General features: G+C 43.3%; 1 protein-coding gene across 1 annotated transcript; it reads right to left on the bottom strand.

Annotated features, from left to right (window-relative positions):
• Positions 1 to 38,048: 38,048 nt before the first annotated feature.
• On the bottom strand, positions 38,049 to 61,256 carry cdh11 (cadherin 11, type 2, OB-cadherin (osteoblast); the record flags this gene model as incomplete). Its single annotated transcript, XM_079229439.1, has 14 exons — positions 38,049 to 38,519; positions 38,637 to 38,788; positions 39,861 to 40,112; positions 41,586 to 41,703; positions 41,814 to 41,935; positions 44,133 to 44,269; positions 44,774 to 44,913; positions 45,014 to 45,127; positions 49,869 to 50,056; positions 54,617 to 54,784; positions 57,303 to 57,422; positions 59,600 to 59,894; positions 60,325 to 60,464; positions 61,130 to 61,256. 14 exons carry the CDS (start codon positions 61,254 to 61,256, stop codon positions 38,154 to 38,156), a joined length of 2,439 nt encoding a protein of 812 aa, XP_079085565.1. The 3' UTR covers positions 38,049 to 38,153.
• Positions 61,257 to 72,089: the final 10,833 nt, after the last annotated feature.

Genomic DNA, 72,089 nt, shown 5'->3' with positions numbered 1-72,089 from the left:
TACTGCGTCTTGACTGACTATTCGGTTATTCATTTGTTGGGTAAGTTTTCATATATTTTTTTTAACCCCTCACAATTACACACATGCATAAAAGACACCAAACCTTTTAGAAAATGCTTCGTATTCAATAATAAGAATTAAAAAAAACAGTGCACACCTGTCGCTAATGCTACCACCTGGTAGCTTATGCGAAGAAACACAAGTAGTCAGACTTCTGGAAACCCCCGTTGCAAATGTTTAAACTGTGATGGCCGTCCCACTCCGGGACCGAAGGGTCACACCTGCATGGGTTTTTGGTCGCATCCAAGTAAACCACGAGACGAAGAGCTCTGGCAGGAAGCCAGCATTGCTCTACGGTCACTCGTGACGTCTCAGGTGCTGAAAAAACCCTTCTTGAAAAGCTGAATCAAAGCAGAATTAGCGGCCTGTGAGCCATCAGAGTGATCCTCTCTCTGTTAGTGGTCCTTTGGCCCCTATATCCACTTCTCTAAAGCACTGTTTAATACCCCCTCTCTCCACCTATATCCATCCATCTTTCCCTTTATTCCCCTTCCTCCCTGCCTGCCTTTACACCCCTACCTTCTACCTTCCTTTATGAGTCCTCCCTTCTCTCTACTCATCTATTACTTTATCCTCCATTCAGCCTTTGACCTCTGTCCGGACTCCCGTCCATGCATCATGATGGAGTGTGCAAAGCTTTGAATCTTAGGGATTACCTCTATAGATTTCCTCTCCTCTGTTACTCTATTTCTCTACCCCCCCCCGCTTCTTTTTTTTTAAACTTATCTATGTACCATTTGCACTCTCTCTTTCTCCCGACATCTCATTTTCTCTCAGCATCTCTCTATCCGCCGCACTGTCCGTCCCTCGGTGAGTAATCTCTCGCTCCACGGGAGGAGGGAGAAGACTCTGAGCTTTTTGTTTTCTCTTAGCGAGGTGATCTGTGCAACGACCGGTCGCAAGCTTCATCGAGGAGAGGATGTCGGAGACGATGCTGTCAATACACTCAATACGGATGCATTGATTCTATGTCCATTAAAGAAAAACAATTCACTGTTAATTTGGGAACGCGAAAAAATAACCTTCACCAGACATTACAGACAATTGTTGGAAAAAATGTTGTGATCAAAACCGTTAAAATTCAAGTACTGAAGTCCCAACAGATGCAAAAACAACAGCGCATGAATATTTAACGGCGGCTTTTAGATCAGCATTGAGTGGATATCTTGTGAACAAGCTCAGTAATAGTGTTTGATTTCAATTCAAACCGGAGTTCTTTTTAGTTTCAATTGTATTTTACATTTACTGTCATTATTTTGTACCAAAGATAATAAGTTAATAATAATAACAACTATTGTTTCTGCTGACATTCGGCCTGTGAAAACTGTGTTTGTTCATTTCAGCCGGGCGCCGGATGCAGACAGACTCACACTGCAGGTCTTTCTGGCTCCGGGCTCTTGACATTAAATAAGTCTGCTGTTGTAGAAGTGTTTGAAATTTGCCCAAGGATGTGAAAAGACCAGAACGTCGATAGATGTAAACTGAGTGTTGCTTCTGCAATGGCATGGCCTTGAAATATACTCTGAATCATATTTTTGGGTGGATCGTTGATGGGGAAATTTAACGGCAGCCACGCTTTTCCATTTTCAGACTGGGGAGCAAAGAGGATTTACAGCGTGATGATGTCTGAGTGAAGGACAGAGCTGTCAATCATCAGTTGTACCGCCTCCTTGAAGTGATATGTGTCCATATAAGAAGTGGATGTGGTCGGCGAGGCTGGAGGACTGCCGTTATGAAGCCTGGAGGTCAACGATTTTGTCGTCGTCATCTTGACTTTTGAGCATCAGATGAAAGGAAGTTACCCCGCCCTAAAGCCTCCCCTGCTTTATGGTCTGTTTGACTCTAAATGACCATCATTTACTAAATGAACATCATGCTGTATTGAAGAAGACTTGAAAGTAGAGATTGAGACATAAACTCATGTTTACAATGTTTACTGAGGGAATACATCAAGAGAGAAGTAGTCATTTATGTAGACTTCTATACAACCAGAGGAGTCGCCCTTGGTGGTCAGGAGAGAGAATGCAGCTTTAACACATGAAGCATAGACTTCTATACAACCTGAGGAGTCACCCCCTGGTGGCCAGGAGAGAGAATGCAGCTTTAACACATGAAGCATAGACTTCTATACAACCTGAGGAGTCACCCCCTGGTGGCCAGGAGAGAGAATGCAGGTTTAACACATGAAGCACATACTTCTATACAACCGGAGGAGTCACCCCCTGGTGGTCAGGAGAGAGAATGCAGCTTTAACACATGAAGCATAGACTTCTATACAACCAAAGGAGTCGCCCACTGGTGGTCAGGAGAGAGAATGCAGCTTTAACACATGAATCATAGACTTCTATACAACCAGAGGAGTAGCTCCCTGGTGGTTAGTAGGGAGAATACAGGTTTAACACATGAAACATAGACTTCTATACAACCAGAGGAGTCAACCCCTTGTAGTTAGTAGGGAGAATGCAACTTTAACACATGAAGCATATACTTCTATACAACCAGAGGAGTCGCCCACTGGTGATCAGGAGAGAGAATGCAGCTTTAACACATGAAGCATTGACTTCACTCGTCACAACCAGCCTTGCTGGTACACAAACCAGCTATATTTTTGTTTTTAACGACTTGCTAGCTGTAATAGGCCGCAGTACAAATAAAACATTTAAATCTAACTAATATCTAACACAAAACACAGCCAGCAGTGTAAAGGCAGCACAACAACTAATGGCCGGCTAACTGATCGATTAGGAAATATGGGGGGGATGCTGTTAATGGACAAATGTTCCTTCTTTCTCCCTCACTTACACTTCCCTATAAGCACACATCCTGTGAACATTCATTAACACACACATACACACACACACACACACACACACACACACACACACACACACATACACACACACACACACGTTAATCTTGCATACGCCGACTGTGATCGATGGATGTTCGGGCTAATGGTTATAAATGCATTAGCACCAAGACCTAATCAGCAAAAGCACATACATTTATGCACATAGTAGAGCACACACACACACACACACACACACATACACACACGCCCTCTAATCGTAATCTCGTTCAGAGTTCTTCCGCTTCAATTTCCCGTTGCGTTTCATTTCATGACTAAGTCATGAGTCGCCATGTTTACAGAGCTCACGTGCCCAGCGCTCCATCATCGCGAAACCATTCGTCAACGGAAACAAAAGCTGATTTTTGTGTTCGGCAACTCATTAAAATGTGGTTTTGGTCGCAATTCATCAACACGAATGCGGAGCAAGAAAAAAAAAGAATGAATGCACTTCAAATGCAAAATTAATCCGGAGCCGTGTTTCTTCAGCCCATTACCGAGCGCACGCGGCCCGTCGCGGTCGGTAACGGTGCGTAGATGAAAGGCAGCGTTCTCGCCGCTACCCTTGTCCTTAAATTGATACATTGAGCTACTCATGGTTTTAATGTTTTTAATTTCACACACACGTACGATTTATGTATGTGTGACGTGGTTGATTTCTTTTTCATTTATTTCATTTCTGCTTTATTTTGAAAGTGACTCAGACAGGAAAGGCAGGGGACAACAACAAAAAGGACTGGAACCCCGGGCCGCTGCAGAGGTTTAATGGTACCCACTGCTCCCAGTGAGCTACTGGGGAACCTGCCATTGCTGTATTCTGTCTAAATGTAAGTGCTGTGCCGGCCTTGAAAGGTCTACGTCTTCTCGGGAGAATGACGGCACCTTTTTCCCGTCTGGAGTGATGAAATATTCCACTTTATGATGGAGGAACATGCCCTTCAGATAATTTGTGTCCACATTGTGTTGATGGAAATCACCCATAAATCCCCAAAAATGCCCTTTTTGAGCGATTATGTGCAGAGTAATTTCTTCTACCAACATGCATCACATGATTTCATCTCATGCTATTCAAGATAAACATGAACCTTCGTGTTTGAAACACATTGAACATCCCGCAGAGAGACGAGTAACAGCGTCTGCTCGCGGAGTGTAAGCCGTACATTTAGCCTCCAAATACAAATCCAGTGTTTTTCAAAACTGTTCCAAAATCAACCGGGCATTGCAGTAGAATTAATGCAATGTTTTTCTCTTCCCCCTCTGCGGCAAAGCTGGGTTTTTTAATATCAGGCTTTTGTTTGCATATGTAATGCCATCTAAGCTCATTGTGGTAAAACTTCAGATTAATTTCTGAGGCTAAGAAGAGACTTGAATTATAACGGAGAGCAGAGGGGAGATAAAGAGGGAGAGAAACAAAAGCAGACGCCAAACAAATACAGAGACAGACGGGGCCGCGTTATCGGAAGAGCATTACTGTACCTCGCGGGCTCTCGGGCAGCTTTGGTTATTGATAGAGCGACGCGCTCACGGCTCTCTGCCAAGAGGAGAAGGTCACATTATACAACTTATGGTCGAGGAGGCCAATGTGTCACCTCCAAAAGTACACTGGAAATGTCAGGACGTCGCTCCCGCTTCACGGTTCTGTGGAGCCGGGCATTGTGGGGCGTTAACATTACGGTTGTTGAATTTGTAATAATGTATATTTTATGTAATTTGGAACATTTTAAACACTGATGGAGAAATAAGATATTGAGGATTATGCCGAGAAAAATCGTTGTTTCCTGATGATTAAACTCAATCTGGCGTTGATTCTGACCCAGCTGCTTTCTAAATATTATTAACAGTCACAGTACTATGTGCAATGACAATAAAGTTGAATCTGAATCTGAACTTTATTTTAAATTTTTCGCTTCTGTACCTCGTGTACTTCATGTGATGAGCGTGTCTAAAAGAGAGTTATTATCGTTGTTTTCTTAGAGGAAGGATTTCCGTCTGAACGATTTAATACAACAACACATGTATATATGATTGATAATGTTTAGAAAGCAGCTGGTTCAGAATCAACGCCAGATTGAGTTTAATCATCAGGAAACAATGACATGAAATAATACGATTTTTCTCGCCATAATCCTCAATATCTTATTTCTCCATCAGTGTTTAAAATGTTCCAAATTATATGAAATATACATTATTACAAATTCAACAACCGTAAGGTTAACGCCTCACAATGTCCCCCAAAACAGCACTCTCAAGCTCAGCCTCTTAACACCGCTCATATATATATATGTATATATATATTTTTTACAATACCTCATAAATGATATGAACTGGTCCTGGAATCGGATCCCATTTTATCAGCACTGTGTGATGTCAGCTGTCTATTTACACAACGTGTGATGGGAGCTTGTGGCAGCGTCCCGAGTCTCGCCCTATATGTAAAAATAAATAATAATAAATACAAAAATCCTGCAGAAAGATTAATGACATACAGTGTGCATATGAATGAGTCTCCTTTGTGTTGTTGTGTGTGTTCTTTTAAGCACACAAAAGTGCTTTTGTACAGATCATGCGTTGTGTTTGTGTCTCTAAGACGTTCCTGCTGGAGAGATGTTATCCTCTGCCTCGGGCATTAATCACGTATATATTACAGAGCGTTGAGCATAAATCATGTTAACAATTACTCAAACGTGGATTCAGGTTCTCAGGATGCTATTTAGTAGCCAATTACAATTCCTCCAATCATAAACAAACCAACAGGAAGTGGCACAGCAAGGTGAAACTGCACTGTGCAACTTGTTAATAGTGCAATATTCATAATGTTTATGCCTCACATAAATCATCAGTCCCCCTCCACCCCCCCAAAAAAAGGCCAGTGCATTGAAATCTTATTACACTTCTTATTTACTTAGTAAAATAAGTTATAAATAAAATACAAGTGTACATAATACCCATAATACTGTCGGGCTGTATAGCTGCTATACAACAGTCAGCTAACGTTTGTAACCCACTGAATGAAAGGCTAGCTTCCATTTACTGTGTACAAAACCAAATAATTTAGTTCCACATAGTTAAATGAAATGTTTACACGTCATGTTTTAAACCTCGTCACAACGGGAGACGTAGACGTAGAGTTGGGAGTCCTCGGTAAACAACTTAAACTCTTAAACTCTCTCAGTAAAGCATACGAAGAGCATAAAGCTTGTGGCACGTTCAATAAATTAGGGGGAAATTAGTTTTTCATTGCTAGGCCTCGTCTGCCTGTTGGTATTCAATGAATTGCCAGATGATTGAAAGAAGGAATTTAGTCAGCGAACACATTTACTGACCTCAATGGATAAATAAGAAACTGAACATACCAGAAAATGAATGAATGAATAAATGTAAATGTAAAGGACCTCTGAGAATTTAAAGAATTGTAGTAGTTTGTTCCTTTTTTACGTCTTTTATTTTAGTCCGTTTTGTTAGTGCAGTTGGTGCATTTCCGGTTGCGCTCTTATTTTGAAGGGGCAAAACCGGAACTTGGTAGTAAGAAACGGAAGGTAAATGAAAAGTTGCCATAACGACGGAAAATTGTGATAAAAAGGTGACGGATGTGTTAGTTTAAGCACCTGGCTGATATGGGCACAAGGTTAGTACCTGTTCAAGTTCATTTTTGAGAAAATATTGTTTTAGATTGTTACGCTTTTTGTCTGTGTCAGAGCTTAAGCTAACCAACTGCTATTTCTGTTTTTCTTCATTGTTCTTAAGGTGAGTTCAATAAACCTTTAAAAAAACTTGTAGTGCTTTCCATGGGAAAAAACTCAATTAAATGTTTTAGACTTTTATTCATACATTTTTTTAATTTTGTATTAACCGATTTGGTTATCACTCTAATCTTTCTGTCTCACAAAGCATTTCTCAGCAGCCTCTGGTCCGTCCTAAGCCAAACGTGTTCCCACATAATGATCAATGATCCCGTCTCGCTGAACACAGCAACAATTCTCGCTGAGTTCATTGAATGCATGTTGGTTGAAGAAGCAATCACTGTTTTCTTTTGCATAAAGCCTTAATCTTTAGAAAATGAATTTGCCTCACGGTTTACTGTAACGTGTACATGCAGCGGTGACGGATGGCGTGCAGCTTCTCCAGCTGCATTGCATTGATCTTGTTTCAAGATTTACAGTTCATTTCATGGCTTATGGAAACATGTTGAATGAGCAATGCCCAAGTGTTTCCAATTGGTGACGTAGTCACTCAGTTTTCCACCCTATATTGTTAATATCACTATTAGTTATCAAGTTGTGGTGGCATTGGGGAGGTGTTATATTTTGCATTTTTACTGCCTCTATTGCTGAGGTTTGGGTGGTTTATGTTCTTGATTAAATAAAAAAACACATCATACATTTTAAAGTTGGTGAAGGGACATGCCGTGGTTGAGCAACTAAAAACAGAGCTAGCAGGAGAGTGAATATTGCCCTTACTTCCACCTGGTTGCCAGAAATAATGAATTAATAATCCCAGCTCTTTGTGTTTGATGTGTAAATAGGATCAGCGTGTGTCCATAAATAACTGAATGCATGTTTAACATCACCCTCTCCAAAGGAAACCTTTCTCAGATTACCACCGTTGTTACTATACTGTTGTAGAAATGGCTGTTTACTAAAAAGTAAATCGGTGTATCTTAGTTCTCTTTATTGGGATCTTATTGCAGCTTTTGACAGCGTTGGTCATCCAGTGCTAATTGAGCAGAAGGTGAATATTGATGAACAGAATGTTTTTCTGTGAAAATATGCCTCAGCCAACTCGTGGAGTCCCTCAGGGCTCATTTCTAGTCCCCATCCGGTTCCTCATCGACATATTCTGTTGCCAGTATGGATGCCAGAGATTGTTCTCCTGCTGCCATCAAATTCTGAAGAACTAAATTCTCAGACCATGAATCAGAAATGCTCAGATTTGTTCTATTTTTCTAACTAAAAGCAAAGTATTATACTATTGATACCTGTATCCTGCTTTTAAGCACATCTTGTTTTAAGTTTTGCAACACTTTTTTTCTTGCTCAAAAGGTTTCCACTGGTCTGCATGAGGCTTGTTTCCCATCAGTGTCTGCCGGCCGTGGGGCCGGCGTACTTGGACGTTATCATATTGTTGTTTCCTTCTGGGAAAACCCACAGCATTTCCCCAACCCTCAAAAACAAACAAAAACATCCATTCTTGTCAAACCCATTTGTCGATGCATATTGTCAATATGCGTATGGAACTGAACTTTGCGTTGATTAGTTCAACCACAAAGACTTAACAAACACATCATTTGGGATATATTTTGTGTGTATGTGGTGGTAAAGCAGAGCAGTATAATAAGGATGAAATATATCAAACGTCATGCAAAAATATCCGTTATTTTAGAAAGTCTAAATTGGGTCATCAAACTCACAGATCGGATCAGCTCGAAAGAAAAAAAGGAGCAAATATAACTTTTAGAGATCCTCAATCAAGTTTTCCTTTGCTGTAGATAATAGTTGCCGATCGTTGCTGATCCATATTGTTTGATTATAACAGCTGGTCTACAAGGCTGCAGACTATTATTTCCCAATTTTTTATTTACATTTCAACCGCTCTGAATTCTAAATATTATCATTTTCATTTTGTTATTGTAATCTACAGGGATTTTCTTTCTTCATAAAAACACACAATTCAAATGATAATGAAATAAAAGATTGTATTTTTACGGATTAAAACAAATCTTGCCATTATTAGTTGTAATGATGATTACCATTCATTATAAGCTGTTTAGAGCTTTGTGTAAACAGTTCATAATTCTATTAATTTTGTGAAAATTTCTCCTTCAAACAACATTCAAGTTCCTCCCCAACACAAGATTTTCTGAGAACATGTGTGAACATGTGAAAAGCATAAATGTCGATGTCCTGATTGCAGATTTGACTGAACACTGATGGATAACGATCGCCGGTAAAAAGTTGATTTCCCACTGTGATGTTGTCTTCCGGCAGACGGCAGCTGGCGGGAGGCGGCCCAGTTCAGAACCACCCAGTCAACACGGAGAGGATTCTCATGCTGATATTCTGGCAGAAAACATTAAAACAAATGATCCCGTGTCACTCTTGCGTATCATCAATCTGACGATGCGTTCAAGTTGCTGTTTTGAGCTAAAAAAAATCATGCACATTGCTTTTTAATGTATCCGTTTCACCCTCGACCTCCGTCGTCCATATTTCTATGTCGGTTTGTGGTTTCCTGCCTTTTTGTCAAAATGGCCGTGAACTATCTCTGGTGATGGATGACTCGTGCTGGACTTCGGTCGATGGCGAGGCGGCTGTAGCGCTGAGACCATCATTCGACTTAGAGGATCAACAGAATATAAATCCTTCATCAATTATAAACACAGAGAAACAAGCTGGTTGATACTGGGCTTAAATCTTGAGGATTAAGGTCACTGGTTTTGTTGATGTTGACTCAATATTAAACACAACATATTGGCTTTTGTCGAATCATACCTTTACTACAACAAACAACAATGAGATGCCGACACTGAGCATGCATTACCGCTTCATAAAAGTTGTTATTGTTGAGCCGTAACAAGGCTCTTTGGCTTTTACCGCCGGCAGTAACTTAGAAAAGCCACAAAAAGAGAGCCTGCCGTGGGAGAGAGAGAGAGAGAGAGAGAGAGAGAGAGAGAGAGAGAGAGAGGGAGACTCCTTCCAGTGGCTCCAGTGACAGAAATATTGAAATTGCATGCATTTTGTAATCGAAGCTAAGAAAAGAAAGGTGAGGGGGCAGACGGAGGAGCAGAAGAATAAAAAAAAAGGTGGAGGAGGAGGAGGATGAACGAGAACAGAATGTGCACTTAATCTTTATTTTAGCCGACCCCGTCTCGTGTGCGAGAGCAGAGTGGAATTGGTTTGTTTCTAATTAAAGTCGTGGAAGATGCAGCGTCTCACCAAGTGTGTTTGGCTGGAAGCAGCAGGCGAGCACAAGAGAACCGAAGGCCACGAATGCTCCAGGTCTTCATTCCGCCGAGGCCTCTCTGTTCGCCGTCGTAAACGGGACCGCGTGTCTCATAAATGTCTTTTTTTTTAATGTATTTATACATTTTTTGCTCCCTCAAATCCATTGCTCAAAAGCGAGAGCGACTCCGTCCCGGTGCACGAGCGTTTTTCACATGTTTTTGCACGGCGGCCATTTTCCATGAGAGTTTTTGTACGCAACATGTGAAGAATCCCAGAGTCTCCATTACTGGCCTTTGCTTGAGTCGCACCTATATTTAATAAACAGCGACCATTTTGTTGTTGCTTTTGTCATCCCTGACAAAGGCAACAACCAGATCCACTTCCTCTGTTATTACTTTTCACAATAAAAGCCAGAGACATTATTTACAAATGAGTGTTTGGCATCATTTATTTGTCCGGCCCTCGGTGTCTGAAGGCTTTTATGTGGAGTCAAAAATCATGACTAGCAATTATTGTGATGTTGCATTGAAGTAATACCATAAATCTGAATGATGACACATTTGGCTTGTGTCTATGAATACACACCTGCAACCAGAGCCAATGAGCCTGTGTGTGTGTGTGTGTGTCTACATTGAATATTTGCTTGCACATCTTTCCTTTGTTCTTACCTATATATAGATATATGGTTTGTTTTTACACTATTACTGATGTTTATTCTTCAAAGAACCTACAATTATGGACGAGTACAGTACGCATAGCCTACATTTTACCTGCAAAACTCACACTGTAGTGCCTTTGATCGTCATCTGTGATGTGAAAACATTCATTTCGACAGTCGAAGGAGTGAACATTGTATTTTTTCTTTTTTATTAACACGTTCACATCATGTGCTCTGTGTTTGTTCACCTAATGCATGATTTGACAATGTGATATATTCAACACATGCAGCAATAAAGCATCCCTGCATCATTACTGAAAGAACACACACACACACACACACACACACACACACACACACGCTACAGATGTCGTCATGACGAGGCCAGATGTGTGTCTCTGTTTGATGTTTCCTGGTTGGTCCAGATGGGACAGAGCTGGAAATGATCAAGAGATGAGACACGACGAGAGATGGAGGGAAATATGGAGGAAAAATCACCTGTGTGTGTATAATCATCAGTCAGCAATTTGTGAGACATGTGAGCAACATCTGTGTAAGTGTGTGTGTGTGTGTGTGTGTGTGTGTGTGTGCGTGTGTTTGTGTGTGTAAAAGAGTAAAAGTGATGGCTTGGATTATAAAATACATAATTGATAGACTTTTCTTTCATATCCCTGGTTGTACAGGAAAGATGGATGGAGAAGAAGCCATGGAGACAGATGACGAAGCTGGTTTGGTTTAGCAGCATCACATCAGATTTAACTTAGACGTGATCTGGAGATCATTTTTATTTTTCAGGTTGCGCTTGCAGTCAATTTATTTTGGGGGAAAAAAGACAAACGTTTGTTTGATTAAAGAGTGAAAGCTTGGATTCTTGGATTCCTCCGGTTCTGTTTCTGTGCAGAAGGTTTTCACTTGTAAATAAAGTTTTGCAGATCAACGCATAACAGCAGCATATGTATTCTTTTAGGATTAAGCTTGGTTTGTCTTATTAAAATGTTGATAATTTAAGTATTCCACAACCGGTTTATTATTATTGTGGCTCTGATGTCAGCATTCTACTCCTTTCTTCATTCATTTGTGTCTCTACAATATTTGTGTGTTCCAGTATACGGCGCACAGGACTGGTTAGAAACCATTAACATTTACGTGAACATTATAGTTACAATCAAAACAATTTTAAATTCCAAAGCGTCTCTCGTAATCTCACGCGGCTCTGTGATGATTGGTCGTCCTTGACCTTCTGCTGTCTCTAACAATACGGCCTCGGCTTTTAATTAACCCCGTTGGTGGCTCTGAAACATAAGAGAAATACTTATTAGAGACGCACCATCTTATGCTAATTAGCCTCATTAACGAGGGTGACCTCATATCAGGGTTATTGTTGCTTCCAATGAAAACCACATTCCTGCAGGTTTTTTTTATTATTACCTTTTTAATGGAATCAAAAGTTTATCTGAGCAGCGATGTGCAGAGTCATGCAATCAATTAGCATTGTCCAATCAGAAACATGCTGGGACTTTCTTCAACTTCTTTTTAACTTCCATTTAAAATGAATAAAATAAATAAATAAAATTAAATAAATAAATGAAATACAATCTTAAATAAAAATAAATAAATACAATGAACAAAATAAATAAAATAAATAAAATAAATAAATACAAATTATTTAATACAATACAAAATGTAAATACAGTATGAGGACAGCAAAACACAGGCATAATCATTGCATCAAAAGTCAATCGTGGTTAAAAGACATTTGTTCCAATGTTTCCAAAAACCAGAGGAATACCTTGTTTCACTTTGTGTTGGCTCAGTTAAGCCAATATATATTTATGGAGACATTCCTCTAGACATAGCAGGATGCTGGTCTGTGTAAAGTCCATTCTTATCCGAGTCAAAGCCACCAATAAAGAGACACGTGTGCGGCTGTTAGGAATCCTCCATCTTCCACTGCAGAGCGAGAGAGATTTACCTCTCCGAGGTGAAGTCAATATGAGCCTGGCTCCCTCAGGGATCTTATATCTGCAATGCAAAATGAGTATTTGATTTAATGATTCAATCATAGCTGGCTTGAATGAAATCATTGACTCTTTATGTACACGAGGCCTCGCGCTCCCTCTGTCCCCGCCTGGATGCCGCTCTGGATACGCACTGTGTCTTTGAATGTCGGAGCTGAAGCATTACATTCCCAGGATGCACCTGAACCGCTGCCTCTCTCTCTCTCTTTGAGACGTGAAGTGATGGAAGAAGGACCGGGAGGACTTTCCAATGCACAGCCTGAGAAAGCGTCCTCTTTGGAGGTGATGGTGGCAAAGAAGGAGAGGAAAAAAATGGAGATTTGTTCAAATAGGAGAGGAGAGAATGTTAATGGACACTATTCTTAGAGGGTCCCACACAGGACAATTTGAACCCTGCGCTATCCAAATGTTTTTGACATGAAACCAGCCATATATATATATTTATTGTTTTCAATAAAGGCATCTCTGGATTAGACAGGGTTTAAGATATTCCATCCAGGGGGTTTCTAAATATAGACCTTTCATATTCAAAGGACTTGTGTGAACAGTCATCACGGCTACCTGTTACTGAGTAGCATGCAGCTAATGAGCTTTTAGTCTAGAAATGGAAGCTGTTCAAATAATGTATTTTAAAACTCCTTTGAAGGCAGACGGAATTACAAATATGGATGTTTCTTCTGCAGCTGCATTATCGTCTCTTTGTCGGGACTTTCCCTGATTACGGAACACTATAGTGTTTTTTTGTACATTTTCATTGTTTTTATACACCCGTTTGTTTTCTTTGCTCTTGCGTAAAACCAACGAATCTTCAAACCGGAGACACGTGACCACCAAGGGCATCGGAAGGCAAACACCGCTTCTCGTGATTAGCTGATGAATGGGGTGGGGGGGAAGCAGAAGCCGAACTAAAAGCCCTCCAGCCAACTGGAAGAGTCGAGATAATCACATATGTACGCGTAGCCATTTGATATCAATACAGTGGGATGGGAAATTTCCTCATCCGGAAAAACAAACAGGAATGATGAATTGAGGACGGAATTACCATTAGAGGCATTAAACGTGAGAATCCTCTGAATAATTCAAGGTGCTTGTTCTTGTGGGGGCTGCACGGTATCTCTGTGATGGAAGCAGTCTCACCATATATATATATGGTGAGACTGCTTCCATATATATATATATATATATAATTTCCAAGGTGGTGTTATGTACACAGATTACCCCGGGGGGCTTTTGTATAATTAGAAGGATCTTCCGTGACACCTGCGGATGTCCTGCTGTCGAAGTAAATACTGATGACCTTTTTTTTTACCCCCCCAAAAAAATGTGGCCTCATGTAAATTGATGAATTGTGCTGAAATCCTGAAGTTCTTTATATCAGCGATCGTACAATGTTCAGTGTCTTGCTCAAGGACACCTGATCGTGACATGAGGCTGAGCTGTATTAATATAATTCATATAATTACTCTCATCCTCCACTTCATTCCACTGTGTTGCTGAAGGGCTAAATAGCTTCTTTTGTTTTACCTGAGAGTGTTTTCATTAAATTTACTTTACACAAACTGAATCTTACAATAAGTCTGATCTTGCTTTTAAGTTACAATTAGCAGTGTAACCCTGTGAATGCTTTATTTGTGTTGGAGCAAAGTATTTTGCAGATTTTATAATGATATATATAACTTAATAAAAGCAGTTTAGCTTCGTATTATCAGCCAATACATGTATACATATATATACATTTCCTATTATTGGCCAATTATTTGCCCCAGTATATATCTTATTTCTCCCCCCCCCCCCCCCTTCATTATATTTATACATTTTCAATTACACCAATTTTAAATGAAAGACATCTCCAGCAGAACTCCAAAACAGACATTTCCATTAACACCGATTCCTCAGCGCAACCTTTTACCTTCTAACAAAGTTTTGCATTTAAAAAAATAAAACAAGGTTCAGAGCCCGCTGGGTTAGAAGAGCCAAGAAAAGCATCTCCATTACACAAGATCACCCAAATATGAAGAACAAAGGTAATATGTTTTAATTAGCCAGCAATGACGACTGAAGGTAATATGTTCTAATTAGGCAGCAATCAACACAGAAAGAATTATATGATTAAAATAGCTATTTTTTGATGATTGAAGGTGCTATATGTTTTAATTAGCCAGCAATGGAAGACTGAGGGTTATATGTTTTAATTAGCAGCGTCCCCAGTGGCCTTAAGGGCTCGGGGCTTAAACATTAGGTAGAATGTTAATCAAACCTGCAGAAATGAGACTAATTGTTTTCATACAGCAGATCTCCTGTGGTATGGCAGAAACAATCCTGAGCTTCAGAGTCATAGGTACAACTAGCGCTGGTTGACCTACTTTCCTCTGGTCCCAGGTGACCTGTGTTCTTCGGCAGGTGTGTACACACAGCTCCGTCCCACGTGACTGTAAAGCTGCATCCTGTTTGGGATTTTCACAGAAAAAAAAAAATTGCACGTGTAATTTTGTAGGACAGAGATCTGACAGTTTCCCGAAATATCTCGACGATTCCTCTTTCAAATACTCTTTCATCCCTGAATACATTTACTTATTTAGATGTCAGCTGAGCTACTATCAAAACAAGCTGCACAAAAGAAAGATCTCGTGCTTTTTTTGCTGAATGAACCATCCATGTTTATGGTTACCGGAAACTTTCAAACTTTCTGGATTAAAACTACTACGAGAAACTCTCACTTTGTGTTGATTCTGGCGGCCCCTGTGGACAAAGGCGGTAGTGTTTCCGAGCACCGGAGTCCCTTTTAGAAAACCTTACATTCCAGCCGCGTGGTTTCTCCCGCCGGAGTGCCGAGTGAAGGTCAGAGGAGACAGGTTCTGTAAATTACATCGTATAGAAGGATGTTCCAGAAAACCTGTGTGTGTAAGTTACAAGGTAGTATTACAATTTATCTAGTTTATTAACTTTCGCAGTGGCAGAAGATGACAAATACACCAGGAATAGATTTCCCATTACGCACAACACCCATTTACTTTTGTGATTTCATGCTGCCTTCACTTGTTGTTGTTTGTTTGCAACATGAACTGGAACATAAGACGTTGACCCCGGCAGAGTATTTTCCCCAAGATGGAAGTTCTCAACTCTTGTTGATGAGGTTATTATTTATGACTATATTTGCGTGTGATGCGGCACTCGCTCGCCTCAGCGAGAACATCTATATGATTGAATTATTAACGAGGTTACCGCGAGGTCGTGAATCACGCTGATTGTTGTTCACACATAACATCACACAATAATTTCCATGTTCAATATCTGTTTCCTTATTTATGTCACTACTCTGCTGCTGCTTTTATACCTCACTGAGAGGGAAGATGGAATTACACGTTCTGCAACTTGTTGCGATCAGTCGATGGTTGAAGTTACAATTGTCGGGTGCTGATGCAAAACTGATATGAAGTCTGATTTCTCCAGCGTTTATCTTTGCACACGAATGCAGCGCCGACTTCTATGGATCATCTTCGACAGCTACACAAGGGAACCTGCACGGTGACCTATTTTAACTAAGTTTACATTCTCCAGAAGTTATTCTTGATAACTAAAGAGCAAAAAATGTAAGTCGCCTTGGATAAAAGCGTCAGCTAAATGAAATGTAATGTAATGTAATAACGTGCAGAGATGAGCTGACGGGTGGGGAGGAGGTAGAAAACCGACATTTAAGAAATCGAAAAAAAAACACTTGCAAGTTTGTGATGTGGGATAAATTGGCTAAAACATGCATCAACACCCGTTTGATCCTTTCACCCCAATTAAATCAGAGTGGATCGCCTCCATCACTTTGGTACCCAAGTAGATGAGCTGTGTCCAATTACCTGGTGGATATTCCAGACTCTCTCATGTGCACGTACGCACCCCGACATCAAGACCAGTCCACAAAGACGCCCGCCATCCATGCATATATGTATATATATATATATATATATATATATATATATATATATATATATATATATATATATATATATATATATATATATATATATATATATATGCATGGTCAACACTGTCTGTCTTTCCATTTGATTGGATCCGATAATTCAGTCTCTGAGTGTTTATTTGCAACAACACATGTGTTTTTACTCTAATTAATTTGCTTGGCTGTATGTGTGTGTGTGTGTGTGTGTGTGTGTGTGTGTGTGTGTGTGTGTGTGTGTGTGTGTGTGTAGGATTGTTTGGCTCCACATGACGGCTTTTTAACAGGGGTTGCTTTGGGGTTTATGGGTACCATAGTCGCACACACACACACACACACACACACACACACACACACACACACACACACACACACACACACACACTTTCTCTACCTCACTTTATCTCCTGTCTGGAGCCGAGCCTGTTAAATTGATATCACCTCCACTCAGCCATATGGCACGGTGGGCTGTGGCTGTGGGAGAGAGACAGACAGACAGACAGACAGACAGACAGACAGACAGACAGACAGACAGAGAGACAGAGAGACAGACAGACAGACAGACAGACAGACAGACAGACAGACATGAAGGGAAAAGTGGTGACGAGAAAACGGCATGAAGAGAAGCCGTGTCGGACACACAGAGAGAGTAATAACGAAGAGAGAAAATGGAAGTGAGAAATAATGGAGTCAGATTCGGCTCTGCCCCCACTGCAAGAAGCAAATACCTTTTCTGATTGGATTTCTTTCAGCACCAATGGTATGCGCGCTGTGTTTGTGTGTGTTTTTCTTTTTAGACAGGATCTGAAAGGAGATCGTTGCTCCCCCAAAAAAAGCATCCGAGTCCCTCCGCCGTCCACCAGCTGGATTTGATGCGTCATCCTCGGACTGGAAAAAAAAGGGTTCAGCTGTGAAGAATTAGTTGGCTGCCTCACAAATTAAAGCACAAAAACAACAGGCAGAGCACATCAGCTGTTGATAGTTTCCGGACCGAAATGGAACTTTGATGTTCAGATTTCATTCATATGATTCAATAAATGAAGAAATAAAAAATAAAAAGTTCTGGAAAGGGCCTTGAGTGTTTTGAATAATTCGCCTTTGGAAAGTAGTTCTAGCCAAAGTCAGGCTGCTGTTATTGTCAATGAGTATTTCATAACCTTCTGCAGCTATTCGCTTGTACGAGCTGTTTTTGTATCTTTGGAACAAACGTTTCTCTCGGTATCTGTCGTTTCTCATTTTTTCAGGTTGCAGCTAAATTTGTCTTTTAAGTTGTAGTTGTAGTTGTAATATCCTCGTCAAGTCAGTTTGCTTTTGCATATAATGCATACAGTATTCAATAAATGGAATAACTTAAAAGAGAATCTATTATTTTCCAAGCACCTAATTTTGGGGGCACCATTAGCACAAATCATTTCTGCATTGAGTTCTGTCATAACACTTCATAACACTTTTCACAAAACATCACAGTGAAATAAAACAATTGATTGTGTTATTACTAGTTATATGCCACATTTATGACATGATTTAAGTAAATATCAAAATTCCTTTCTTCCTGTAAAACCTCACTGCATTTCCAATGACTCATCTTGAACTTGGGTCATGGGTCAGAACATGTGTGTTTGCAAAAACAGTGTTTGCATTTTCAAAAGAGGAAAGCTTCATGTCCGATTTGTTCATCTCTGCCGTGTCCTCCTCCATCGGGGTTGAAGGAGGCGTGGCTTGAGGCCGTCAGGGCTCATCATCAAGCTGACATATGGGCTCAGCCACGCCCACTTTTGGAGTGATCCATCAGTTCTGTCGGATTTTAAGCAGACTCCTCCCGTCCACACATTCCACCTGGAAACACAGCACACTGAAGTGAAAGTAAAACTCTCTATGAGCCGTAACCTTTAGCTGCTCCTCCATTGTTCCTCGTGCACGCCTGCATGAAGCGTGTTGTTGACATCGAGCTCCCCTCACAAAGGTTAACGAGACCGGGCTAATGTGTTGTCAGTATATAATGCATTTCATCTTTTTTTGCCTGTTTGTTTGAAATGTTACCAAAAATCATTACAGCGCGTTAACATCAAAGGCCCCAACACGCGCTCAGAGTTAATTAACGTCAACGCTGCCTGAAGAAATGCCAGCCAGCTTCAGCACCGGCCGCCCGATAAGCGCATTATCACGATGTTTTGGAGTGTTTATGCTGATGGGAAAGAAAGAAAAAAAAAATGCTGTGACGTGTGATTTATAGCGTCAAACTCTCTAATATTTAACATTTTGTGCAGGACCTTCAATCACAGCCGGCGGGGGGAGCTTCTGTTGATGTCACGTACGGAGGCGGGACAAATAATAATATCGTGACAGGAACACCAGCGCGCTGCTAAAAGTAATACTTTGGATAAAAGAAAGAAAACAGATGTCCGTGTGTTCATTAGCAGCGGACGCAGACTGTGATAAATGACGAGCCGACCCTGTTGCTCCTTTCGGGGTGTAATAGAACGGGATAATAGCTTCTCAATTATTCATATTGCCCCCATGCGCTCTGCGGAGGATACTGTCACACAGCCGCTATATGTCTTGATCTAATTAGGAGAGAGAGTGAGAATACAACAAGGGAAGAGCAGAAATGAGGAAGTGGTGCTTTGCCTGGAAGCTTTGTAAACACTGTTTGTTGTCGACTACTTCCTGAGTCTCTGCGTGACTTCCACCGTATGTGGATTGCGTGTGTGAGTCTATAGGCTATATGTGTCTTATCGCATGGAAATTGCATGAAAGCTTCCTCCTTGTCTTCCACCGGTTGAAAACTATCAAAAAGGTGATTCACGTTTTTTTGTGTGTCAGATAATCTGGTGCTGCACACGAGATTTTCCTTATTTTACCCATTTTTAAAACATGGTCTTCATGCTCCTGCGCCACCGGGAAGCTCACATCAATCAAACCATATTGTTTAGAGCACATCTTTGACCTTTATGCCACTTTCCATGACATTCGGTACCTTGTTAACTCCGCCCCCAGAACACATCTTCACCGGCCAAAAATCAATGTTGCTAAAATGGCACGACTGACGAAGCGGACTGGAAAGAAACGTCTTCGCCGTCACAGAAAGGAAAGAACGGGGTTGACAGCATCGTAATGCTGCATTCGTAGCTAAAGCTGCAAAAAACGAGAATGTTCCGTAATTTGTGGATATCCGAAAATGATTGACCGTTATCCATATCACCCATTAGCGAGGAAGAATAAAGTCCAACCAACTTCGATCCGTCAGCCACGAAGGCCGCTGCTCGTTCCCCCGCGAGAAACGAGAAGTAAGCGCTGCTTTATTTGTCACGTGACTCGTGTACTTCGGTAACGACTATCTTTTTATGCCAATTTAATGTGTTTAATTAACCCACCTGAGTAGTTTATTTTGAGAAGGTCACATGCAATGTAGGAGCGTAAATCGTTGCTGGCTTTCGTAGGAAAAAGCTTTAAAGAATGAGGATTGACCTTTTCATGAGATACCATAATGTCTCATTTTGGATGGATGGATGGAAATTAGTAGATAAATTAATAGATGAATTCACACAGTGTTGACTGTGGTGTCTGATCCTAGTGACAAAGAAAGGGTTGAAGAAAGACAATACAGATATCGGACAATAGAGGTTTGACAGGAAGCTAAAATACAACTTTATGTAAAAGCAAAAGAGGAGGAGCTAAACAAAGTCTCCTCTGAGAGACTTAAAGGTGTCCAGAGGTCTCAATCATCCGTCATCACTACAGTGTTACCCAACTTTTCCGTTTACCGCAAAAAACACACACAGAAAAAACGTCTGCTAAATGAAGGGGACAGTTACATTAGGCTCACTGATTCCTATTCTATTCTATAGTCGGGTTCTATTGTATTCTATTATATGCCAAGCCCTCAGCCCCTGCTGATAAATGAAGTGGCCAGTCAGGTTATGCTAATTGATGTCTCCTCCTTTGCTTCCTTCCTCTTTTCTCCAAAGTTCAATTACACTCATCCACTGCCATCCATCACTGGAATGAAGCTGGCTGCGGGGCTAAATTAAATGTGCCAATTTCAATTAGCCAGCGTGAGGCAGTGCAGGGGGACAGAGGTGACTGTGGTGGAAATTGGTTAGTGGGGGTGGATTCACAAAATAGTGTGCGGTGGTGGGAAGGAGGGGCTGTTTGAGCTGTGGGCTGTGAGGAGCAGAGCCGGCCTGAAAACGACACTGACGTGTTTATTCCTTCTTGCTGTTATATTCCAGCTGTTTGGGAATTAATGCAGCTTCCCGAATTGTTTCCTCGGCGTTTTGCGCCGTCGCCGTGGGATGCATCATGACACATCGGAGCCCCGTGCTTTGTTTTGATTGTATTAATAATTTAACCGCAGACTGTAAATAAGACGTGGCCGTATGGCTATCGTGACGTCACCCATTGGTTTGGGGACTGAAGCCTCCAGTTCTGCGTCTTGGATTCGGGCGAGACGGGCCTTTGCATGTCCTCTCCGGGTTAATTAATGACTCTAACTTGCCCATAGGTGTGAATGTGAGCATGCATGGTTGTTTAAACCGGCCTTCACTAAAACGAAACCAAAAAAAAGTCCGGGGGCAAGAAACTAGTTTGGATGGAGAGACGAAGCGTGAGAGAAACCCCAGACGACAACAACAAGAACAAAGCAAAAACAGATGAGGGGGGAAAAACAGAATATGGAATTTTATTGTGGCGGATGACCAGCCCCGTTTCCACGAGGCTCTTTGCACGATTAAGTGACCGTCTCGAGCCTCGCTGCCCGACGCCAAACCGACATGAAATAAGCCGCCGTCCCACATCTTTGCGTGCTCGTGAATTATTCTCGAAAAACTTGGAAAAATGTGGCCGTGGTGGTTTTGGAGCACAAACACTAATCGACAAAAAAGGCCAAAAAAGGAGGCGCACGACAGATGTGAAGAGTAAAGTGCATGCCGGATGACAATGCTCTGAACATGTTGTTAAAAGGAAAAGAGGGAGTCATAATCAGCACTTTGGAAATGCTGCTATCGAAACACATCTTTACTTTTTCGTCCGTCACTTTGTGTCTTTTTTTTTTATTGAAATCCAACATTTTAGTGAAACTTTACAATCGCCGCGGCAAATTTCCGGAGTTTCCGTAAGTACTTAACCTTAACGCTTACTTTAATTTCTTCTTAAACCACACGTCTCTTCTCACAAGGGTTACGGTATTGTAGCAATTTAAATGAAGTTAAACAACCATGTGGTTGCGGAGATAATTAAGGAAACGTTTAAAAAAAACTGCTTGGTGCTTATAAGGTTTTTAATGCTTTAAGATTACATCACGTTTAAAGGTGTGCCAGCGCACCGCTGATCACATCCCAACTTTAAAAAACAAAACCACACGTGCCGTCGAAGCGAGCGCGTTTTAATAAGCGGCGGGCCGAAGACGTCTCTTTGTCGGCGGCTTGTTATTAAAGCTGCAGCGGCATGACGACAACAAGCAGAGGAGTTTCTTTGTGCTCTCACATGATAACTAGAACTCTCTGGGCACCAGACAGGAACGGCTGATAAATAATCTCCTCTTTACTGAGGACTGGCAGGCAGCAGGGTGGAGGAGAAATAATAATTTTACCCCCTTTTTTATTTTTTTCCCCAGCGTTGGACCTGGTTTTAGCCACAAACCCCTCCTTCCTCCCTCAGGCTGACACAGGCTGAGACTTTACAGAGAAGCGATTTCAAACTTTTAAATGGTTTCTCTGTGACTTGTATATCCTCTAATTGTTATTCATAGCTCTGTCAGGAGAGGAGGAGGAGGAGGAGGAGAGAATGGGAAGAGGAGAGGGGGAAAATGTCGAGGACGGAGGGAGGAAAGGAGGACAGATGGGCGGACAGAAGAGAAGAAATAGTGGAGGATGGGAGAAATAAAAATGGAGGGAAATTTCAGCCAAACAGGAAGTAAACGCACCCTCCTCATCATAGCTGTTACTTTGTAGCACACAAAGTAACAATTACACGATAATAAACTCTCATGAAAGCTCAAATAGATGTGGAGACTGTCAGAGGTACGTTTACTGGAGGTGTTTGGAGTTTTCATCCCTTCTCATCCGCTCCAGACGTCACGCTGAGCGTCAACGCGGCAGCAACTCGGTGAAGTAAATGCAAAATACTTTTTTTTTTTAGCCGCTCTCCTCCGAGTGAAGATGAAAAAATGTCACAGCGAGAACTCGGCTCTGCTGTTTTGTGTTGGGCGTTTCGACATCGTGACATTTTCCTCCAACATTTTGGGGGAGTCTTACTCAATTTGTTGTCGTGATATCTCTGAAAGAGGAACATTTACCGAGCTTTATTTTTCTCCGGGAAAAAAAAAAGTCTTTCCGACTGATTTATGCCAGACACGCTGTCATGACGATGCATGAATCAGAGAGCTCTCAAGGTGTTGTGGGAAATCAAACAATGTAAGCTTAACGGCGTCCAATCTGCGTCCCCAAAGGCCTCGCTAAACTGTTTATCTGTGTCTTAAGAGCTCCGACAGGAACGATGACTGAACTCCACAAACAGGAAGAAGTGATTTGTCATACACATCTTAATGTCTTTCTGAACACTAGAAAGGATCAAAACATTTCTTTGATCGTAATTGTTAATATGTGTATCGGTTCTCTCATATGGTTCGACTTTGTTGTGATTCTATTTTGCCGTTTATTTTATATACATTATTTTGTCCATCCTGGGAGACGGATCCCAGAGGTTTCATCCTTTTTATTTATTCATTTTGTAAACCTTTTAAGATGCGACGTTCCAAGGACAGAGGCCGTTGTTTGTTGTACATATTTGTGATGTTGGGCTCTACTTTTGTGCCCCTCAAATCATCATCATCGTTTCATCGAAAAAGTCATATTTCAGTTTTTTCGCTGGGAAAAAAATGTTGTGTCTGGATGCAGTGTGGTTGATATGTTGCTGAGGCTTTGTTCTGACAAGGGATTTGACTTTTGTAGGTCGTAAGCTTTAAAGAAAGGTGTGCTAATCGCGTGTAGCATCAAGCTAATCGCGAGTAGCATCAAGCTAATCGCGAGTAGCATCAAGCTAATCGCGTGTAGCATCAAGCTAATCGCGAGTAGCATCAAGCTAATCGCGAGTAGCATCAAGCTAATCGCGTGTAGCATCAAGCTAATCGCGTGTAGCATCAAGCTAACGCGATGAAAATTCATGATTTCCATAACTTGGAGAGCTCTCTCTGAGTCATTTTCGAGTCATATCAAGTCATACTTGTGGTTCATGTTAATATTTATGGTTGAATTGTGTTTTAAACATGTGACATTGACTTATATGCTCTAATAAGCCCCAGGCTGTGCTGTTTTTCTTTGCTATGTGACATCAATCGGTCTCTTATTGATTCAAGGAGACCTCTTGAAGGAGAATAAGGCCACTAAAGGTTGATTTGAATGAAAAAAAGAATCCCACAAGAATAGCATTTGCACCCCCATTAAAACCCCCATTAAATCACATATTGACCCCCGAAGTCATTCTTGTCTCCATCATCAAAACGCTCAGGCAGAGCGACAGGAAGCTCGAGCGGACGAGGAGCCGCTCTCCTGGATAACTGCAGCTGTGTTGGAGAGAGGCTGTAAATGGGATTGCTCCCCTAATCGAACCTCATTTCAAACCGCTTGACGCAAAGTAAAAGTCACGAAGGGATTCGAACTGACAGCGTCCCTCTCTGTGCATCACTCCACTAATGTGTAGTGATACCTACCCCTGTGAAGCAAAAACACCTCGACTAAAATGACTTATTAATGCGTCGCCTTACAGAGGGCGTGTTGTCATTCTGAACTTAGTTTTTATTCAGCGCAGAGTCTGACAAATCAATTAGCAAATGTCTTAACTGCAGCTACCGTGTGCCTGAAGCTCCAATTACGTACCTGCAGCATAACCTGTCGCACCAAAACCCTCTGGAGACGTCACTATGTGCTCAATTAATCTCCCCGGCTGATGGAACATCATTTATTTCCCTTTTTATCGCACGGACACAAAGTGTACATTGCGGAGAAAAGCCGGAGAGAGAAATGAAAGGAACCCTTTTGTTCCGCCCGTGTGAAACCCAGTTTAAGACGTTTTATTCTGCAGAGCCACATCAATATATGACTTAGTCATAAGGAGCAGTGTCATGAGTGCAGAGCACGACTAATGCATTTAAAGGGGCACAAAATACATACAAAAACGGTATCGTTTGGAAGGAAAGACCCAGATTGGTGGAAAGTGAGAGAAAAAATGCTTTTGAGTTGTTCATTAAAAAGAGATCATTCTCCATTACACCCAAATTGGCTGTAAGTAACTATTTGATTCGTATGTATTGACGCAGCAGCAGTGAAATCATCTCTGCTGGAGTGAAAAAGAAAATAGAATTACTATGAAACTGAAATAAAGAGTGTAAATGTAGACTAATTATCCTACAAACAAGGCAGCCTCATATTTCTAATGAATGCTGTTTGGCTAGTGAATGAAAAGATGAGCATTCTTCCACACAAGCTGCTGATCCTGTTCTACTCCACCATCATCCAGTCTGTCCTCAAATAAATTCAAACTCTGTCTGTCCTCAAATTCCATGTATGTGTAGACGCACATGGCCAATAAAGCTGATTCTGATAGAAGGATGCTGTCCACGCTACTTGTCCTCTGGTGATGTCATGAAATGCTAGACAGGAAGTCATTCCTGCCTGTGGCCATCAAACGTTTCGACTCCTCCCAAGAGTGTCAAACCTCCACACGGTCAATAAAAAACCCACAATTCCCAACACAATCTCATGGCAGTTCTTGAAATAGTCCTGAAATGCAATCTATTGTTTTCTTGTACAGGGACATTTCGGGGTAAAACTGACACCGTAGGATATTTTAACGCCATCTTTACTGGCTTTCTGCACCAGTTCCCTCCATCGCCGGGTCACAGCAACAGTTGTTAGAGTTGTGTTTGTGTTGGTGTTGTGCTGTGCTGCTGCTGTGCCCCTGGTTTGCCATAAACCTCCACTAAATTATTTTACCATCTGGATGAATGGCCGGAATCACCGCTGTGCACGGGCACGACCAAATGACCGGCCTCCCCCGGTGATGCTAATAAGCAGGGAGCGCTTCATCCCGCGTTTATGTGCAACCGTTAGAAGTTAAGCAACTCCATTGTCTAGAGGTGACTTCAAAGTTATGGGGGCGGGGCCAAAGAATATGCCCTTTTTAATGCATCACAATGGAGGAAAAAAAAGTACAAACTGGTCATGGTGCTGGATTCAGAACGAAGGAGCGATGCACAAGAAATGGACTAAAAACGGTGGCAAAAAGGGGCCAATAATGATACAATTTCTTTGCGTCTACATGACTGCCTGCCTGGCTGGCTGGTTGTCACCCTATTCTTTAATCTGTTTCGGGTCTAATTGTGAGTAATGACGCTATTGGCTGATATGGCCTGTGGCTCCGCCAGCCCCTCTGTGCCCACACTGCATATCCAACCCATCTGTGAGCCACACACACACACACACACACACACACACACACACACACACACACACACACACACCAAAACAACTGTCGATGCCCGCGAACACGCACGCACATAGAGAGCGACCCCGTGCACACGCACACAAAACACTGCAGCAATCTCACACACTTCACAGCAGCCGTCAGCTTTAGCACGTTGGCTAACCAGCAAAGAGGATTCATAACACACCAAATTAGCTTTAGAATTGCAATGAAAGATCAGTTCATTAAAAATGCATTAAATATGAGCGGGTTCAGTTGATGCTAAATGGAAGAAGGGGGGCGGGAGGGATTAATCTCGACTGTATCTCTTCCCCCGTCCCTCCCTTTTATGCTCTCTTTCCCCCCCTGACTGCACTATCTGCATCTCAAACGGCTGTAATATCTTCTTTTTGTGTCAGAATCAGTGCTGCATGTAACCGTGAATGTGCAGAACAGTCCTTTCAGCCCGGCCATCCACTGGAAACGCTCATTTTCTGGGCCCCGGTTGTTTCGATCACGTCGTTTTTTTTTTGGTGCGCCAACCGGTCACGCAGCAGAGTTTTGTGGTTGGAGTCAATCAGATAGCAGATTTTTTCTGGGGATCCATCCAATCGGAGAGTTTTGAATCAAAACATCAGAGGTCCAGTTGTTGACAAAGATGCCGTTTGTTTGTCCGGTTAGCCCAAAGACGCCTGGCTCGAGCCTCGTGGATCACAGAATGCGTTCTGCTCCGTGTCTGCCTCCATCCATCATGGCCGCCTTTGCTTCCAGACTGCAGCACCAAGACATTCTTATCACGATGCAAACCAGAATTCTTTCACGTACGTTTTTTTTGTTGTTGAGAAATCCAATAACAATGTTTTTTTTTTTGTAGTTGCAGACCTGTCACCTAATGCATGCCGATATGATGGGATGATAGAAGCCACACTGGAAGGAAGGGAGTGACTGCAGGCCAGAGAACTGGCAGTTGTTTCCGGAGGAGAAAGGAAGGCAATTTGTTTGCTGGATTATGGGAGACAGAAAAGAGGGGTGCACACCTATTGTTATCTCTGTGCAGGCGCCGGTGGGAGACAATGAGGTCATGGCCCCGCACAGAGTTTCAAGTAAACCTCCTGCATGCTGAGCAAATTATACTCTGAATTTCTTTTACAAACAAAGCCTTCGTCTGACGCACGCACAAGGAAACTGGGAAGTAATTTGTGCGTTAACCCTAGAGAGGAAACTACCTTTCACATTTTGTAGCCAGTGACGTCGCACACAGTGAGTTGTATTAACCGCCATAGATATACCGGAGCATACCGACTCTCCAGATAGGTGAGCGATGAGTGAGCGGGGTAGAAATCAAGGATCATTCATTGCCATTGTGCAACACATTCAGTTGCAGCCCGTGACAAACACGTGACAAACAAAATAAGAGCAGCCAGGAGCATGCTGGGTAGCGGAGTAGCCTGAGGTCCTAGTTGAGTTAGCTTAGCTTCCATCTGGGCTCTCCTCCCTTCCGTTCTGGTTGGTCGGCGATCGTCTCCAAGTCCGCTGCACTGAATCCCCACTCTTCCTTTCCAGATGCTGTATTTGTATTGAAGTATTCTGTCATAATGCCATTAGTGATGAACACTAAAACAAAAAGGGCTGTAAAAGAGTCTTTAGAAACTGACCGTGAGACGGAATACAGCACACAGTTTAACCCTCTTATCCCCAAAGCCCTTTAGTCAAATGCATCCTGGCTGAAAGTGTCAGTGCACTCCAATCAGAGTGCTTGTTGGGCGCTTGAACGGCGTCTGAACCCGTGCTCCCTGCACGGCTCTGATGATCACACACTTCACAATCAGAAAAGACACAACGCAGCTTTCTTTTCTCTGCCTTTCTAGTCACTTGTTGTGCGTACAACAAGCGAGCGCCACACCACGAGCGCCCTCCAGGAGAGACTGTCCGACACCATCGCGTCTCAGCGATGAGGCGACGACGGCGAAGAGGAAGAGGAGTCATGAGGACCAGAGGAGGCGAGGAGGCGATGGAGTGGAGGAGTCAGTGGATCCCACACAGACTTGGACCGGTGGCTCTGCTGCAAAGCAGCGTGGGGGATCGGGGGAAGGAGAGATGGTGATTATGGAAATGAGAGAGCCCTCTCTCTGAAAGATTAAACAGGCCACTGATTGCTTTTACATAACCTTCACTCACTCAGACACAGGCTCGCTCTGTCCCGCTCTCCCTCGCTGTCCAAAACACACACACAAACACACACAAACACACACGTATTGTTGTTGATTTTTCCAACTGCTTTGTCTGTTGTCTCGTGCTAAAGTACTCTCTCTCTCTCTCTTTCACCCCTTTCTCCCCCCTTCCTCGCCGCCAGAGATCCTCCGGTCACTTCCTCCTGTGCATAGACATCATTTTGTTTATTTTGTTGGGTCTATGTGTGCATGGGATTGTGTTTGTCTTTGTGGAAGTTTTCCGTGAAGTGATCCATGAAGACGAGGCTCTGTATAGGATAACGCTTTTTACTTTTACACACAAAACATTCATCAACATTATATATTTGATGGGCGGACATAGAGGAGACGAGATGGAGGAGACAGACTGATGGAAAACTCAGAAAAAAGCAGAGCACTTAGTATAAATATGTATCCAAATATGTCCAGCATTCGTAGCTAAACCTACGAAAAATAATGCGCTATAATTCGTGGATATCCCGATATTTTTGGGAGGGGGGTAAGTTATCAACGCATGAACGAGGAATGATGGAAATACCTCTTACGTCAGTGCACTATCTAGTACATCTACCACGTCGTATTTCAACGGGTCCTCATACTACGGTTCATATGATTATTAATCCTCATTTTCAGAGCGTTTTTCCTACAAAAGCCAGCAACACGTGGACATTTCTTCTCTACATTGTATGCAGTCTTTATAATCTGAATCTGAATCTGAATAAGTATTTTTGTTGCCTGTAACCTAACTGAGGAAAAACGCTCTGAAAAGGAGGATTAATAATCATATGAACCGTTGAAACACGGCGTGGTAAATGTACTAGATAGTGTACTGAGGTATTTTCATGGAAGGTACACACACTATTTGGTGTGGCCTTTCCAAAAAATGATTCTGCCAAAAGGCTTGAACACCAATTTATCTTCAATCAATTGGGGACCAGTTTAATCTCTCGCTTTGAGCCTCAACCCAGATTTTGACACATAATAGTCCAGCTGGTGGCTTCAAACAGTACTAAGCTTGTATCTCAACTAATTGCCAACACAACCTTCAATTTATCTGAAATTGCACAACCCTCAATCCCTTCCTCTCTCTTTTAATTTTAATTTTTTGTTGTTGTCACATTTCCTCAGGACATGCAGCAGGTGCACGGCTCAGCTGAGATTGATCCGCTGCAGCAGCAGTCGCTCCTCGTGAATATGAAAGGTTTCCCACCCGAGGGCCCGGCTCACGGTGTCCGCACTCAACATCATTATCAGCAGAAAAATATTTCACTTTCAGCTTCATGAAACAACCGGGATTGCTTTGTTTGTTGCTCGATGATTGAGTTTTGGGGGGAAATTGTTTAAGAATGTCGGGTCACTTTGTGTTCATTTTGAATTAAGTAAAATGTTTTGACAACAAATTTAGAGTGTATAATTAGAGATTTTGGTTGTTAAAAATGTTGTTCATGTCTACGCTTTATATTCTACAGATAGTTTGTGAAAGGCTTATAACACTTTGCTTTTAGTAGGTCAATGTTTGCTGTAAAATGTGTAATTCGGAAACCTTTTAGGCCACGTCACTTTATTTTATAGGTAGCACATTTGTCACGTTATTGCCGTGTCACGCAACATAACTCAGTAATTTGTGTTGACTAAACCTAACGAGTTGTTTGAATGTGATTACGAGAGGAAACGTACTCGTGTTGCGGAACTTTTGGAGGAAAACGCACTTTTTTTGTAAGATATCATACAAACTGTTGCTTTAGTCATTTTTATACTCATATTTTTTTTGTCTGACGGTTTATAAGTAAAAGTGTTAAAGAATAATAAAAAAACGTCCCATAGGAGTCAGTTCACATACTGACATTTTATTCTGAATAACAAATCAATGGTTGGTATTTTATATTATTAGTTTATCCGGTGTGTCTCTCTTTCTCTCTCTCTCTTTCTCTCTCTCTCTTTCTCTCTCTCTCTCTCTTTCTCTCTTTCTCTCTCTTCAAAGTGCTTTATTGGCATGAATGTTTAAAAAAAGACAATATTGCCAAACCATTAAAATAACAACATTACAGATACAATCAACATTCAATCAACATTTTTGATACAATAAAAAGTATCAAATTTGTCACGTTATTGCCGTGTCACGCAACTTCTGTAGTTATTTTAATATAATGTATATATTCTGCCTCTCTCTCTCTCTCTCTCTCGTGTTTCTGGATAATCTGACAATACTGTCACACACACACACACACACACACACACACACACTCACACACACACACCAAGTTGGATAACTTCCTGGCTTAATTGTGGATGTTCTAAGTGTAATGAAACCATAGCGCAGCTTAGCGCTGTCTGTGTTGTTCTTCATGCAGCAGCCTTGTTCACTCTGAGCATTGTGGGAGAAAAAGAGAGAAAAGGCAGATTCAGCAGCTTGAGAGAAAGCAGGAAAACAAAAGTCTTTTCGTCCTTCCACTTTATACTTTATACTTCCTGGAGCTGGAGGTCGAGCCGCTGCAGCAGGAAGTGATGAGGAAAACACAAAGTATCCGACGGAAAGTTGCTCGATAACATATGAGTCACAACGTGAGTTTAACCCAACAGAAAGCTTCCGTCTCACCTTATATTACAGTAACACTCCTCAGGCTTTTAGCAATTCTTTCCTCCATCTTCACCTCCATCTTCACCTCCTTCTTCACCTCCCTCTATCTCATGTTCATGTCCTCTGGATCTGACACCTCTCCGGCTTTATATCTGTTTATTTTATATTTCCCACCCGACTCCTCGCCTTCCCTTCTTGTCATTTCACTTTCCTCTATCTCTCTCTTTTTCTTTCTTTTACTCTCTCTCACTCTCTCTTCCCCTATCTCTCGCTCTCTCTTTCCCTATTCCCCTCTCTCTCTCTTTCCCTATCGATCTCTCTCTTTCCCTATCAATCTCTTTCTCTCCATCCCTATCTCTCTCTTTCACTCTCTCTCTTCCCCTCTGTCTCTCTTCCCCTATCTCTCGCTCTCTCTTCCACTATCTCTCTCTCTCACTATTCCCCTCTCTTTCACTCTCTCTCTTCCCCTCTCTCTCTCTCTCACTTTCCCTGTCATCTCTTTCTCTCCATCCCTATCTTTCTCTCTTTCACTCTCTCTCTTCCCCTCTCTTTTCCCCTATATTCTTTCTCTCTTTCACTCTCTCACTCTTTCCCTCTCTCCCCCCTCTCTCTCTTTCACTCTTCCCTTTTCTCTTTCTTTCCCTATCTCTCTCTTTCACTCTCTCTCACTCCTTCCCTCGCTCTCTATCCCTATCTCTCTCTCTCTTATACTCTATCACTTTACCCCCCTCTCTCTCTCTTTCCCTATATCTTTCACTCTTCCCCTCTCTCTTTTCCTCTCTCTCTCTCTCTCTCTCTCTCCCTCTCTCTCTCCCCTGTTAAGATAATTACAGTTCATTCTGTGTCAGTGTGTAGGGGGATCCCAGGCTGGCTGAAGCCTGATTAGTTTTTAATCATGAAGTGGCACTTGAGTAAACAGGGAAATATTCTTCCCGTCACTCCAGAGAGGAGAGATGTGTGTGTGTGTGTGTGTGTGTGTGTGTGTGTGTGCCTGTGAAATAGTTTGTGTACAAGCTGGATGGATGTCCTTGGGTGCGCTACAAACAGACAGACAGTAAGTTAATTAAGCAGCCAGTCAGTGATGTAGTTATTCATCCGGGTTGCCAGCGCGTCCGTGAGTTGGTTAGCTGCGCGGGGGAAGCGTCTCCGTATCAGCTGGATGTCCTTGAGTGAACTGCAAACACACACACACACACACACACACACACACACGCAACACGCTCACACAAGAATCTCCATCAGTCAGTCGGTAAGTAAATTAGCGAAATGGAAAGTTAGTTGTTTCAGCAGCGAGGCCAGACGGAGGCGTTGCTCACTGGGTTTGGCGGTTGGACCGATCTGTCTGACAGACGGGGAAATGAGGTCTGACGCAATCTCCAAAAACAATGTATTATAAAGCGAAAAAATCATGTGAAAACCCTGAAGAAGAATGGTTATGATCTCCTTACAAAAGTGCATGTCGTAAAAAATGTTCATCATGATTTTTCGTCAACTTTCTATGAAGCCATTGCACTTGGGTCCATATTTTTTACCTGCAGTTTAATAATAGTTAAAGAACCTGAGTGCCCAAAAATATTTGGTCGACTGACTATTTTTCATGCCGAAAACAAAAGAAACAGAGAAAAACGAAACAATCATGTGAAAGATGAATTGGCAGGTGATTAATGTTTCCCTGCAAAGTGAAGGTGACGTTCTAGGTCGTGATTATAGTAAAACATAAAGTATCAACAGCAGCCGAGAATTATGTAGTGGTTTTAAATATGGTTAGATTGTTATGACACAAATAAAGATCTCTTCCTGAACCAAACCAAGAAGTTTTGTTGCCTAAACGTAACTCATTTCCTGGAAGGACGGGAGATTATTTTGAAAAAGACTACCGTAAAAGTCGGGTTATACGCCACTACTACCTCCGGTCAGTGTCCCGCTGTAGCAAGCTAGGAGCAGTGCTAGCTAGCAGCAGTGCTAGCTAACGCTGCTGCTAGCTCCCCGCTCCTGCTGCTACTGTCCGAGTCCCCTCTGCCCAAGTCGGGTGTAGAGCCGGGGCTGGTCCCTACCTTTGGTGGTTGTCGGGGAGCTAGCGGAGAGCTAGCGGAAGTTAGCGGAGAGCTAGCGGAAGTTAGCGGAGAGCTAGCGGAAGTTAGCGCAAAAATAGCATGAGCGCCAGCTGGCTACAGCGGAGTGCAAATGGGGACGATGACCGAAGGTAGTAGCGGCGTATAACCCGACTTTTACGGTATATACATGTAATGAGGTGAAATATTGAAAATACCTAATATAAATAGGTAATAAATACAAATAATGAAATGAAACGTATGAAAAGCGAATATCTGCAAATATGTCAAACTAATGTATGTATGCTATTACAGTGTACAGTTGTGCAGGGACGTGTAATGAGTCCTAGTTAGAGAGTGTGTGTGTGTGTGTGTGTGTGTGTGTGTGTGTGTGTGTGTGTGTGTGTGTGTTCTGAATTAACCACCTGTTGTTCGTTAAGTCAATATCACACTTTAAAGGATTATTCATCCTGCTCGGTATCGAGGACACACACACACACACACACACACACACACACACACACACACACACACACAGTAGTTGCCTGCTGATCTCCTGATGACTGTTTAAACTGAGAATCTCTGATTACTCGCTCTGATTACATCACATTTGTCCCATTAGTTATTGAAATGTTTTAGTTTTCTCTCTCTTCCCGTCTTGAACCGTCCTCACTTGATTGTCCTCGTCTTTGCATCTGTGTCTCCGTCTCCCAGCTGGAGATGCTAAGTTTGCATAAGCAGGTGCAAAAGTTCACCTCCCCTCCTCTTCCTCCTTGCTTCGTCCTCTGCTTCTTCAAATCCTCGCCTCCTCTCCAACTTATTCTCTCCCTCCCTCCCTCTCTCCCCTCTCGCTGGCACACACAATGCTCGTCCTCTTCCTCTTTTCTGATTGATTCTCCTTCGATTTCCTTCCGTCTTTCTCCCAGTGGGACACTGAAAAGAAAAGTTCAGTCAGGTGCAGGAGTTCACCTCTCCTCCTCCTCCTCCTCCTCCCTTATTCCCAGTGGGTTAGCATGAGGCTCACACATTCACTTTGATTTTGATAATTCACATGCAGTGGCATTCTTCCCCTTCACTCCTGCATGTGTTACGGTTAGCCGCGGGAAAAGTTCAGCTCCTCATGTCTTTAATCTTATATTTGTTTAATAGCATTAACCAGCATTACTTCTGTCTTTGTCTCTTTTTAAAAAACTAAAATGCTGCTCTGCTGAAATTTGATGTAGAAATACAAACTTGACCCCCGATTTTATTTTTTTTGGTGGGAATATGTGTCAATTGGACATTTTTAATCAATAAAATAATCCGCTGATTCATTGATAATGAAAATAATTGTGAGAACGCTGTGTTTTAAACAGGCCGTGCTTTTAATTCCATGACTTTAATTCAAGCTAGCTGAGAAAGATCAGATCAAAAAACATATACAAGCAAATAAAATCTATAATATAACTGCAAAATGGTCTTATGTGTAACTCTTCTGCACTCACTTCGTTCCATTTCCCCTCGTTCCTTTCACTTCCTCCTTTGTGTCCTCTCCCCGTCTCTCTTTCTATCTCACCTCTTTGTTGGGAATCCAGAGTGCAGCCTGACCTTTCTCAGTGTTGCTCCCCTGGGAGTGAGTGAATGAAATCCATGTGTGTGTGTGTGTGTGTGTGTGTGTGTGTGTGTGTGTGTGTGTGTGTGTGTGTGTGTGTGTGTGTGTGTGTGTGTATACTTTTAATTCATGCATTTGCACATGACATTTCTTTATGACGGGGAAGTGAATGGAAATGGCAACTCCTTTCCAAAGGTGTGTTTGTGGAGTCGGTGGCATAATAAGCAATATTAAAGTGATTACATGAAAACAAAGTGCTGAATATTTTGGCCCAGGTATCTCTTGTTCTCAATAAGGCAGAATCGGAAGGTGCAGACAGCAACCTCCCGTTATGCACAGTAAAGCAGGTGCAGGTTTCTGCTGACCACCAGGGGGCGACTCCTCTGGTTGTATAGAAGTATATGCTTCATGTGTTAAAGCTGCATTATCTCTCCTGACCACCAGGGGGCGACTCCTCTGGTTGTATAGAAGTATATGCTTCATGTGTTAAAGCTGCATTATCTCTCCTGACCACCAGGGGGCGACTCCTCTGGTTGTATAGAAGTATATGCTTCATGTGTTAAAGCTGCATTATCTCTCCTGACCACCAGGGGGCGACTCCTCTGGTTGTATAGAAGTATATGCTTCATGTGTTAAAGCTGCATTCTCTCTCCTAACCACCAGGGGGTGACTCCTCTGGTTGTATAGAAGTATATGCTTCATATGTTAAAGCTGCATTCTCTCTCCTAGCCACCAGGGGGTGACTCCTCTGGTTGTATAGAAGTATATGCTTCATGTTTTTAAGCTGTATTCTCTCTCCTGACCATCAGGGGGTGACTCCTATGGTTGTATAGAAGTATATGCTTCATATGTTAAAGCTGCATTATCTCTCCTAACCACCAGGGGGTGACTCCTCTGGTTGTATAGAAGTCTATGCTTCATATGTTAAAGCTGCATTCTCTCTCCTAACCACCAGGGAGGGACTCCTCTGGTTGTATAGAAGTCTATGCTTCATGTGTTAAAGCTGCATTCTCTCTCCTGACCACTAGGGGGTGACTCCTCTGGTTGTATAGAAGTATATATAAATGGCTCTACTTCTCTCTTGATTTATTTCCTCAGTAAACATTGTAAACATGAGTTTATGTCTCAATCTCTAGTTTCAAGTCTTCTTCAATACAGCATGATGTTCATTTAGTAAATTATGGTCATTTAGAGTCAAACAGAACATAAAGCAGGGGATGCTTTAGGGCGGGGCTACAAGGTGATTGACAGGTCGCTGCACTCTACGTCACTGCTCCGCATTGCAAATATGGAAACTTCTGTTCAACGGTTGCAAAAAACAACAACATGACGACGGCTGCAATCCAAGATGGCGGCGCTGGAATAGCCAAACTCAAGGCTTCATAACGACGGTCCCCAAACTGACGGGGGACGTCGTGATGACCACAAATATATATATATATATACATATATATATATATATATATATGTATATATATATATATATGTGGGTAAAAAAAAATGGTGAAGCACATTACGCCAACACAAAGTTTAACCGCAGACACAATTCAATATCATTTTTATAAAAAGAGCATTTATTTAAAAGTTTGTTTTTTTTCGCTTCGGAGATTGAAGCACATAGTAAAGCAACATTACAATGTTCAGAAAATATAAGTGTGATGCTGTAACATTTTTTTTTAATCTTATCTTCTTTAACATGTTTTTTGTTGTAATACTGGAATATTCTGCATGTATACTAAAATAAGAACTTTTAAAATTGTACAAATCGGTACCATAAAACTTGACAGAATAAAAACGAGGCGTTCTCTCGCTGCAACAAAACAGATGCTAGTTTTCCTCTTACAGGGAGAAAGAACGAAGAAACGCCAAATAATGAAAACCAAATAATAAAAAAAAAAAGGAAATGAGAGAGGTTGTGTTCACACAGGCAAAGACTAAAGCTGATGTTTAACTTTCGGCAGTCTCTCCATGTTTAGACGACCATAAGAACATCAAATCTGCAAAAAAGTTAAACATGAATTTGTTCCTGTGTAGCTGCAGCCAAAGAAAGAACAAGTATCGTCGTAATAATGCTGATAATAATAATAAAAAACAATAATAATCATAATAATATAATAACTTTTATAAAAGAGATTGAACAAGAACCCACAGGCTTGAAAAAAAGGATGTTCTGGTTTCCGCCTCTCTGTATATACGTGGCTTCCGAAAACAAAACACGCCTTGTGTTGTTTTCCAGCGTGCACGGTTCATGTTTCCAGTAGCGCCGCCTGTTGATGCAACAGGTGAGGCCACGCCCACACAGCTGCTGTTGAAGGGGGGAGGGGAAATCAACACAACGCACATTTTGCCCCGGTCCACATGTAGCGCGGCGGCCAGAAACCGCACATCCTGTTCCGAGAGCTAGACCCTCAAAGTGATACATCACACCGGCTGCACACCGCTCTGTACACACCTAACACGGAGAGAATAGTTTGCTTTCTTTGAATATACTTTTACAAAAAAAAAAAAGAAACAAAAAAAGGAGAAAATAAAAACGAGAATGCACTGCGTTGCAAATAGTGTCCGTTAAAGTTTAAGGCGATTTTTAGAGCTCACAGGTATTTTTTTCGTTTACTCATTGTGATTGATCATCATCGGTGGACTCTGGATGAGGAAGTGATCATTCATTGGTGGACGCGGTAATGGGAAGTGATTGTTGATGGGGAAGGGGCGGGGCACACACAAGGGTCGGGGGGGAGGTGGGAGGGGGGGGGGGGCGTCATTCTCCTCAGTGAAGAATAGAAACAAAGAATCATCCACAGTTTGTTTTTCTTCTTCTCTCCATTGAATCCATGTAGAGTCTGTCTCGTTTTGGGGAGCGGTACAAAAAGAAAGAAGAAGGTATTTGTGTGTCATCGTCACAGATACTCAGTCCTGTCTGCGTGTCGCTACTGAAGCTAGCGGTCTCTATCCTCCACCTTTTTTTTTGTGTGTGTGTAATGTTCAACCCCTGGAGTTGTTGTTTATTTATTATAAGGCCACCATACTGTGAAGATGCTGCGAGCGTCTTCAAAGTATCAACAACCCAGAGTCTGTCAACGCTATTTAATAAACCACAGTACCTGCTGAATTCTGCACACGCACACACACACACACACACAACAACGACATGTGAAAAAGCATTTAGTTTCGATTGTTCGACTCCACCGACGCGTCTTTCGATACCCTTTCGTTTTTTCTTTCGCAAAACATCCGTCCGTCGCTGGATCCCGTACCAACCTTTTTCCTTGCATCTCCTTCTTAGTCTCTTTTTTTTCTTCATACGCCACAAAGAGAGCAGCTCAGTGGGAAATATAACCCCCGCCTCCCCGCTGGATCGGGAACCCGTTCAGGGAATGAAATCTGTCCCGGGAGCCTCTGAGGAAGTACGTGAATCCAGTCCACAAAAGGTATAGAGAACCCCAACGAAACTAAACAGTTAGCTAGAAGCAAGTCATTTTGATCACACAGCAACATTTTGTTCCCGACAATTTTACTTTCAAACTGGTGACGCGACGAATCTCCCAGCCCCGCGATGCTCAAGTCCGTAGAAAGAGAACGGGGAAAGACATAGGAGAGATTTCGGGGCGGAGGGGAGGAAACTGGGAGACGTCCGTTGACGTGAACGGACCAGGTGGTAGTCGGTAACAATTGGGTTCTGGGGAGTGTTAATCCTCAGTGAACTAATCCTCATGGAATCAATACATCAGAAATCGGAGGGGGGAAAGGGGGAGGGGCTAGGGGGCTGGGCGTCCGCTCTGCAAGACCAGTGTTAAGAGTCTTCGTCATCGTCATCATCGTCCATGTAGCAGTCTTTGGTCCCGTACAAATCCGCCAGCTTCTTAAACCTGGGCCCCCAGCTCTGCAGATAGTCATAATCCAAGTCGGACTCCGTCGTGACGGACTCGAGGGAGCTCAGCGACCCGGCCAGCGACCCCCGGCCCTCGTAGCCGTAGATCTGAATGGAGTCGTACGGGGGCGCCGTCGGGTCGCCGTCGGCCTCGGCGATCCGACTCTTGATGAAGTCGTCCACGTCGACGCTGTTGGCCGCGGTGTGGCCGGCGCCGGGCCTGAGGGGGAACTGGAGCTCCGGCTTGATGTCCTTTCTCGGCAGGAAGCCGTTGGCGCCGTCTGGGTTCTGGACAATCAAGAAGAATTGCGTCAGCGGATGAGGGGGGGGGGAGGCTCGCGTTCAGATATCGGTAAAACGACAAAGCGATTATATCCGAGGACGCCTCTTCGCCTCTCCTCGTACCTGAAGCGTGGCGATGTCGAAGGCCTCCGTGTCTTCCTCGCCGCCTCCCTCGTCGTCGTACGTGATGATGTTCTCCCTGATGTCCTCCTCCTCGAACACGATCAGCGGCTCCTTCTTCTGGCGCCTCAGAGCCACGAACAACACCACGATCGCTGCAAACGACACAAATGACACAACATCAAAAAATTGCTCCCCATTTAGTGATTTACGCAACGATCCTCACTCGATCTCTGTGAGAAAAGGAAGGAAAAGTGAGCATTGGATAATTAGTATGCACTGTGGGAGATAGTGTAATTAGACCTCGGACGGTTTAATTAATATCATTACCGTGTTGTGCTATGCACACACATGCCATTTTAATTGCACTTGGTTATCAACATGTCAGAGGGATCCCAGCTGTGGAGGAAACAATGGGAGAGTACGTTAAAACAAAAGACGGATAGCAGCTGAGATGTGGGCTGAGGAAGAAAACTGAGGCTGGAGACACAATTGAAGATTTCGCTGTTTTTTTAAAGCGCCTTTTTTTACAAAATGGCAATACAAAAATAACTAGATGAGGAGTCTGAGAATAGTAGAAGTGACGCTGTAGTGACTATGACCTCTCATCTTATCGGGAGCTGAAACAAGGCAGTGCAACTCCAATATGGACGTTGAGTTTGAAGTAAATATCCAGCATGTTTGGTATATCTTGGACAAGAATACGGACTGCTACAGGATTGCTAAGCATGTTGTTGTTGTTGTTTTTTAACAATTGCCAACACTACACCGTCAGTGTCGTCAGATTCCCATCTTTCCGACGGTCCCCGAACACATCATGTGCAACAAACACTTGAAGAAGCTTAAAAATGTGACATTTCATCAAAAACATGTTATTCTACATGTCTAATTTTAAATAAATCTTTTGCTTTATCCAGATAAAAAAACAACAACATAATATTCTGAGCTTCTCAGCGCAATGAGGAAGTAAAGGTTGTACAAATGGAAATATTTTAGTATATATATATATATATATATATATATTACATAGAGCCTCCATTTTGCATTTTACATTTGTAACGCATTGGAAAAATGCCATGAGTTTTGAATTTTTGTAAAATAAATTCTATTTTCTTTATTTGCCTTTCATTCCAGGTGGTTCAGAAGCTTAAAAGACTTGCTAAGTAACCCTTTATTGATGGTTTTCCCAAACCAACACACTTAAAATGGCCGGTTTGAGCCGCTCACCCAGCAGAATGACGATGCAGGCCAGGATGGCGATCAGCGCCCCGGTGCTGAGGCCGGCCGGCAGGACGTAGGGCTCCACGTTGCAGGAGAGGATGGTGTCTCTGCTGTCGCAGGAGCACACGCGGATGGTCAGCGTGTTGGTGCTGCTCATCGCGGGGAAGCCGTTGTCGTTTATCTCGATGGGGAGGTAGTACACGTCCTGGGTCGCCCGGAGGAATCCCTTACGCAGCACGTAGATGCTGGCCGTGCTGTCTGCGGAGGTCAGAGGTCAGAGAAGAGATAAGAAGTGGAAATGATTTCATATATAAGAAAACACTTTTCTTACGGTTTAGATTTCATCAAATCTTTGAGAGTCTCTTAACATTTACATTCAAAGTACATTACCGAGCAATATGAGTGAAACTGCACTGATCGCTGTACTTGGAGGGAAGGAAGGAAAGTAGCTTTAAAATTGCTGTTAAATTATATAAAATGTACACAGTTATACTTTTGGACAAACTTTGTTTAATCCCAAACTCCCCGGTGTTACTATACTTATGAGCATTTATATCTCTCCCCTCAAACCCTCACCTGCACCGAAGCCTCGTCCTCAAACCTAAAAGCTGTTATCACTTTTTACATCTATAACGTGACATTTTTTTAGATTTTTTTATTTGATCTCTCTCGCTTTCTATTTACGAAAAGATTCTTTTTTTTGTGGTGAGTCTAGTTAAATCTCACTTTTCATCTCCTTTCATTTCCCCCAATTCTTAGTGCAGTGCGGGATACAACACACACACACACACACACACACACACGCACAATGGTTTTCTATTGACAACTATCACGATTGCACCTCCTGTTAAACGACTCCGACTTTCTCTCAGCATGACTCTCTTTATTAAGGTTTACTGTAAAATAGCAACAATAAAGATCTTTATCAATAGAGGACGTCGCTGGTGAAATCCAGCGCAGGGAAAAGGAAAAGAAGGACGCAACAACACATCCCAGGATGCAACAACACATCCCAGAATGCAACAACACATCCCAGGATGCAACAACACATCCCAGGATGCAACAACACATCCCAGAATGCAACAACACATCCCAGGACGCAACAACACATCCCAGGATGCAACAACACATCCCAGGATGCAACAACACATCCCAGAATGCAATGGCAAAGTGAGACCTTTGTGATCGTAACACTGTTGAGGTGTGTGGGGTTGGAGGTGCATTCAAGGTGCACTTCCAGGTTTTGTTCCAACTCAAAATGTCCCTTTCTTTTGCTTCCCTTCAGTCTCTGACAACCCCTTCTTCTCCGTCTATAGCGCCTTCTTCCTCTCTCCGTCCCCGACTTTCTTTTCTTTTCTTTTCTCCCTCCCAGCGCTGACACAAACTTAATTCAATCAGTTGGCCCCCTAAGACGTCTGTACAGACGGGCAGAGACCCCACTGCAATTAATACAGCCCGCACAACATGTGTGCACTCATGTGTGTGTGTGTGTGTGCGCGCGAGAGAGAGAGAGAGAGAGAGAGAGAGAGAGAGAGAGCACCTGCTGCTTGCTACAAGGTAGCGTGAGCCTCCATCTGCTTATGCTTTGATCTAATCTGAGTGAAAGAGGGAGGGAGGGAGAGACGGCAGATAAAGGAACTGCAAGATCGACTGCTGGAAAGGGTCAGAGCCGGGAAAAAGAAAGGAAAAATGAAAGGGAAATCGGATAAAAATAACAAAAGGGTGGCCTACCTCTGTTGTCTTTGACGGAGAAGTTGTGGTTGTGCGTGACTTCCGGAGCGAGGCTGAAGGTGAAGTGCTGCCTGTGAGCCATCTCGTCCTTGTCCACCGCGCTCACCGTCTCAATGACCTGACGCCCACACACACACAGAGACACGGGTTCGGAAAAGAAAACTATGTAAAATATGTGTTTGTGTAGCGTTAACACACACTCACACACACACACACTGATGTACGTACCTTCCCCGGCATGACGGTTTCACACATGAGGACCTCGTTGTTGGTGGCGAACTCCGGGGGGTTGTCGTTCACGTCTTTCACTTTGATGTTAACGCGCACTTTGGTGTCTTGGTGGTGACCTCCTGCACACACACACACACACACACACACACACACAAACACACACATAGTTTAAGGCAAAGCCATCAGTAGTTTGCTGCATGCAACAATTCAAAGCAGTGTCAAAGTCATTAAAAAACAGACTTTCGTGCTTGCGTGTGTATATATGTGTGTATGTATATATGTGTGTGTGAGGGAGGAATTGCTGACGTGTCGGCATTGTAATCCATGTTTGCCGTTGGCCGAACACACAAAGCCAACTACAGATCTTTTCCCGGCACAAGATTGCCTGTCAATCAGCCACTCGGCCACATTTGTTGTTTTTGTTTTGCAAAAAAAATCAACATCCACTCCATGAGTCGAGCGATAAATGTCAAGAGCGTCGCGGACAGATTGACGTCTAAACGGCCGACATATAGACTCCAGATTATTAGCGAAGAAAGAATGTGTTTTTTTCCATCTATTCATCTTTAAAAAATAAAACCCATTATTTGTTTCTCCGCTGTCTTGCCTCGCATAGTTGTAATTCTAGTGCGTATGATTTTCCCCCCTCTACCCTGTCATTACCAGGCATTTATTTAGCTTTTCCAGGGCCTGTTAGCGGTTTGCAAAAGGATCCCAGTTTAGTGGGCGGCGAGCCCGTTTCCATCTGGCCGTCTGGCGTCGAGCACGCCACAGGGAAACCACGCGGCGCTCTGGTACCTCGGGCCCCGACCACAGAATACCAGGGTGGGGCCCCTGTGGCTGACTGGCTAGGGGAGTGTTTTTTTTCTTTGGGGTCGAAGCCGAGGGCTTGTGAGTCGACGTTCCCTCTTTTGGCCCCTCGCTGTGGTGGGGATGGATGCACCGAAGCGTTTCTGTGCCTCGACTTTAGTTTCTCACTTTTAGGTAGCCGCTTTCTTTTTTGTGAGCATCGACCGTCTTCTTTAACCCTTTAAAAACAGGGTGCGAAAATCCCCCTGCGCCTATAATCAGACAAAAAACAACGACATAAATCGTTGTTTAACTTCATTTAAATTGCTACAATACCGCAACCCTTGTGAGAAGAACATAATTAAAGTAACCGTTAAGTTGAAGTATTTACGTAAACTCCATTTTTGAACCGAACGACACCGTTTTTTGACTGAAACTCCTTTGAACACCCAAATGCTGTGTTACATTATGATTTATGTTGATTCTTTAGGTCCTAATCTTTCCAAAAAGGTGTCTTATTTCTATGTGGGCACCATAATACAGTCAATAAGGAGGCATTTTTGGGAAATCTTGCTCATATCGTGCTGGATGTTCATACTTATGAACAAAATATCTTTTAAAAGTGATTTTTTTTTATGTACATTTTTTTTCCAAGACTTTGCTGAACAAATACATACAATAAATACAAGTATTTGAATTAATTTAGGGTTCCTATGACGACTCAAACACAGGGGGAAAGAAAAAAAAGGTCGTGAGCCAAAATTGTCTCCAAAGTGCTTAAAGGGGCGGCGTACAGCCGAGCGCCAACAGCTGTACTCTGTGCCTTCAGATGTTTATTGTGTTTCCGTGTCTCTCATGTATCCAAATCCAAATCACTCGCCACATGTGGGACCATCTCTCAACGGCTAAACTAAACACACACATCGAGCTGTCACACACACACACACACACACACGGGCCGGCCGACACACTACCTGGGGTCACGTCTGGTTACACACTCGACCAAAATATAATACCGCCGAGCATCTGCATGAAGCTAATCCCTCCCGGTTGAATCTGAATATATAATACGTTTCCCAAGGTTCTAAGCAGTTCTTCACTGGAAAAAAAAAAGAAGAAGAAGAAGAAGCTAACTTTAGTCCCAGCCAGAGGGAGGAAAAATAAATATAAATTAAAGGCAGCAGCTTGAATCCACTTTAATGTTGTACATAAGATGTCAAGCAGTTTCCCCGGCACCCGCAGAATGACAGGTTGGGCTGTGGGTGCCAGCAAATGTACAGCCTAGTGGCTGTCTGGGATTTTATATATATATATATATATTTTCCATCTGTTTGTCCATCTTTAACTTTGTCTCTCCATCTTACTTCTTTTTTTCAGCACAAATCAGCCAAGATCAAACACAGGCAGATTGTCGCCGTTTCGCTAACTGTCCTCCTGGGATGACGGAACAGAAATCAGCAAATCAGCAGCGACGGTCCCGGCGCTCGACATTCATATTCACATGCGTGTTTTCTACGCGGTACGCACCGATCTCTGTGGCCGACACGGAGATGTTGTGCCAGGGCTGAGCCTCTCGGTCCAGCGGCCTCGTCGTGAGGATCATGCCGTCGTCGGCGTTGACGCTGAAGAACTGCTCGATGTCCGTGTACAGAGGGATCATGTACCTGCACGGCAGCATGGAAAGGGTTCGTTAATAAAGACTGCAGTTTAAGACACGGATACGCTGGAAAACTGAAGTGATATTCCGTACACAAAAAAAAGCAAGGGAAACATTGAGCGAGTTAATGTAAAATTACTGTGAAAAGAATATTACTAAAACAAGTGAGGCATGCATATTGTTTCAGAGCTACGAGCCCTGTGTTTTCAGTTTTTTTTATTTTATAAAATGTGTCTGGCTTTTGTGATCCTATTTTGAGTCCCTATTCCGTTGTAACACTCTTTATATGTAATCTGTGTTTTCTGCATAGAAATACGTCGTGCAAGGCCAGGTTCCTCTGAGTCATATTGTTTGTTCGGTGTAGCCGAAGGAATTCTATTTCAAAGTTTATTTTTTTGGCGATGTTCCAATTTGCACTGGTTTTGAAAATTGAAATCCTTCCATTGCTGCCAGCGAGCGAGCGAGCGAACGTGTGTGTGTGTGTGTGTGTGTGTGTGTGTTTCCTCGTTACCTGACGGGGTTGTTGGCAACATCCGTGTCCTTGGCGTGGACGCGGCCCACCTGGGTGCCTTCGGGCGCATTCTCCGCCACCTCAAAGGTGTAACTGGGAGCCACGAACGCAGGAGGCTCGTCTGCATCCTCCACCGATATCTGCAGACACACCAACACACACAGTTAAAAGTGCACACACACACACACACACACACACACGACCAAATGCATGCACTTGTAAAAAAACAAACATGTGTACCTTTATCGTGGCTTCGTCCTTATAAGGCCCCCAAGCGATGTATTGGGGGTCAATATAAGGGTTGGATCCCTCCACCTTCAACGTGTACGACCTTTTGGTCTCAAAGTCCACATGCTGAGCGAGAGAGAGAGAGAGAGAGAGAGAGAGAGAAAACAAACATTTTAAAAAGGTGTTTCCTCGTGACGTGACAAAGCAATAAGTCTCTCGGCGTCGTGATGCATTTATTTCGGCGTCACGTTTGATCCGTTGATTGCAACCGCAGACTCTGTGAAAGCTATTGAGTGGACGGTGCAGTACCACTCCTCCCCTGGTAGGGGGAGCTGTTGCTGCATGAATGCAAGCAGTCATATATTACAACATCATCGCAGCAGCAGACTCAAGTATTACCGCTACAAAAAACACAAAAAAACAGAGTAACCTGAATGCATGGTTTCATATTATTAAATATGATATGAGTAGTTTGGGACCAAAATAAAAATATGTGGTTGTTTCTGTAAATGAAAACAATACAAGTCTGTTTTTAATAAGCCTGGATGAGGTTTGGGAGTCTGGGAAATCACATGATGAAAGGGAGTAGTAAGTGTTTGGGGTGGGAGATGGAATTCAAGTCCCAGGCCACAAGAAGTACAGTTACTTATTTTTTCTTCCTTTATTACACTCCTTTATAACCAAGACAGGCCAATTAGGAATACGTTATCGTTAAAACTCCCTGGCATCCTCTTCAATATCACAGGTGAGGCCGACGTAAAGCCCTCAGATTCAATTCACTCATATTGAACTGAGCTCCAATGCACTTACTCCATAGTGGGAGAAAACCCATTGACTTGTCACGGCTTTGATATTAAATTGACTTGAGTGTGTGTGTGTGTGCGGAAAAAAAAAAACATTGCACATTTTCCTCTAGTCACCTTTTCGTTGTCATAAAAAGTAAAGAAAAGAAAAGTGGCTCAGCAATTACACCGTCAGGATGACCCTTCCTCTATGAATCGCCCTCTGTCTCCTCACCTTGTAGGGGAGTATTTGTGGGGGAGAAGTCAACAAATGTGTTGGCAGCCATTGTATATAAAAGCCATAATACCAAAGGGAGGCTCTCCGCCATGATTATGAGGACTTGTGCGTCGCCAGCAGCTCTTTGGCTGCGACTCGGCCGTCGCCTTAATCACACTCTCTTAATGCTATCATTGCCGTATTATGAACCCGGATAATAACCACTTTGGTCCCCGCCACAATTTTTATTTTTTCCCAGCCAGTATGACTGATGTTGGACTGGCCAACTCCCAGGAGCAAGCTTGATCTTTTCATCTCCTGGCTACCATCACTTAATGAAATCCCAGTGGGAGGAGAGCGGGGCTCATAAGCCCTGTGTGAAGTGTTGTGAAAGCAGAGCGAAGCCGCTGGAGATTTATGAGTTTAACACAGACGGCAACCTGCGGGTTCGGAAGGGAGAAGCCGATGCTGGAGTGTATTAACCTCACATTATCATGTGCAAGTGGCCAGCAGGGGGCGACTCCTCTGGTTGCATAGAAGTATATGCTTCATGTGTTAAAGCTGTATTCTCTCTCCTGACCACCAGGGTGTGACTCCTCTGGTTGTATAGAAGTATATGCTTCATGTGTTAAAGCTGTATTCTCTCTCCTGACCATCGGGGGCGACTCCTCTGGTTGCATAGAAGTATATGCTTCATGTGTTAAAGCTGTATTCTCTCTCCTGACCACCAGGGTGTGACTCCTCTGGTTGCATAGAAGTATATGCTTCATGTGTTAAAGCTGTATTCTCTCTCCTGACCATCGGGGGCGACTCCTCTGGTTGCATAGAAGTATATGCTTCATGTGTTAAAGCTGCATTCTCTCTCCTGACCACCAGGGGGCGACTCCTCTGGTTGTATAGAAGTCTATATAAATGACTCTACTTCTCTCTTGATGTATTCCCTCAGTAAACATTGTAAACATGAGTTTATGTCTCAATCTCTAGTTTCAAGTCTTCTTCAATACAGCATGATGTTCATTTAGTAAATTATGGTCATTTAGAGTCAAACAGACCATAAAGCAGGGGATGCTTTAGGGGCGGGGCTACAAGGTGATTGACAGGTCGCTGCCGCTACCAGAGACGTATACGCCGTCACTCCTCCGCACTCCAAATATGGTCACTTCCTGTCCACCGGTTGAAAAAAGTCAAAATCCAAGAAGGCCAAAACGCCAAATTTGAGGCTTCACCACGTAAGGCCACAAACCAATGTGGGACTCGTCCACTTCTTATATACAGTCTATGGTTACACACACACACACACACACACACACACACAAAGTTCTGACTTAATCAAGCAGAGAGTCGGGGTGAGCACCAACAGCATTACGTCATGATTTCCCTTTGTGGTCCGTGATCAAACACGGCGGCCATGTCCTCAGCATCAGCAGGCGCCGCCTCTGAAAGAAAGCAGCTCGCTCGCCGCCCGTCGCTCCGATCAGATCCAGAGCGGGTTTCATGTGTGTGTGTGTGTGTGTGTGTGTTTCATGCGACGTGGACTCGATGCTGGAGGGACGTTCTGCTCTCCACTATTTCGCGCTCGCTCAGTCGCGGTGGCGTCTGACTCCGGTGGCGTCGGTGTTTAGCGCGGCTGATGACAGGTACAATGCCAGTCGGATAGACGTGACCCAGTTCTTTCTTTCCCCTTTTTTCCCGTCACGCTCCCTCTCTCTCTCTCTCTCTCTCTCTCTCTCTCTCTCTCTCTCTTTCTCCCTCTCTTTCCTTCCCTCCATCTCCCAGTCTATAGAGCCACTCTCCTTCCATTCTCTCCCTCTTTTGTAATCAGTGTGAGATAATAATATTCACAATAATGCCCCCTCTACTCTCTCTCTCTCTCTCTCTTACACACACACACACACACACACACACACACACACACACACACACACACACACACACACACACACGGCTCCTTAATATTCTGTGGACTGCTTTCGTCAGGACACAGTTGAAAGAGAATAGCTGATTAAAGCGCATCCCTGTGCGTGTGTGTGTGCATGTGTGTGTGCATGTGTGTGTGCGTGTGCGTATCTGTGTGTGTGTGTGAGAGAATAGAGATTAGTAAAGGCTACTCTGATTTGGAAGTGTGTGTGAGTGTGGCTTTAATTCTGTATGGTACTCTACCTTGAGGGGGCAAAAGGTGTTGATTTCCCCTGAGAGACATCATGACTCAATAAACGCACACACACACACACACACACACACACACACACACACACACACACACACACGCTTCAAATCAGCATCAGCCTGTTAAGCAGTCGTTCCAGGAGACACGGGGCTCCGCGGAGAGGGACTGTTGTGTGATGATGGCTCCTGCCGTCAGCCATGTCGACACCAAACAATGTTTCATCAACCGAGCTCGAAATAACTCTGTACGTCGTGGGAAGTCCCAGAATGCACCAGGTCTAAGGTCACGACATCATCCGGAGGCAGCAACGCTGATTGTTCAATCCATCCACAGACGCATACATTTATACACGTGGTTCTGTGTCCAGTTTCTCGACCACAATGTGAGGTGATTTTTATTTTTCCTCTCGACGTCAGGAATCTCAACGCCGACGGACTCATTCCTCAATGAATGAATGAATGAATGACGCAAATTCCTGTCACTGCTTTCCAGACAGACTAACATCTGCGTGTTTATATGTGACTTTTTACAGCCGTGCGTGTGTGTGTGTGTGTGTGTGTGTGTGTGTGTGTGTGAGATGCACCAGACTGTTTTTACAACGACGTCCAGGGTCTTTTATTGGTCTTTTAGTAGTATTTTAGTTATACTGAGTTGAGCATAAGATATTCACACAGGCCTTTAATTCAAAAGTTTTTCCGCCTCTGGCTGTTTTTTACAGTCAACCACACACACACACACACACACACACACACACACACATACTTAATGCCGCGCTCCGGCTCTGCGCTCCAAAAAGGAATCGGCCGTAGAACCGAGCGCGGGTGCCATCCCACTTTCATGCTCATGACATGTAATTACATATTTTGATGCCAAGCCTGCTTTTCTTGTGTCTGGCAAAACCTAAAAATGGTCTTCTTTTTAATTTCTAGGATATCAATCAGAGGAGGAAAAAGTCAAAAGTCAAAATAAGCCTTTTTGGAGACTGACTTTGATGGACTTTGCTGCTTATTTTCGACAAAACATTCATAGCTCGACTATAAATGCTTTTATTTTTAAAAGCAGGCTACCATAGCTCACTGGAGGATTGGTGTGTGTGAGTGTGTGTGTGTGTGTGAGAGAGAGAGTGTGTTTCTGTGTATTTAACAGAGCACTGTATGCATTTTAGAGAATAAGAGACAGAAGCGTGCAGAAGATGAGCATCGTCCTTTTGCATTCGCCCACGTTTCTTGCTGCTCCATTTTTTCTTTTTAACACATTATATGAACTCACAAGCAGAGACTCCGGGATGTTGCCGTCTCAACTGGACACTTCTGTGCCGGCAAATTGAAAAAGTGGACAACGACGACGCACACGCGAAGCAGCCGCTTTCAGCTAACAGCTAATAGCTAACCGCTAATAGCTTCCTGAACCGAAACGGCAAAAAAACAGCGACACAAAATTAACTTTCTCGTAAGTTCTTTCCCGTTTAGATCTTCACGTGGTCAAATGTACTTCATGGATGGATCCGAACATTTTTTTTTACCAGCTTTGAGCTTTACATTGAGCCGTCTGGGCGGCAGCGGCACCGTTTTTGGTTCGCTCGCGTAGCATTTAGCAGCTAAAGATACCGACATTTCCCTCAGGAGTTGGTAGAGAAGAAAAAAAACAGAGTAAAAGTTGGACTGAAATTAAAGTCTGAAGCCTTGTTCCTTCCTTCCTCACCTTCTTCAGTTTAATAACGGCCTCTCTGGTCTCGGAGTCGGTGCTCATCTCAAACATGCCCAGTCCGTCTCCGTCGATGAGGCGGTAGTTCACCATCCCGTTGTCTCCCAGGTCGGGGTCTTTGGCCTTGAGGCGGCCCACCTCCTCTCCGGGTACTTTATCCTCAGACACAGACATGGGATACACACCTGGAAGAGACACACACACACACACAAATATATATACTTGTGTTAGCATTCAGCACTCTTTTAGAATCTTTTGATAATAATTCCTGGCCGCCCGCCACAGTGTTTACTATCTGAGGCGAGGGGGTCAGATCTGGAGGGCAGAGAGGCATCAACATGGACGACCTGCCATCTGTCTGCAGCGGCCCAGAGGATATTAAAACCCCTCCAGTGTCAGGTGAGTGTGTCTGAGGGAGCAGACACCTGGCTTGTGGAATGAAAGCAGTCGGACCATATGTCTCCTACCTCTCCTCTGTTACCCCTTTTCACCCCCTCTCTCTCTCTCTCGCTCTCGCTCTCTCTCGCTCTCTCTCACCCAATCGTGAGATACAAAGAGGAGACAGGAGAGGAGACAGGAGAGGGGAGGAGACTCACAGAACTTGATCCATCCTCAGCCAAATCCCTCCATCTCTAAACTCTCTCTCCACCCCGTTCAACTCCTTCCTCTTCCTCTCCCTCTCCCTTGCCTCTCCCCTTTCTCCACGTCACCTCCTCCCTCCATTCCTCCTCCCCTTCTTCATGCCTGCACCTCCCCTCCTCTCACCCTCTCCCTCCCTCTCTCCTCCTGTCGTTTCCGGGCGTACCTGGCGTACCTGCACGGCCGCGGGATAAAAAAAAAACGAGGCATAGCTCGCGCATGAAACTCACTTTTACAGTCGAGGCCCTGCAGTGGAAGAGAAGTTTCAGAAAAACAAACTCGTAAATGCTGTTTTTTTTCTCCGTATAAAAAAACAATATTCTTTTTCACCAGTTAGTTAGCACAAGTTTAGATATAAACGCCAATAAAGAGCCTTGTAAATGGAACTGATGGCCACGATCTCCTCGGTAGGTCATTTTAATGTGATTACCAACAATAATGCCTTTTATTACTTCATACTGGAGACTAGTGTGTGTTATCAGATTGATAATATTGCAGATGCATTTCATATTAGTATTTTCAGCTCCGCAGGGAGACGGAAGAAGCACATCCATTAGCAGAGTTTAGGGAAACCAATTAAAAGTGTTTTTTCAAAACAAACTTTTATTCATGGATGCCTTTTTAAAGTAACTTTAACCATTATTAACATGAGAGATCATGCACGTGTGGACTTGGCTAGAAGTGTCAATTTGTGCTCAACAGTCCGAAAAAAATCCTTATTCTCATCCAAAGTTGGAGCGGTTTGTAGATCGAGGATGTGAACACGACTTCTTCGTGCTTTGACATCCTCACCTGTGAGATGATGGTCGCCATGGATACATAACATGATGCACTATGGTCTTAAAGGGCCAATACGTGATGTCTAATCAAATTTAACCCATGAATTAGCGTGAATAAAGTGCTAATTGCACATTTTTTATATAATTTTCTCCATATCGCCCAGCGCTATGTGAGATAGATCAAATCTCCTATGCAGGTACACAGCAGTTTTCAGGGTCAGGGTTCAAAAAGTTAAATTGGCTAATTGATATAATGCATTAGTCAAAAAAGTAGTTGGCTTGAAAGTAGTTTTTCCGGTAAAAATCAAATTTTTTTTGTCATACACGACAGTAAACTGAATTTTTTTGAGATAAAATAAGGAGTCAGAAGACACTTTGACATGTTCTAGACAAAACTATTAAGATTTTATAACTGGCAGATTACTCAAAGGAGGTCACATGATGTTCAACACTTAAAAATAAGCTTTTCAAAATAAACTTCTGTCTTCACAGGACACAACGTCAGGTTTATGAACAGATGGTTTGGGGGCTGCGTAAGTACAGACGTCACGTGACAAATAAAGCAAGGTTCACTTTTGTTTTTCAAACGTGGCACAAACGACGGTGAAAGACCGTTTTTTTCTTGGACTCATCTCGTACTTCCTGGTTCACGATTTGGAGGATTTCATGTTAAAAGTTCCTCCCATCCTGAGGTCAGGGACTTATAATTTTCCCACACTGGAGGTAAACGATACTCGCAAACACGATCCTGCAGAAATCAACCCGAAAAGATTATCCTTCACAGCTTCGGACGCCGGGTTCTCGTCGGCTTTTCTCCGAGAGTCGAAGAACAAATTGTCATTTGCCTTCGTTTTCTTTCTGCTGTGATAGATTTTTTTTTACTCCTTATAATGAGGTGAACGATTGAGAATTACAAAGACGGAAAGACGGAGAGAGACGGAGAGACGAAGCCCATATCCCAGCTTGACTGGAAAGTGAAAGAGGGAGTCAAACTGTGCGATATCTTGTCTTCTCCCCGTATTTATCTCTTTTGTAGTGTTTTCTCTCTTTGAATCTGTTTTATTTCTGCCTCTGTTTTTGTCTTGATTTGCTTTATCTGATTTATTTTTTGTCTCACCCTCTCTCTCTCTTCCTCTCTCACTCTGCCCAACTACTAAATAAGTAATCACTGTCCTCATTCACACCATCTGGGAGGCTCTTCTTGCAGGTGTTTGTACTGCTTCCACTTTTCTTTTTTTCTTCGAGCAAGGCTACCGACAGCCACAGCATATTGCTATTTGATAGCTTGTCGTGTATCACAGATGTAAACTGCCAGCGATGCACAGCTGATATTTAGAAGCAATACAAAGAGGCACTTTGTAAACACTTACGACGGATGATGTGGCTATGAATCCTGCATTATGCCCTTTTTTTTTCTTATTTTCTAAATATTTAATATCCACTTTGGATGCGGGGAACATGAGGGTGGCCTGAGAACCCTCTCGTAAGCGACTCCTCACAACAGTGTTTCTTCTCTCTGTCGTTCTAAAAGCGTTTTTTTTTATCATTAGACGGACTGCCGTCGGATTTCTCCGCCTCCAAAAAAATGGCGTCTTCGTTTCTGGAGGACCGGGTCGTAAGGAAGGAACACCAGAACCAGGACCGCTGCAGACCCTGCTGCGGTAAAAATGAGAGGTTTCTTGAAGAGAATCTGGTGCCCGGAAATACTACCGCTTCTGTCCACAGGGGCCGCCAAAAACAACACAAAATGAAAGTTCCTTGTTGTAGCTTTGTACAGTATTGGATTGGAAAATGGCAAAAACTGACTCCCTACTTTAGGCCCCAGTTAACTTGGCTTTAACATCCATTTGTGGCCCCTTCTCAGCTGTCAAGTCCAATGCAATCCAATGCAACAGCTCAGCCGTGTGGACTGACGCTGTCAGAGAGGGATTAGCTTCACGTTAGCTTCCGTTTCTAACCAGACCAAACCTGAGAGTCTTAGAAACACACTCATCATCATCTGTGTACAGATTACAAGTTATGGCTGAGCTTCCAAAGATACACATGCGTACTGACGACACTCTGCTGGAGACACAAACTATTTTCATTTGAGCTCTACGCCTCATAAGACTCTCTTTCAAAATGTTGCATTTTTGGACTTGCAGAATCAGATTTGAGTCATCTCCTGTGATGGTCTTGAGTCTTTTCTCCCTCCCTCCACACGTCTCTCTCTTTCCTCGCTTGCTCTGCCTCTCCACAGGCTAAATCCTGAAGCCTGCATCCATCCTTGCAGCCACTCTTGCTGCATCTCTTCCAGGAGTTGCTCAGCTCGGAGCCACGGGAGAGGAGGGAGGGAACGGAAACTCAACAGCAGCAGAGAGGCAGAAAGGAACTCCAAGACGGGTTGAAGGAGATAGAAGATAGAAAATAGAACGAGGGTGTTGGACGTAGAAGTATAGACTGGAGACGAGCTGATAAGAAATACACAAAGTATGCTCCCGTTTCTATCGGGTGAATCAGCTGTCCAGGCATATTTACCATCTACATTTACTGCATTTTGAAATATTAGCGTTATCTGATCTTTTAGTCTGAGAATCATATCAGATAATGTCCATTTGTTTACTTGATGGATAAATCACATCTGTTTGTATAGTCCTACAAGAATGAAAGAACACCTTTAAGTAATACCTGCAGAGACAACCATTTGAAACCACTACGGTTCAGGGTTCCTATGCAAATTTCCCAAAAATAAGAATTCAAAATGTCATGTTTCTCTCCCTGTCTTTTCTCCTTTAAACATCACATTTGCAGCTCTTGACAAAACCAGGCTAAATATTTCAAGACTTTTTATTGCTCAGAAAATCAGTAATTCACCAAATGTCCCAAGGAGAGGTTTAAACACACACACACACACACACACACTCACACACACTCACACACACACACACTCACGCGCCTGAGGACATTGCAGGGGGGCCAGTAAATAACCTTTTAATAATTGATTTCTTAAGTTATCTTGTGTGCCCCCCTGCAGTGACCTCCCTAGCTTCTAGCGAGCGAGCGACATGTTTTCTGGGTTATATGCACACACACACACACACACACACACACACACACACACACACACACACACACAGGACTGACATAACCCACGTGCACAGATGTGCGGTGCAGAAAAGGATTAAAGAAGCTGCGGGGGTGGAAGCATACAGGCAGACTGTATAACGTGGCTGATGTGACACGTTCACACCTCCTGCAGGACGTGCGTTACAGTGCACGATATAGTGCACGTTACAGTGCACGTTACAGTGCACGTTACAGATGGATATAGAAGGCGTTTGTACTCACTCTGTGGGAACTTTGGCGGGTTGTCGTTGACGTCCGTGAGGGTGATTTTAACCTGCGTGGTCCCGGACAGGCCGCCCATGTGACCGCCCATGTCCTTGGCCTGGATGAGGACGTCGTACTCCTGCCGCGCCTCGCGGTCCATGTTGGGCAAGGCAGTCCGGATTATACCTGGAGGGACACATTTTAACATCAACCTGACGCTCAGATTACATTATTTATATCTAAGAATCACATCGACACCATTCCAAGGCTTTTTTAATGACTTTGTACCATAGTTTCAGCTTTCATTGACTTTTTTTTAACATACTTTACTTTTTTTGGACTACCACGGGCTGAAACAAGACTTTTTGCTGCATACTATATTTTGCTTTTTTTAATAAGGCATTTTTCGACAAACTAAACTTTTCTTGCGATTTACTTTACTTTTTTGGACATTAGTTTGAATTTTCCATTTCTTTTCGCAACATATTCCACGAGGACTTTTTCATTATTCTTTCACACATATTATGCCGTGACCTTTTCATGACTTTTTTTTTTTAGCGTAATGACTTTTTCACGACTCTTTTCGAATATATTAATATATTATTAATACATCAGGACATAATAATACAATATTTAAACATTATTATGACATCCCATTCTATGACTAATTTATGACAACATCAATCCAAGTGATGTAATAAAAATATAAAAAAGTGTGGATATTTAAAAAAAAAGTCGAGCTTAAAAAACAGAAGAAATAAACTTACAGTGTGATTTACTCTCCTTATGGGTGTCATTTATTTCAAAATATTGCATTTTTGCTCATCAGTCGAATGAATGAGAACTCGAGTCTCAGTAATCTTTGGTTTCTGTTTAATTCATCAGCGACCTCTCTCTTTCCATCTCTCTCTCTCCATCTTTCCCTCCCGACATGCCTCGCTGCAGTGTCTGGGAGTTGAGGCTTTCTACTGTCATATTATGCCAAGTGTGTGTGTGTGTGTGTGTGTGTGTGTGTGTGTGTGTGTGTGTGTGTGTGTGTGTGTGTGTGTGTGTGTGTGTGTGACAGCATGCAAAGCTGATAATCTCCAAACCAATTAGAAATGTGAGCTATGGATTTGAGCCAGTCAAATACCCAACACTGGTTTGATTAGCCAGATTTACTCTGCCCAAATCTCTCTCTTCCTCTCCGCGCCTCAACAAACTCTCTTTCCATGAACTCACTCTCTCTCTGAACCAATTTTCTCTCGACGCTAACCTCTCTCGGTTCTATTTCTCTTCACCCTCACTGACCCATCGCAGCTCCGTGTCTTTCCCTAACCTCTCTCCTTCCAATCACCTTCCTCTCGAGATGCAAACCCAACTGTAGGCTCTGCAGACGCCCGGCTGAACGTCCTCTGGGGACCTTTCTTTAAAGCGGAGCCTCCTCCTCCTCCTCCTCCTCCTCCTCCTCCTCCTCCTCCTCCTCCTCCTCGCTGATCCCAGAGGAGAAGGACGCGCTGTTACGTGATCCTGCAGAGGCGACTTCTCAGCTCGTTGTGTAAAGATAGTCCACGGTAAATGTGGCAGAAAGAAACAGGTTTACGGTTTGATCTCTGCGATGTGCAGTTTTCACAAGGGGCCGAAGACTTTACAGTTAAGGGACACGCAACCAGACTGGAATCATATCATTTTCATGTTTTTTTGTAATGCATTTGCGTTATAATGACTCTCAAACTATGATTACATAATAGCACTCTTTGACAGCTTTGAACAAGCAGGTGTTCCCATGTCAATTTCAGCTGATAAATGATTAATAGTTGAATTTGTTCAATCCACATTTGATATATTATGTGTAATATATGATTTTGTCCATATCGCCTGGTTCAATTACTAAATATAAGTGAAGAAAAACAACCAAAAAGGAGTGGAGGTAGCCTAGATTTTGGGCATTTTGGCCGTCGCCATCTTGTTTTTTTAAACCAATGAACGGAAGTGACCATATTTGGACTGCAGAGGGGTGACTTCATGTTGAGGTGCTGTATATTGATTTAAATGGACCATAATTTACTAAATGAGCATCATGCTGTATTGAAGGAGACTTGAAACTAGAGGTTGAGACATAAACTCATGTTTACAATGTTTACTGAGGGAATAAATCAAGAGAGAAGTAGTCATTTATATATACTTCTACACAACCAGGAGTCACCCCCTGGTGGTCAGTAGAGAGAATGCAGCTTTAACACATGAAGCATATACTTCTATACAACCAGAGGAGTCCCCCCCTGGTGGTCAGGAGAGAGAATGCAGCTTTAACACATGAAGCATATACTTCTATACAACCAGAGGAGTCGCCCCCTGGTGGTCAGTAGAGAGAATGCAGCTTTAACACATGAAGCATATACTTCTACACAACCAGAGGAGTCACCCCCTGGTGGTCAGTAGAGAGAATGCAGCTTTAACACATGAAGCATAGGATTCTATACAACCATAGGAGTTGCCCCCTGATGGCCATTTGAAAGAAAGTTCAGTATTGACTTCACTTTTCAGAACCGAAGGTTGCAATGTGCATGACATGTGTTTAGGGTGAATATTAGCAGTTGTTTGACACAAATGTAATGCATTTACGATTGCCGTGGACCTTCCTCTGTGTCTTTGCATGATGCTGCATGTGGGTGTGGTCTAAATGTCCGTCCACCCAGGCGCCGGGTTCTGTCTCCATCCTCACCTGTCTGAGGCTCCACGGAGAAGTACGGCTGCCCTTGCAGGATGCTGTACACCAGCCTGGCGCTGTTTCCGTAGGTGGGGTCGTCAGCATCCGTCGCCGTCACCTGCATCACCGACGTACCTACGGGACGGACATGACAGACGCGTCAGGAGACGGCTCGGCCTCATTTCACCACGCCTCCGCCGGCCGGACGAGGAGAGGGAACGGGAAACGCTCCCCCCTTCTCTCCCTGACACTGCAGCTGAACTGCTCCCACGAGGCCGGTCTCAAACTCGTATTTCTCTGTATTTCATCATTTGGTGGAAACATCCACTCACGATTTAAATAAAACATTATATTCCCTCCAATGCGGTGACAGAGTTCTACAACCCCCTTGATTTAATAAACCCTTTTTTTTAAACATGCTGGATAATCTTTAATATATATTATATATATATATATATATATATATATATATATATATATATATATATATATATATATATATATATATTGTTGTCAAGCTCCAAAACAACAACATAAATCTCTGTTTACTGAACTTTTACACATGTATGCCTTTCGTTCAAATGTGAACTCAGCCCAAAAATAATAAAGACAAGTAATATCAACATGGACCTCCTATAGGCAGCTTATAATTTGCACCATATAAAGAACACAGAGTTCTTAATGGATCCAGCCTCATTCACCAGATGTATGCATTCATTCTTAAAATGTACAATGTTTTCTTTCTCAATGCATGTTTCCAAAGTCAATGAGTCATCCTGTTCAATAACTCAATCATTGTGAATATGATTTCATCCATAATAATCGAGAATACAGTTTTTTTGTTGCTGTCTCCAGTTGCAGCTACGTGAGCATCACAGTCCAACTCTACACAAAATCCATTGGGCGTATATATGTAATCAAGTTTCACTCAACCCTGGTCTCTCATCCGGCTACCTCAAGTGCACTATGGGTAAATTACCAAGAAATGAAACTCGCCTTCACAATCTGTTCTAGTTCTGATGTCCATGAGGGAACACGGACCTAGTTAGTCAAATTGCAGCTTTTCTTTCTGTTCCACTTCCCCGGTTGAGCCCCCCCCCCCCCCCCCCCCCTCCTGCCAGACTTCTGTATTCAGGGTTCCTTTCAGAAGTTCTTTCTTTTGTAAGTCCAGTCCATTCAGAGGAGGGATTTCTCCGTCTTTCAGAGAGCGCAGCTCCGCTAGTGCCGGCTGTGGTTCGTTTCAGGTCGGCCTCGGAGGGGTTGAAAGCCTCTCCGAGATCACAAAATATTTTCGAAAGGGAAATCTATCAAGATCAGAAGCAGTAAGGAGACTCTGAGGAGACGGCCCATGCCAAACCTGGTGCGAAATATTTCCTTGCTTCTGGCCGAGGCCATTCTTATCTGACCATACACAAAAAAAAAGTTAAAAAAAAGGCCTTCTGGGTTCTGAATGTGTCGGCGAACGATACAATCTGTTTGTTTTTTCACTTCTCTGTCACCCTTCCTGTGTTCAGGTTTCAGTGATAATTAATAATGTATGAAAAAAGGCTCTTAAGCAGACAAACAAACAGACTCGGTGACTTCATTATGAAACGCCACTCAACAAGCAATGGAGGGCTTTTCTCTAATATTGATCACTTCTTCTGAATTGCATTTGTAATGCAGCATTAAGAAGCATTTCACGGCAATTTTAAAAAGCATTCTTAAATACTGCGAGTTCTCAATTTAGACGTACAAACAACGTACGCTAACAACGTACGCGAACAATGTACGCTAACAACATACGCTAACAACGTACGCTAAAAACGTACGCTAACAACGCACGTTAACAACATACGCGAACAATGTACGCTAACAACGTATGCTAACAACGTACGCTAACAACGTACGCGAACAATGTACGCTAACAACATACGCTAACAACGTACGCTAACAACATACGCTAACAACGTACGCTAAAAACGTACGCTAACAACGTACGCTAACAACGTACGTTAACAACATACGCGAACAATGCACGCTAACAACGTACGCTAACAACGTACGCTAACAACGTACGTTAACAACGTACGCTAACAACGTACGCGAACAATGTACGCTAACAACATACGCTAACAATGTACGCTAACAACGTACGTTAACAACGTACGCTAACAACGTACGCTAACAATGTATGTAAACAACGGACGCTAACAACGTACGCGGACAACATACGCTAACAACGTATGCTAACAACGTACACTAACAGCATGCTAAGCTAGCATGCATATCTTCCAAGATGCTCCTAGCTTTTCTTGTTTCGTTCTACTCACCAACGTTGGACATCTCCGGCACCCTGGCGTAGTACGGCCCGTGTAGAAACTCGGGAGGGTTATCGTTGATGTCTTGAACTTTCACGATGAACTCCGACGGAGGCTCCAGGGGCTTATTGGTGTCTCTGTTCACGGCCTGGGCCGTTAGCGTGTACTGGGCCTGCTCCTCGCGGTCCAGGGTCTTGGTGGCGTGGATGTTGCCCGTCTTGTCGTCGATGACGAAGATCGTTCCCGCGCCTTCGCCGGACAGGATGTACTTGATGTTGCCGACGCCCGAGTCGACGTCTGAGTGGAGCTGGAACAGGGGAAGGAGGAAGAGGAGGAAGAGCGTGAGATACAAGAAGTGCGTGAGACACATGTGGAAAAGGAAGTATGTGTGCGGCGTAGAACTTGAAGGGAAAGAGAGACGGGACTGGTGGTGACAGAGTGAGACGGGTGAGTGAGACGGTTGGTAGCTCGGTCGCTCCCAAAATATTGAGGAATCACACGGCGTTCAATTAGAGTCTTGTTCCTCTTTTGCAACCCTTGGACGATGAAATATGACGCATTTGTTATGAAAGCCGCTGCTCGGGTTTGAGCGATGCTTTTGTTGTGGAGGAGTACCACCAATCATCTTCACCTTGAATGTCTTTCTCTCTCCCCCTTGACGGATGGGAGGAGTACGTTTCAAATCCTACTGGAGTTGGTGATTTGTTTCATCCAAGAATGCGTTATCAGTTACTCACCCTGCCCACCAGAACCGAGTCCGGCCCGGTGTACTCCTCAATGACGAAGAACTGGTTCCAGACCCATCCTCGTTTGGACCTGTGGAGCACCTGCCCCTCCTTCCCGGCCCTCTGTCTGTGTCTATGCAGCGACAAGTGACCTGCAAGCACAACAAAAACATACATTTGTATTAACACATGCTATATTTACTGGATTCATTATCACCACAACTGGGTTTCTGAAGGAAATCTTTCAATTGATTGAATCAAAAAGTGGGAAGGAAGCGGTGACGTCATGAAGGCCCACTTTTGGAGTTACGGGTCACCAGATCTGGGAACATGTGGGTCATTTTTTTAAGGCGTCTCGAAGCAAAGCCCTAAACCTCTGTTTGTTGCAGTGCAGCTGCCATAGTACTTTGATGGAAAAAAACAATTGCGAGGTAGGTCAGCGAAGATAAAACAAAACGAAACAAAAAAAGATTCAAATTGTAAATAGCACAAAAGTGAAAATACACTTGAGGTGCACCGAAGGACGTGATCATCCAAACCGTCCTGGGAGATGTTTAGAGGACGGGATGACGTTGTTGACAAGAACATGTACATGCTGTGCGTTTTTACAGTTTTGTTAATGTAAAGGGGGAAGAAACCCTTAAATATTTACTTTGTAGCAAAATGTAAATGTAAATTGTAGCAACTCATGGTCACAAATAATGGATCATGGTGACCATCTGTGTCTCGACAGAAGAACAAGTTTCAGAACGCTTCCCAGTCTGTGAGGGTGCTCCATGTGGAACGAGTCCCAGAAAGTGTGATTTTAAAGTCCTACCTGGATGTCTGTGTCTGTGGCCCCTCTGATCCAGAGCCACGTTTCCTCTCCGGGTTCCCAACGCGACGCTGCAGAGCGCAGAGATTCCCACCAACACCATGAAGGCCCTCAGCGGCAGCATCGCCATCTCGCCCACGACCCCCCGAGCAACGCTTTACTCCGCCTCCCTCTCGCTTTCCCGGTTCCTCCCAGTGGAGCTCCGCTCCCACTGAGGCGATATCCTGTTTCTGCTGCCGAAATGTTGTTGGTGAACGTCCTCGTTCACGAGCTGAGAAGGGGCCTGTTGGTGCGGATACTCATCCCCAACTATCCCACCGGTATCGCCTGTTTCTTCTCCTCGCTTTCCTTCTTCTCTTTCCAGCAGGTGGTTAACTCCCTCTCTCCTTGTGTCGCAGAGCCTGAAAGAGAGGAGATAAATACTGCTTAAAAACAATGAAACATCTTCCTCGCAAACAGATTAATCTTCATAAAAGTGATGGATTCCAACACAACAAGCGGTTCAGTGATCCTTCCCGTCCAGGCTACAGTTAATTGGCTTCAGTTTGGAGATCTGACTTCTTAAATAGTTGTTGTGTTGATTAGGACATTGTGCTAATTACGCAGACAATGCTGTCTGTAAAAGCCATTAGCTTTAATTCAATTAGACACAGACTGATTCGGGGAGGTGCAGCTCATGAGCAACGCTAAGTCGCTGGTTTTGTTCTATTTACAGCAGCGGACGTGACGCAAAGGGGATGTATAAAAGTCTTCAAAGGCAGATTTTAGTATCCGGACTCGGATCTGTTAAACAGCACAACTCCTGACCTGAGAAGCGAGAAACCGCTTGCTCTTTACAAGGTGAGATGTCTCTGCATATGAGAAGGTATTACATTAAATGCATTAGAGCCACTGATCAGGCGATCAAAGGTTCCTTCTGTTCGGATCAGACCCTTTTTTCAAAGACCAGCCCATAAGAGTTCTTCATTAAGTTCAGATTTTTGGATGCCGAACACCACAAACTAGAGATTAGAGAAAGGGTGAGGTAAAAATAAATAAACCAATGTTAGAAGGTCAGACAAAAGACAATGAAGGTCATTGTGTTACGCTGATGCAATGTTACATAGTTACACTTCATTAAGGCAATAACGTCACTTCATGGGCCCACGAGTATCCCTCAGCCATCTCATTTCCTGGCCCGGCGGTTCAAGCATATTGACGCATCATTCATGCACGCCGTTGCGCCTCCAATGAACCTCCGTTATGACACCCTGACGCGGTCGACGAGGGGGGGGGGGGGGGCCGAAAAAAACAATTCTATTGTGCCTAAGTTAATTAGATATTCAGCTTTTGTTCCGTCTATAAAGACGTATCTATAGAGCCATCTATCTATGCCAATACAGCCAAAAGTAGACTTCAAAACAATCGCACCAAAGCTGACAGGATTCCCCAAAGAAAACTTTAACACATGCAAGACATAGTCACTGAGAGGGAGCGATTGTGTGCACACAGCCCTTCACAATGGCAACACGTGAGTTTGTCTAGCTGAAGCTGAGAGATTCTCTGGTGCCCTGGTTGCCGCTTCGGTCTTCGCCGTATAATTAAAGGTGCGTTTAATATTCAATAGCTCAGTAGATGGGAACGTTCCCTCAGGGCTCATTGGCTCCTTTTGACCACATGAGCAGCCGACCAGGAAGTGTTGACGGTTAATCCCACACCAAGCTCATCATCTGGCTAATTATCCTTGAGTCTTCTGATTGATGTGCGTGTTTTGTTTGTGTGTCTGTACATGTGCGTCGAATATTTGTTCGCATATGTCTAAAAGCTGTCGAGTATGCGGAACATAATGTGAAAAAATGAAGGATCGAAGAGAATTGAGAGACAGATACCAAAGCAGGACACTTGAGAAATTTAGCGTTAATTTACAACAACAAAACAACTGCAACACATCCGTCAAATCTATTCTGGGAAGTTCTCACTCGCAGGTAAAAAAATCATTTTGTGCATTTGAACAGACGACGAGCAGAAACGCGAACAATACCAAGAACAATTATAAACCCCGGTGTGCACTGACAACCGCGGCGCAGAGTCTGTTAACTCGCTCCCAAAGCTGCCATTCACCAGTCAAATTAAGCGTTGCTTTTTATTTAACAAGTTTTAGAAAAAATACTGAAAGTCTAAAATAAATTTTCTTTCACCAATAATCCTGAAACCCTGTCACCGGTCATCTGTTATTCGTCTCAGACGCTGTCAAGTCAAACGCATAAAAAATAAGAAAACAAGAGTAATGAAACAGATTGGAAGCAGAGTGACAGCTCAGGAAAACTCAGTGTGAGTGTGAACATGATACCGTGTGACTTGTTTGATGAGAATGGAGCGACCCTGCTGTCAGATTATAATGAAATAAAAAAAGCAATTGCCAGACACTTTTTTTTTCTTTTTTAACAAAATGACTTAAATAGCCCCAAGAATCCAGAGTCTTATTTATTATGCTCAATGGAGGTTATCGTTGAAGGGAATCCTGGTGAATCCTACGCATTCTTTATATGCCTTTATTATATTGTGCGTCCTTGAAAGACAGAGAGAGAGAGAGAGAGAGAGAGAGAGAGAGAGAGAGAGAGAGAGAGAGCGAGAGAGAATGCAGAAACAGACAGCGATAATGACTCCCCAGGGCGAGCATGCCTTTTGGCCAGACCACTTCCTCTGTCTGAATACATGACTCAAGAGTCACATTAGAATAGGGAACACATGTGTACACGTGTGTGTGTGTGTGTGTGTGTGTGTGTGTGTGTGTGTGTGTGTGTGTGTGTGTGTGTGTGTGTGTGTGTGTGTGTGCGTATTCCCTTGGGCTCTTAGCGAATAGCTGTGAATACATGAGTCAAGTGTTGGACTGGACTACTGTGATTTATTGGCTAACATTAGAGGGTAGCTACAGCCGCACTGGGTGTGTGTGTGTGTGTGTGTGTGTGTGTGTGTGTGTGTGTGTGTGTGTGTGTTACAAAGGTCAGAGCAGTAGTGTACGAAAAATAACTCGCTAACGCGTGGTGTGTAACTGAACACACACAAGTACATCACTTCTTCTGCTCCTGTAGTGATAAGGCGACAGGTAGGACAGACTCAAAGTTAAATAGTGTTATTTATAGATTTCGTCCCTCAGAATCGGACATTTTCGTGGGCTCGCGTCGGAGGAGGTAAACGCGTTTCTTTTTTTTCCCGGTCACGCTCGCTCTCTCCGGCTCGGCCTCACGCTGAGCCCCTTCAGTCGGAGGATCCGTAATAACGTCCCCGTCTGCAATCACGGTGATTATCTCCAGAACCGAAACAAAAGCGCAGAGCGCCGGCACATCGGGATGTTCCACCGCTCTGCCAATGAACGGAGTCTTCTCCCATTTTGTTTCTTTAAAAAAAAAAAAAAAAAGCATTGTACCAGTCTGTTCTCTCGGCTCCATTTGCACAGTCAAAATGTGTTTTAATCTCCGCAGCTTAAAGCTGAGAAGTGAAACTTGAACACGTTTTTCGGCAGTTTAGTTGCACTTTGATGCAAGCGAGTGCTTCATTTGATTGTTCAGGACACGAGTGATCCTGCCAGATAATGAGCTTTTTTCTCAATGACGTCGTCTCCAACCGAGACGATCTCCACAATTAAACAATGCAGACACTATTTCAGTGTTTTGGTGCAAAACAGATGTGGCCGTGGTGTCTTTAGATTGCATCCTTTCCACACAAGTTAGTTGAAAGCGCAACTTTTTTTACAGTGTGCACCCTTTCAGAAATAAAGTCAAGGTCAAAATGACATTTTAAAACCTCCAGCTCACTGAGCGTGATTAAACGGTATTAGCTAATGACGATCTTGAAGCTAGTTTCAACCACTTTGACGCCTCTCCCTCCTTCACAGACCTTAACATGTCATCAACGCGGCCATTTTGCTTGGCGGGAATTCTCAGGCTCTGGTTCAACTGTTTCGGACATTTGCCTTCTGCACATGCAGCTCCTCCGGGGAACGTCGAGACCGTTCCAGGGTGTGAAAGTGGCTTTTGAACCGTTACAAAACAACGCACTCGGCTCTCACTTTCCATCATTTCCTTTTGTCGGCGTCTCTGTCCGGCCTTCACCTCGTCTCTCTCTCTTCGGTGAACCAAACACCTTCAGGAAATGCCTTGAGAGTATAGACAGTAAACTTTACCCTACTTTTTGTCTTTCTCCTTCTCTCTCCAGGGATAAGTGGCGATAAAAGTGATTTCATTTGTGTACGGATGTGATATATCCACCTTCACACTGTGTGTTGCTGTGTATGTGGCAGGCTTTGTGCGTCTCTTCATACTTCTTCCTCCACATATTGCCTGTGTCAGGGACAGGTAGGCAAACAACGATGCTTACTGAACCTCGTCTGCACAATGTGTGCAAGAGGATGAGAATCAAAGGAGAAACGAGGAGCGAGCGGCAGGTACATTAGTTGTGAATTTCCCTCGTGCAGCCTCTCTTCCCTTCTCCCACCGGACCGGGCCTCACACTCTCAGACGTCTGGTCTTGCATACCGGACACGATGCCAAATCAACCGTGCATTCGCCTGAAGAACAGATTTTTATCCATAAAGCTGGTCTGTCTCAAAGACTATCTGTGTTAAGAGAACAGACGGATGATACAAATGCCGACACGTCGTTTCTGTTTCCGATTTGCCGAACGGTGAACTCTCCTCCAAAGCCCCGGTAACTAAAGGCTTCTGTCTGATTTGGCTTCAGCGGCCGGCATGAACAGGATGAACTGGACGCAGGACGTGTTGTTTGTTCCCACAGGGCGCCGCTTGTCGCCTCTCCGTGTTCTTTCGCTGTGTCACCTTTCGTTCCTGCCACATTGCCGTCATCCGGCATGGACAAAGATGGCGGCACGGCAGAGAATTGTGGTCCTTGAATTAGTTTAGATAGATAGATATATACTTTATTAATCCCCAAGGGGACATTTTCTTGTTATAGTAGCGCCGTACAAATTGAAAATACAAATAAACACAAGATAAAAGATAAAATATATAAAGAAGCAACAGGGATGAAAGATATATACAAATAAAATAAAATTACAATAAAGTAAAATATAAATGTATATATATATATAAATATACACAAAAGAATAGAATAGAATGAGGCGATGAGCCAACGTAGAAAATAATCTGTATATTTTTGTATTCTATGAATGAATGAATGAATATATACTTTAGTAATCCCCAAGGGGAAATTTGGTGTCAAAGTAGCGGCAATTTACATACAAAATATAAAACCAACAGGGATGAAAGATATATACAATAATAATACAAATAAAAATAGCTGTGATGAAAGATATGTACAGCAAAAAAAACAGAGTATTGATTTAGGAATTAAATTAAACTTGCAAAAATGCAAAGTATGTATGTAAGTATATGAAGTGTGAAGCGTATCGTGTTTATTGTGATGCACCTTTCACCGAGTCAAACTCCTTGTACAAGCAATGTACCGTCAATGGTTCTGATTCTGAAGTGAAGTCTAGTTTTTACCGGTGTTGCATCTTTTCTTATGATGGGTGTGACAGAGGTTGTCAGGATGCTTTGTCATCAGGAGGCTAAAATCGTATTTCGGTCCTGCTTCTCCTAAAGAGAGCTGTTTACTGTTTACTGCACATCGAGCAGCGCGGGTTAAAAACGTCGCCCGAGGAGTCGCGGTGAAGGACGACCTCACGAACACGCCGCTGATTGGCCGCTGCCAGGAATAAAGCCGCAAACCACCAGAGCTCCTCCGGCCACCGGACCCTTCCGTCACCCGGGAACGCTATCTGAACCAGATGTTTCTGCCGGGATGAGAAAGGGGGTCATGGGAGGTTTAAAATGAGATTTTCAGTTGCTGTGGAAATCCACTCCGACTCTGCAAAACAAATCCCACTGACACTCTGCTGTAGATGCAAAGCTGTGAACCGGGAGGCCTTTTTTCTTCTTTTTCTTCCTGTTTTTTTACTGTTCCTTTAAGCGACTATAGCTGTGGAAGGAGAGATTTAAAAAAAAAAAAAAAAAAAAAAAAAGATGAGGGATGGGTGAGATGAACCAACCAGAGGGAGGGAGAACGAGAAAAATGACAGCCGACAGAAATAAAGACGCCGAGTCATCATGTTTCCGTCCAACAGCTGTCGGGATAATTTTACACAAACGTTTGAGACGTCGAGAAGTTTCAAACCATCCGATCCTCGTTGTTTCCGTCCTCCGGGGTCGAAGCGGAGGCTTTTGATTTATGCCAAATAATAAAAGCTGGATAAGCAATCGTCTTCGGGATCATTTGTGTATGAAAACGAAGGACGGCGGAGGGAGAGAAGACAGATAGAGCGAGAGTGGGAGTATCAGAGTTCACGCCGGGTGTCTCGTTCCGGCGGCCGGCTCTTCGCGGTCTGTTAAAAGCTTAAAAACAGAGCGGAGCTGGAAACAGACACCCGGCGTTTAGCTCACACCGCGAAACCTGAGGCTTAATTGCCATTCAATTAGAGGAACTAATAGGCCTCTGTGTGTGTGCGTGTGTGTGTGTGTGTGTGTGTGTGTGTGTGGGTGAAGTGATGTCAAAAAAAGAGCTCCAAAGCTTTTTCAGCATTCATGAAAATAGGTATTAATGAGAGGCTAGCAGCTCCAACACACTCACTGCAAAGTTAGTCTACTCTGTGTGTGTGTGTGTGTGTGTGTGGGCGTTATGTGCTTTATGAATTTCTTAGCACGTGTGCATGTGTGTGTGTGAGGTTGCTGATTCCTGTTCAGCCATTAGTGAAATCCAAGCGCTAATTACCACCCACAAGACCCCGTGTCTGCTGTTTTCACAAACACACTCCCACTCACACACACACACACACTCACACACTCACACTCACGTACAGTTTCTTCATGTACTATTACATCCAATCAGCTTCACTTTTACGTCATTAGCATCGTTTTACGGGAACAGAGGACTGAATGTCTCAATGTTCAGAACACGTAAAGCTAAATATGAGCATTAATTGCTCTGCAATCTGATCATTGCAGTGCAGTTAATGATGATGTCATCCATGTTGCTTTCTCTCAACATCACGTTTTCACGCAGATTTGGACTTGCGTTCTCTTTTTAACGTCGCACCACAGGATTCAAACGGAAGAATTAAAGCTTCTTTAAACTTAATAAAGTGTAAAAGTAAAAGCTTATAGCCTGGCTCAGACTCTCACGAGACTGAGGCACCCAGAAGCAATGCATTGTGGGGCATTTGAGTATGTGCGGTCATCAATTCTCTCTCATTTTCTTGGATACACAACAATCCTACATACAGTGTGAACGCACTACATACGCAATGTTGCGTCATATTTGACTATGAATACTATGTTGCAATTCTGAACATTGCCCATAATAATAAGGTATGGCAATATTTTCTCTCCATCTGTGTACTAATAGGTAGTACAATTACTCATCAGAGTACTGGTGACAGTACAACAGAGAGGACTCAGTAACGGGGAACTCCTCCAACACAAGCATTAGTGGCATGTCGCGTTAATTTGAAGAATGCTAAATACACAATATGATGATAATGAAGAACACAATGAGCTGACAGCACACACACACACACACACACACACACACTATTAATTTGTTGCGCTCGGCTAACCGGCGCCTAATTAACGGCGCCATTGTTGTGTTTGGGAAGTCTAATTCTGTTTAAAGTACTTCATTCCATAAAAATAAACTCTGTTTACATGTGTGTTTTCAGAACATTTATTTTTGCTTGGCTCATTTTGATTAGCATCCTCAATTACTGAGAATCACACTAATTAGTATGGAAATAATATGCAATTTGTGGGAAATTATGTGCAATCAGAACAATTCTTTCTGCTAATGAGGCAGAGATGGGTATTTTATTTATTTTTTATCATGTCTTGTGCCTTTTTAAATATTGTTGGACCAGTATTTCTATCACTTTGACCACAGTTCACATCTATAAAGACAGCATGCCTCATCATTTCATATCATGCATTTAAACTGACATAACAATAAACCAGTGTTTGAGTGTCTTTGTTAAACTATTTTAAAGTACAATGTGGGTGTTTGTTTGTTCGTTTTATTCAGTCAATCATTACAATACAATTTAATATTCCATATAATATGCAAAACAGAAAGACTGAAAAGGTATAGGTAGAAGCAAAACATGCGTATATATTCCTATCCTAAATTATTATTATCAATTAAATCAGATAATTAATTTGAAATAAATATGTACATACAATTCATCACAGAACTTAAATATTGAAATTCAGGCAAAATGTGTGTTCATTAGCAGGAAAGCTAACGCACCGCAACATGGAAGTGAAAGCAGTGCTCTGTTTTTATTTTTATTTAAAAGTGCAATAAAAGCATTTTGTACCTCAAATGAATGAATAATGTATCCCCCCAAAAACTACATATTGTGATTTTGGCCATAATCTTGCAGCCATAACAGAAATAATCTTTGTATTATTCCCAAACAAACTTTCGTTGCCCCTCCTTGTATATAAAAGGGGCAAAAAATAAATGTTTTCAATGCAGTGAAACTTAATGAAGTCATAAAGAACCCCGGTAATGGCGGTGAATGTGTGACCTGATTTGTCCTCTTAATTTGGAAGAGCTGAAAACCAGTTGAGGAGCAAACCAATCAGCTCTCTCTCCAAAAACGAGCGGCCGAAATAGACCGTAAAACAACGGGCGGGCTGATGAGCCGCCGCTAAGCCGGAGGCGAGACAATGCAGCTCCAATTAGAGCGCTGCTCGCTTCTCATTGGCTGACTTTAACTCACTGACTGTCCGGGAGAGACCGACTCCGACATCCGCCGTTAATTGCAACGAGCAATCTCCAATTAAAACGTGTGGAAATTAAGAAATGTTGCGTAAGAGGGACTTTGTTAGAGTTGACTGGCCATTGACTTGAATGGGGGGCCTCATAATGTGGAGCTGAAGGGTGTCCTTAATTACACTTTAATCATCCCTCTGTCCTTCTCCCCTTTGTCCCCTTCCTGTTGTTTGCATTGTCACTTTTTTTCCATCACTTCACAGTCCGGTAGGAGCCACGTTCGCAATTATAGCTTTGCCTCACGGCGTAATTACCGGCAAAGACGTTTAGAATATATTCAAGAATGGAAAATCATTTTTTCCTTTCTTCAGTTTAACCCGCCGTCTCTCTTTTCGGGCTCACGACCCCTCGGAAGCTGCCAGACTTTGTCTTTCGGTGCTTTCAAACACGTCCAGAATCATTCATCACTCGCTTTCCACACACACACACACACACACACACACACACACACACACACACACACACACACACACACACACACACACACACACACACACACACACACACAAAGTGCTTCAGAAACAACGTCTGCCCGAAAGGTTCAGAGTTCACAGTCGCGCAACCGGGGGATTCATGACACTGTCACTGCACCTTTGTAATCTGAGAGAGAACACACACACACACACACACACACACACACACACACACACACACGTGCCAAGACAAACACGCAAAAGAGTGAGGGGAAAAGACGCCGCTCAATCATAGGAATAGCGACACACACAATTCCTGGAATAGAAATAAGGGCGGGAGGGAAGTTTGGAAAAGAAAGCAAAACCTGAGACTCTCCTGAGTCTTTCCCACTCCATGTCTTTGTGTGTGTGTGTGTGTGTGTGTGTGTGTGTGGGTGTGTGGTTTAGTTCTATAGTCCCTAAGGGAGGGCGAGAAAGAGAGAGAAGTGTGGGAAGGGGGGGGGGGGGTGCAGGAAACGGTGGCGTCTGGAATTGATTTGAGGTTAAAGGAAAAATAAAATACTTGAGATTCTTAAAGGGACGGAGACGACCACAAAGCAATGAAGAAAGGTAGGAGAGCGAGAGAGAGAGAGAGAGAGAGAGGCCACATAACCACAAAAATGAAAAGCATAAAGATGGATATATACTCTCTGCAATAAAGTCTGTGTGTAGCCCGTATGCCTCTTGGAAAAGAAGAATAAGGGTCACACAGGCTACGTGGACGTGGAGAGAATTGTGATTCTTCCGCTTGGTGCCCATTCGTATCCCCTTGTGTCCGGAGGTGGAGAGCAGATTGTGGACAGAGGAAAGCCACATCCGCAGACTGCTCGTGGAGACGGATGACTTCTGTACTCTCAAGTCGTTGCAGAAGCTCCACAATATCAAACCCCCGGCCACCAATTTCTCTCGGCACAGCCGGTCAATGGATGAAGCCACACACATAAGAGCATAACTCAGCTTTAGAGGGGGGGAGGGGGGGGGGGGGGGGGGTGGAGAGAAGAATGACCACGGGATAAAATAATAATAACAGGAGGTTGATAAAACGGATAACTAGAAGAGGAGGAAGCAGGAAAGTAGAGCAGCTGTTGTGGAGAACTGGAGTGAAGGGAGGATGAGGAGGAAAGGGGAGTAACTGGAGACGCTGCTGCAGTGAGATTCACTTTTTGTTTATTTTCTGAGCAGCCGACTTTGGATCCACACACGTCGGACATGTTTCTGGACAAAGGGATCCGAACTAATGGCAACAAAAACAATACATGAACCAATGGAACTGTGCGGTCACACTGAAATCATTACTTTCTTTATACATTAGGCTCCGAGGAGTCCTCTTAAAGGGCCAGCGTGTTGGATCTCGAAGCAGAAATGGAATATAATTCATCTTTTATCACCTGAAACTAAAAATCTTTGTGTTTTTGGAGCTTCACGGAGTTCCAGCGTGTTTCTACGGTAGCCCAGAGAGGACAAACCAAACACCGGCTTTAGAGAGAGGCTTTCGCCGTTTCTTTTTTTGCGTTACCCGAAGGACACCGTAGTTTCCTCTCGGCGCTCGTGAAACTGCTGCAACGTGAGCTGCAGAGGGCAAAACCGCGGTGGCGCCGCCTGACTCCCGTCGCCCGTTACTACGGCGACGATGACCTCGGAGCGAGGCGTGAATACAGTGTTGGACGAGGAGGAGCGAGCGAAGGGATG

The sequence above is a fragment of the Taurulus bubalis genome, assembly GCF_910589615.1.
Source record: "Taurulus bubalis genome assembly, chromosome: 14".
Taxonomy (NCBI): domain Eukaryota; kingdom Metazoa; phylum Chordata; class Actinopteri; order Perciformes; family Cottidae; genus Taurulus; species Taurulus bubalis.
Note: the sequence above shows the minus strand (reverse complement) of the source record. Positions and strands in the feature narration are given on the sequence as shown.